Source organism: Cervus canadensis, chromosome 26 (genome assembly GCF_019320065.1).
Source record: "Cervus canadensis isolate Bull #8, Minnesota chromosome 26, ASM1932006v1, whole genome shotgun sequence".
Taxonomy (NCBI): Eukaryota; Metazoa; Chordata; class Mammalia; order Artiodactyla; family Cervidae; genus Cervus; species Cervus canadensis.
In genome coordinates this window covers 28,725,586-28,797,674 of record NC_057411.1, presented here as the reverse complement: position 1 = coordinate 28,797,674, position 72,089 = coordinate 28,725,586, and the positions used below count along the sequence as shown (strand labels likewise).

The following is a 72,089-nucleotide window of genomic DNA, read 5'->3' as shown; positions in this document are numbered from 1 at the left end:
TCTCAGTGTGGGGCCAAGGCCATTTGACCCTTTGAGGGGATTTCACACATCAACACTCAGAAAGAATGTTTGGGGGATTAAAGGCCTATGAAATAGCATGAGGATTATTAGCAGGTTGGTCTAGAAATGGAAGCTAATCAAGATCATTTCATGCTGTTGGGGTGGGGTAAAACAATCACAGCTCTGCCAGGCTCTCTTCTTCAAGTCATCCCACTCTCCTAAATGGAGACCTAGAAGGCTTCCAGGAGGCCTGTCCTCACGAGACTCTTGGCAGTGGCCACATTTTTTCCCTTCCCTGGACTATGCCTTGCCCTTCATAGATTTCTCTAGAACACTGCTTCTTCTAACTCCAGGCCCTCCCTTTTCTTAGCCTCCTGAGCAGGAGTTTGGGCTCCTTCCCTACTTCCAAATTTTAACATTTCCCCTTCCTATGATTTTGGCTCAGATGGTAAAGAATCCTCCTGCAGTGCAGTAGACCTGGGTTCAGTCCCTACGTTAGGAATATCCCCTAGAGAAGAGAATGGACACCCACTCCAGTATTCTTGCCTGGAGAATTCCATGGACAAGGAAGCCTGGCGGGCTACAGTCCATGGGGTCACAAAGAGTCGGACATGACTTGAGCGACTCACACCCTACTTCCAAATTTTAACATTTCACTTTCCTACGCTTTTAAAACAGAGTTGGATACTTCACTTTTTCTAGGAAACTTGATTTTATTTTCATTATAGAAGTATATTTTCATCCCACCTCTTTTCTGAAATTTTGCAAGGCTCTGATTTAATAAGGAAATGCCCTAGGTCACTCAGTATAAGAACTTGAGTTTGTTATTATTTTTTAAAGCCTCATTTTAGGATTCACTCATTATTAGAGGCCCTCAGAGTTCCCAAATTCCCCAATCAAATGTGTACACATATCGTCACACTCTTTTCATGTCTTGTGAGGACACTTTCATTAAGCCTGAATAATTATACTGAAGTTAAATTGGTCTGAAAGAACAGAAACTCTGACTCACTCAGTACTTAGACCCAATGCTGAGTTACTTTGATAAAATAAGTATTGTTTTTGATTCCCCATCTGTTTCTATGTTACATCTAATTGTCTCCAAAAATGATCTGAAATTTTTAGAAAATTCTTCCTAAGATTTCCATTGAGGAAAATTGATTCATTGCCTATGTTGTAAATTTTTAACTAATTGGAGTAACAAATAGCAATTCCTTTAAGTTTTCTAAGTTTTTATTTTTGGAACTAAAATTCCAAAAATTAGATGGACTGCTGCTGCTGCTGTCGCTTCAGTCGTGTCCGACTCTGTGCGACCCCATAGACGGCAGCCCACCAGGCTCCTCTGTCCCTGGGATTCTCCAGGCAAGAACACTGGAGTGGGTTGCCATTTCCTTCTCCAATGCATGCATGCATGCTAAGTCGCTTCAGTCGTGTCCAACTCTGTGCAACCCCATGGCAAGCAGCCCACCAGGCTCCTCTGTCCACGGGATTCTCCAAGCAAGAATACCGGGTTGCTATTTCCTTCTCCATTAGATGGACTAATGGGTGATTTTTTAAAATTTCAAATATCTTAATGATATAACTTTTGAATATAATCATCCTGATGGTTTCTCTGTTGCAATTTTAAGTTGTTGATGCTATTTGAGTAGCTTGAAACCTTCATGGGTCTTGGAAAATGTACAATGTACAATGTAGTATAGGTTGAACATTGATGTATGTAGTATCATTTATAACCAATAAAACAAGAGGCTGTATTATTAAAATATTTAGGGTCATACAGAATAATGCATAGAGTTATGCAAAAACTGGACTTAGCCTAAACTTTCCTCCCCTCCATTATCACACTAATAATATGGGATGTTAACTAGGAGGTACAGCAGAAGAACTGGGGTTTTATTGCCTCTATGTTCCGCTCCTGTGAATGTTGAAAAACCATGAAATGGTCAAAAAGGAGACAGCAGGGGCTTCCCTGGTGGTTCAGTGGTTAAGAATCTGCGTTTCCAATGCAGAGGATATAGGTCCAATCCCCAGTGAGGGAACTAAGATCCCATATGCCATGTGGCAAGGCCAAAATAAAAAAGAATAAAGAGAAATTAAAAAGGGAGACAGAAAGAGAGGTTAGAAAAAACAGAAGTTGCAAGAAATATAAATTGAATAGCCTATCCCTTAATTAACCAAACGAGTGAATTCAGTGGAAAGTGAAAGCGGCTCAGTCATGTTGACTCTTCATGACCCCATGGGCTATACAGTGCATGGAATTCTCAGGCCAGAACACTGGACTGGGTAGCCTTTCCCTTATCCAAGGGATCTTCTCCACCCAGGGATCGAACCCAACTCTCCCACATTGCAGGTGGATTCTTTACCAGCTGAGCCATCAGGGAAGCCCAAGAATACTGGAGTGGATAACCTATCCCTTCTCCAGTGGATCTTCCCAACCTGGGAATCAAACTGGGGTCTCCTGAATTGCAGAAGGATTCTTTACCAGCTAGGGAAGCCCAAATGCAGTGGGGGTTTCCTTTATTAATTTGCTTGGGCTGTCATACAGAGTACCTCAGATTGAGTGGCCTAATGAACAGAAAATTATTTTCTCAAAGTTTTGGAGGCTAGAAGTCCAGGATCTAAGGGTTGACAGCGTTGGTTTCCCTTGAGGTCTCTCTCCTTGACTTGTAGACTGCCTTCTTCTCTCTGTCTTCATATCATTTTGCCTCTGCACTTGTCTGTGTCCTAATTTCCTCTTCTTAAAAGAACACAAGTCATATTTGATTACAGCCCACCGTAACATCCTCATTTTAACTTGATCATCTATCTTTAAATATGTGACTTTAAATCTTGTCTTTGAATACAGTCACATATGAGGTACTGGAGGATAGGACTTCAACATATACATTTTAGGAGGTACCAAAGTTCAGCCCATGACAGGGTCCTGTCCAAGCCATCTGTTGAAAAACACCAAAAATTCCATTTATCCTATGCAAATCATCTTTTTAAATGCATCAAAGAACTGAGAGGTTAAAAATTATACATATACACACACAGGCCAAAACCCAAACTGAAGTGAGAAACTCGGTAAATAAAGCAGTGAAACTGGTTTCACTTTGAGGTCACTTGTCAAAACCTGGTGACTTTAAGCACCTTAAGTTTTTATTTTTCTGTAATTTTCAGGGAGCAAAGAAGAGGAGAATAAAACCTACCCAAAGTGAGGAGTCTAATTAAAGCACCCCTAAACCGAAGGGATAAACACCCAATGTAAGGTGAACTAGAAATAAGCCTGTCCCCTACTCATGCCGCCAAATCATGGGATCACAAGGAGAGCTGTCACACTTAAACCATGGCATTGAGTAGAGGGAAAATTATTCCTTCTAATCATACACAGTTACAAACCAGCCTCAAGTAGGTCTGTAGCCTGTATTTATACTTCTTCTGTTGCCCTTAAACCCATAAACCCTAGAATTTAAACTAGTCTGAGCTTGGTCTCACCCCAAGGTGTCTGGCAGAAGTGTTCTGTTATTGACTGCTGGATAAAATCCATGTTCCTCCCAACTTGGTATTATACACCAGCAGGATTATTGTACTCACAGAGTCTCCAGGTTAAGAATTTGGAAAAAGCACAACAGGGACAATTTACTTCTGCCCCCAACGTATCTGGTGGCTATCAGAGAAGACTTGAAGACCAAGAGGTGACTCCACGGCTAGAACTGTAATTACATGTAAGCTAGTTTATCTGAAGTTCTCGTGGTTGATACAAGTTGTTGGCTAGGACTTCAGCTGAGAATTCTCTTGGTGAAATTACCTAGATATGATCTTTCCATTAGCTACATGGGCTTTCTCACAGCATGGCGGCTGCTTCAGAGTGTAACACATCTGTAGACAAGTAGGGTTAAATTGTTCTGCCTTTTATCTCCCAGCCTTGGAAATCACATGGAATCACTTCCATGGACATTACAGATCTTCCCAGATTCAAGGAGAAAGAACAATGACTTCATTTCTCCATGGGAGGAACGTCAAAGTCATATTGTAAGAAAAGCATGTGGAATGGGAGATATTGTGACTGCTATCTTTGGAACCTAAAATTCACCATCCAGAAGGATATGAACCAATAAAAAAGATACCAGCTGACAGTTTTAGAATTATCCATGAATCCCAAGCTGGATATATAAGAGGAAATCCAGGCCTAGATATATCATAGTGTGGCAATTCAGAAACAAAGAAAATATTTAAAAGTCTATCCTTCCAGGGAGTAACAATTACACTAACATCACACTTCTCAGCAATATATGAAAGTCCTAAGGCAGTAGAATAATGTCTTCAAAGATGTCATCCTAAAACTGTAAACCTGGCAAAAATATCATTCAATAATGATGATGAAACAAAGACATTTGCAAAAACCAGAATATGCAGAAAGAGTTTATCACCAATAAATCTCAACAGAGGATGTTCCAAAAGATTGAAAGAAGAAAAGTGAGTTGAAATGGAAAGACTAAAATGCAAGGATGAATGGTGAACAAAGAAAGTAGATAACTCTCAGTAAATATTGACTATATATTATAAACATATATTCATATCACATATAAATATATTTACATATAAAACAAAAATACCCAACATAAATCAGGAGCGGGTAATTGAGCAAACATTTCAAAGATCCTCCTCTTGTTTAGGAGGGAGTTAAAGATACTATTGCTATTGTTGTTCAGTTGCTAAGTCATGTCCAACTCTTTGTAATCCCATGGACTGTAGCCCTCCCAGCTCCTCTGTCCCCGGGATTTCCTACCACTGAGCCACCAGGGAAGCAAGATGTTATTGGGTTGGCCAAAAAGTTCATTTGGGTTTCTATGTAATATCTTATGGGACAAGCCTGAACAAACGTTTTGTCCAATCCAATACATGATAACTTTCTAAAGTCACTACTAAAATAATAGAAATGGAATGAATAAAATAAGAAAAATCACTCAAGTATTCAAAAAATAGTCAAGACAGGATTAAAAAATGTAAATAATGGGAGACATTATCTGAAATAACATCTTAGAACTAAATCACCCTGGTAATCTCAACAAATATAAGTAAATGGGCTAAATGCTGCATTTAAAAGAAAAAACCACAACCCATCAGACTACATACCAGCAACAAAATCCAGCTATGAGCTGTTTACATGTTTGCTGGCTCTTCTCAACTCTACTCTGCCTGGCTCTGGTCTCAGCTCTATGCTCTGCATCCCTGGAAATCTTTTGCCATCTAACTTCTGGTTGGGTTTGGCCAGCAGCAGATAGTGGTAATAGATTACAGGTCAGGAGAAGAAAGAAGTAGGGTATCAGTTCCCCTAGTTTCCCTCCCTGCCAGGCCAGTGTTTTTCAGTGGTTGTATTATCTCTACTTAAGACCACTGATCCTATAGGTGCCCTCTCTCCCAGTAACAGTTTATATTGGGTTCCGCTATTACTGTTCCCTTTCTTTGACCTTTTTGTGCTTAGGGTATGAATGCTTTTCCCTGTTTCTAGTGCCTGGGTATTTCACCGTCTTTTATTGGTTCCCTTAATGCTGTCCACACCTCTGTAAAGAATTTCTTCATTAAATTGTCTTCAATTAGCGTTTTGAGTGCACTGCCTATTTCCTGCCAGGATCCTGACTCACAGCAGGAGACACACCTAAAACATAAGGATTCTAAAAGATTGACAATAAAATGTTGAAAATGTTATAGCATGCAAATACCAACCCCCAAAACATTAGACTTTAAGATGAAAAAACAATATGAGATAAAAGAGATACATGATGAAAAATTCAGTTAGTAATAGAGCATTACTATCATAGTGTCAAATGATATGAAGTGAAAAAAATTGAGAATTAAATAAATCTTTCAAACCTAGTAGAGAGTAAAAAAGATAAAAATGATCTGCAAATAACAATTTGTTTTTTAAAAGTACACTATACATGGAGACTTCCCTGGAGGTCCAGTGGTTAAGACTCCATGCTTCCACTGCAGGAGACATGGGTTCAATCCCTAATCAGGGAACTAAGATCCCCTATGCCACCCAAAAGAAAAAGAAAAAAAGTACACCATACATTTGAATAGCTTTATAACAGGCATTTATTTTTCTAATTTTATGTTTTTTACAGTAATATAATCCTTAGTTTGTATTTATCTGAGCAGAAATTGGTTGGCAGCAGAGATAGGAAAGCAAAAATGTGGAGGTGGTCAGTGGAAGCCAGTTATACCAGAACTCAAATGGACAAGAAAATGGTAATTTATGATAGAGAAGCTAAAAATGACTAAATAAACAAATGGAAAAATGTTCAACCTCACTAGCATAGAAACAGAAAATAAAACCATACATTATTTTCACCGATAAAGTTAACAAAAAATTCTTTTAAAATTAGATATAATACCCAAAGCTATCTAGGATAAAATAGACACTGCCATGTACTGCTGGCAGATGTAAAACTTAAGACAAGTTATTTAGTTTATGACCAATAAGCTGACCAATAAGCTGACTTATGGTCAATAAGTTGACCCAACAATTCCATTTCTGGAAATCTAGAAAATAATTTAATGATAAGAATTCATGTACAAAAAGGGAATGCTATTGATAATATACATATTTTTAGAAATAGGAATGTGCTTCTCTTTCTCTTCCCCTTTCCATATCTTTCTCCCTCCCATTCAGTTGTTCATTTCTTGAGCAATTCAACCCCAAACCCATTTAGATCAAGGCTACGCAAGGTAGGTGTCCCTATGGGTGAGTGGGGGAAGAGTCACGGTAGCCCGTGTGGAATGGCAGACGACCACTGGAGAAAAGGGCAGGGCAGTGACTCAGCTCAGAATTCAAGAGTCCCAGCATCAAGAGGAGAGCTTCCATGGGAGGGAGAGAGAGAGCCTAGTAGGGTGTCATAGCCCAATCAAGGGGAGGAGGGCATTTACATGGTGAGAGCATGGTGGCTATTAGGGAAAACAGCTGCATATAGGGGATTGATCAAATAAGGAAATATACTCAGGATAAGGAAGCCAGGTTTCTCATTTCTAGAGAAACAAGCTACAATTATTACAATATATGCAGGGAGAACATAAGAATGAGATATTGGCTTAGAATTGGGGTTATTGGTGTCAACTGCTGGCTCTCATATAAAAATAGGTACAAAATATAAAAATAAACACAAATATATACCCATGTATGTATACGTACATATGTCTGTTATGAGGGTCTAGGAACAGTGTCACCCCTACAGAAAGGAGCCCACTAGTGCCTAGATGCTGGTTTCTAAATATTCTTTTCTGGTAAAAGGAACCAAGGCTCTTGAGAGACATGGATGGGTCCAGTGCTGGGGCAGGGAATGTACAATAAGACTAGAGGATCTCTGCTAGAAAGAGTAAGGGTGGGTTTAGAGAGTAACGGGAACATTTCTAAAGAACACATAAATCATTGACGAAGCTACAAGCCCATACTTATTCAAGTGATATAAACAATTGGATGAATTGACTTTTTGAAAAGGAATGACTCTTTAAATAGTCTCTAAGTATCTCCCTACAAAATATTTATTATTTATAAGGGGGAAGAAAAGTACCTGTGCACTGGAAAAGCCTGGCAGACATCACCTTCATAAAGTTATCAAAGTTAATATCACCAGTGATGGGGCAAATTGAAATCATGTATCTGATAGGGTGCAATGAGAGGAATACGGCATTGCTTCTGAAAAACACCTACCAAAGATGCATGATTGAATCCCATTGTGAAGAAAGATCTAACATACTCACATGGAGGGGCGTTTTATAAAATAACTAACTTGTAATCTTCAAAAGGATCAAGGAAATGAAAATCAAAGGAAAGGTGAGGAACTGTCCCGGATTGCAGGAAACTAAAGAGGCCTGACACCTAAGCATAAGGATTTATTCTGAACTAAATCTTTTACTATAAAAAAAATTATTGGAAGAGCTAGTGAACCATGAATAAGGCCTGAGGATTAGATGGTAGTAGTGGATCAGCATTACTTTCTTAATTTTGGTGGTTGTATTAAGGAAAATGTCCTTGTTTGTGGATATTATACACACTAAGGCGTTTAGAGAGACAAGATGATTAAGCATCATGTTGGCAACTTATTCTCAAATGATTCAGGGGGGAGAAAAGTTATTTGTTCTGTTCTTTCAACTTTTCTCTAAACTTGAGATTGTTTGCAAACAGTTTTTAAATGTAGAAACAACCTAAATATCAAATAGACCAGTTCCATAATCTGGGTCCAACTCCTCTAACTTCATCTGTCACCGATCCACCAGGCACCCGTCCCAACACTCAACCAGCCCATCAATGTTCTCACATACTACACATGTAGTTCAATTTGGCTTGACCATATTTTGTCCCTTTACACAGATGAATAGGTTTTATTTCCTTCAAAATTTGATTCAAAAGACTTCCCCTAGAATGTGGTTCTCTCTTCCCAGTGTGTTGAGCTGTCCCTTCAGCTCTCACAGCATCCAGGGCTACTCTTGAAATTACAGGGTGCATGTGTCACTTCTTATCGTCATGAATGCAATCAGTTCTATTCTTGCCTGAGCTTCTTGAAACAGAGACTATGTCTTTCTTTCTTTCTATTTTTTGGCCACATGCAAACATTCCCTGAACCAGGGATGGAACCTGAGCCCCCTGCAGTAGAAGCACAGAGTCTTAACCACTGGGCCACCAGGGAAGCCCCAGGGACTATGTATTCTTTATCCAACAATCCTCATTGTCTGACATTGAGTAGGTGCTCATAAATCTTTGTGAAATCAAAGGATAAACAAATAAACTGGTCTTCCTGCAAATACAGTCAGTCCTTCCTTCATAACCCATTCCCAATGGAAGAGCCAGACTGACTCATGCCTCTTTCTCCTGAAATGTCTCTCTAGGGCTCTCTACAAAGCCTAACGTTATGCCAGCTGCAAAAGGAAATTATTTAAGAGATTCAGATTCACTTTCATTGAGCAGGCTATGAAGGGTGAATTTGGAGCTAAGAGGCAATAGATTAATAACTAACATAGAGTGTATAGTAATTCTTTTAGGATTTATTAATTAATAGAATATAAAGTACCAAAGACTCTAACTTCAGAAACCCCTTAAAGTACGTTGATATTTTATTAATTAGAACCAGATCTATAAGAATCATAGCATGTATCTGAGTCACTGGGCTTTTTTAATAGACAGATATTACTTGATGAGCCTATGGATTTGGAAACCTCTGACACACCAGCAAGAAGATCACCATTGCTGAGTGTGGACAAATTGAATATCTTTGACTTGTAGGAAAAAAATTTCCAATTGTATGTTTACAGGACTCTCCTGAGGGTTAAAATAATTAACCCATGTGAAAAACAACTCAGGAGAGCCGTCAACACAGAGCAAATAGTACATATTAGTTGTTGATTTTCTAGTTATTATTGATTGGAGCCACATTCTGAATATTTATTTGGCTGTGCCAGGTCTTAGTTGTGGCATGCGGGACTTTTAGTTGCAGCATGTGAGATCTAGTTCCCTGGCCAGGGATTGAACCTGGGTCCCCTGCATTAGGGGCATGGAATCTTAGTCACTGGACCACCAGGAAGTCCCAGAGTCACATTTTAGAACGACATGATATTAGCAATATTCTAGAAATCTTAATCCCTCCATAGGAATGGGGGAACCTGGAATTTGAAGACAAGTTAGGTGACTGTTGAAATAATCTTGGCCTATAGTTAAATTTCGGGGGTGGGGGGTGGGGTGGTGTACAGCAATGAGAATGGAAAGAAAGAACTCTGAGAAGTGAGTTTAAGAAAAAATTATAGAATTCAGAAAGTAATTGCAGTTGAGGGGGCCTGGAAAATGGAGGCTTTAAAAAATAACTTCAATGATTTAAACTCCTGAGATTAAGAACTATAGATTCCATTGGAAAAAATACTGACAAATGGGAGGAAAAACCTAATTGAGGAGAATGAAATCATATCGGATTTGAGGAAGAGGAGATGATTGGAAATCCAAGTAAAATATTTAGTTTGATTGGAGAGATAAAGGACTGAACTTTAGTTAAATGAATAGGACAGCAAGTATATAAAAATCATTTGAATATAAGTAATAAACAGAGTAGTAACAATTGATAAGCTTTCTGCTTTAAAAAAAAAAAAAGATAGTTATGGGATAAAACAAGGTTTGACACATCAGAAACATCCAGAGTTAAATTGTGTGAGATGGGAGAAGAACCAATAAAGGAAAAATGTTGTCAGAAGCAAGAAGAAGAAAGGGTAGAGCCCTGCTATGAGCAAGATACAGTATGTACTCTGAGAGGCAAGATTAAGCACGAGAGCAGGCCATTATATAGACTACTTTTAGTAACCCGATGACACATGGCCATCTGAGGGATGCAAAGAAAGGTGATACAAGACCTTCTCAGTAAAAAACAAAGGAAAGAATGAGGCACGGTCATTTGCTGAGAGCGATGGAAGGGGATGTGATTGAGTGCTTAGTTGTGACCTTGGAAGAAAAGATATGGACGTCTTGAATTGGGTAATTTGAGGAGAGTTTGTGACTCAGCTGGTAAAGAATCCACCTGCAATGTGGGAGATCTGGGTTCGATCCCTGGGTTGGGAAGATCCCCTGGAGAAGGGAAAGGCTACCCACTCCAGTATTCTGGCCTGGAGAATTCCATGTACTCTATAGTCCATGAGTTTGCAAAGAGTCGGACATGACTGAGAGACTTTCATTTTCTTTCTTTCTATAGAGCTGTGAGCAAGGATGAGGAAAAAACAAAGGATAGCACGTTCCCCCAGGACTAGTGGGTGGGAGAACTATTACCTTTCCCAGGCCTGGAGAAGAGAGAGGAGAGAGCACTTACCCAGAGAAAGCTGTTGGGAGAGGACCCCTGCAGGAGCCGTGGGCCTTTACGTAACGGGACATAGCCACCCTGCAGGACTGGTGAGGAGGCGGCTGGGGGTATAAATGATCTGACATCATTTCCTCGTGCCCTGTAGATTTCAAGTAAAGTTTGAAACCTGACTGGACTCTAGGGGACCAGGGAGCCAGGTTGTTGCAATCTCATGGGACAGCTTCTTATGGCATGTGCTTTGCGTACATGCTAAGTCGCTTCAGTCATGTCTGACTCTTTGCGATCCTATGGACTGTAGCCGTACAGGCTCCTCTGTCCATGGGATTCTCCAGGCAAGAATACTGGAGTGGGTTGCCATGTCCTCCTCCAGGGGATCTTCCCCACCCAGGGATCGAACCCAAGTCTCTGACGTCTCCTGCATTGGCAGGTGGGTTCTTTACCACTAGCGCCACCTGGGAAGCCCCTCCTATGGCACAGAGGAGGGTAAAGGTGGTGGGAAATGGATCCAGTGAGACTTTAAAAAGAGTGGAGAAGGTTTGGCAATGCCACTGTTAGAATGGAGTCGCAAAGAGTCAGACACAACTGAGCAACAAACACCACACATATACAACAACACTGTCAGAAAAGAGATGCGGAGCCAAGAGATGAAAAAAGAACTGCCAAGCTTCTCTAGAAGATCAGATTGATGCTAGTCAATACTTTAAAATAAAGGTACTTATAGCAGAAATCAACACAACCTTGTAAATCAAATATACTTCAAAAAAATAATTTTTTAATTTAAAAATAAAAATGAAATAAAGGTAGTTATTTTTATCTTATTACAAGGATCACATGTAGTCATTGTAGAAAATTTCAGAAGTATTAAAATCAAAAAAGAAAATGAAAATTACCCCAAATCCCTCTCTCTAATGGTACTCACTTCTAAAATTTTTGAACATAAATCCATTCTTTTTTATATGCACAAAAAATTTTTTTAAACAAGATCAGATGACATTGTACCCTGAAACCATCTAAAGTTCTTTGGAAATAATATTAAACAGAAACCAAATCAGATCAACTTAAGTATTGATTAATTAAATGTTTATTGACTGCCTATAATGTATAGAGTTTCATAGCACTTAAAAAGATAGATTGTGATTTCATGGAATTTACATTCTAATGGAGAGAGACAGTAAGCAAATAAATCATACATAATATTTTAGGGGGTCATAAATGCTGTAAAAGAACAAAGCTGGGGCTGGGACTTTTCTGGTGGTCCAGCGGCTAAGATTTCGCCTTCCAATGCAGAGGGTGTGGGTTCAATCCCTGGACAGGGAGTCAAAATCCCACATGAATTGTGGCCAAAAAAACAAAACATAAAACTGTGAGCAGTACTGTAATGAATTCAATAAAGTCTTTAAAAAATGGTCTGCATCATAAAAAAAAGTCTTTAAAAAGTAAGTAAATAAAAAAATAAAGCTGGGGAAATGGATAGAAGCTAATCCAGTTGTCCAGGTGAGAAACAGTGGCTTGGATCAGGAAGGAATGAGGGAGGAAGGGTGTGAGAGCTGGATTCTGGATGTTATTTCCAGCGAAGCTGACAGACTCACTGATGAGGGCACACGGGGAGTCTGACTGTCCCTTCAGATCCACCTGCTGCTCCCTCCTGGGCACGGGTGATCTGACCTCCGAGGACCACACACTTTGACTCTCCTATCCTCCTTTGGTTGGGTTCAGACAATGAAGTGAAGTGGAGGGCAGGAGAACAAGACAGAAATGTTTATTCGGCTGACACCCACCCTGCCAGGCTACAGTGTGGCAACACTGCCCTTCTCTCCTGTCGGGCAGCTGCCTGACACCACAGCGCTTGCTGGTTTTGGTAAACCCTGCTCACCCCTGCTCTGTTCCAGCTTCGGGTAGCTATGGCTTCCCACGGGGGTCCCCTTTTGGGTGCTTCATCATTCCTTACTACTTTCCCTTAATCTGACCACGAGGACTTCCCAGGTGGCTTAGTTGTAAAGAACCCATCTGCAGTGCTAGAGACGCAGGAGACATGGGTTTGATTCCTGGGTCAGGAAGATTCCCTGGAAGAGGAAATAGCAACCCGCTCTGGTATTCTTGCCTGGAGAATCCCTTGGACAGAAGAGCTTGGTGGTCTATAGTCCATGAGGTCACAAAGAGTTGGATGTGACTGAGCAACTGAACAACACCTTTTAGTTTGCTAATTGCATTCTGCCAGGACTCTGAGTGACACAGGATGTGAGAAAAAAAGAATCAGCGATGACACCCAAGTTACTGGTCTGAGCAGCTGAAGAGAGGGTTGCTATTTGCTGAACTGAAGGAAAAATTGACGGTGTAAAATGAATTCATGAGAAAGACAGGGAGTAGCTCACAGAACAGAATCAAAGGCAGAAATACAAAGGAGTGGGTTGAAGCCCCTAGCCTGCTGAGAGCTCAGGATGGAAGCTGGCGATGATTGGTCAGAGCTTCTAAAGGGGAAAGGGGTTCAAAGCCTTTCATTGAAGGGAAGAGGCCAGATGTAGGCTCCAACTGCTTGAAGGTGGGAACAAAACTATTGTTGACTGCTTGCCTGGGCTGTGGCATTTAGCATGCTTGAGGCCTCGAGAAAACTAGATATCGCTAAACTTCCTTCAGTGCACGAGACAACTCTTTCAGAAAGAATTACTTAGCCTATAGGTTATTACGGAGTCATGAAAAAACTTAGCTATATATGTGTAACTGAATCACTTTGTTGTACACCTGAAACTAACACAATACTGTAAATCAATTATACTACAATATAAAATAAAAATTTGAAAAAGAAAGAAAAATTTAAAAATCGAAGTAGATGACAATGAAAAATAGATAAATAGGGAATTCCCTGGCAGGTCAGTGGTTAAGACTCTGCACTTTCACTGCTGAGGGCACGGGTTCAATCATTGGTCAGGCCAAAAAATAAATAAATAAAAAGAATTAGCCCAAAACATCCATAACGTTCAGACTGAGAAACACTTCTCATACATGAAGGTTGCCAAGGGCGACTTCAGTTCCTTTTTTTTGGCCATGAGGCATGTCTTAGTTCCTCAACTAGCTATGGAACCCGTGCCCCTGCAGTGGAAGCAGTCTTAAGCACTGGACCGTCAGGAAAGTCCCTGTTCTTCGGTTTCTATGTCTTAGAAGACAAGTCAGAGTATTCTAGATACAGGGCCTCAAACTTTATTGGAAACCAAGTTTTAAAGTGACTGTGGCAAATATATGGGTACTGTCTGAACAGGCTCAGTAAACAGTTGGAAGTTTTTGTCTGAGAGCCTGGAGCTGAACTTGAGAACACTATGGCAAAGTGCAAGTGTGCAAACAGACACGAACCTCCTCGTGTAGTTCAGGTTTATTCATCGCTTAGACAGAGCATTCTGTATGTGCTCAGTTTGCAACTGAAATTAATAAGGCTGTAAATCACATTACAGTTTTCAAACTCATGCAGGATCCTTTCCAGGGAGCGGAGAGCTATGGCATTGTCTAATGACGGGTTCTAAAGCCGGCCTGCAACAGGGCTGCATTCATGGGGCACAATGTTTTCTGTATCCCAAGGATTCTCCTGCGACAGCCTGACTTACCTGGAGGAGGTAGACAGACTCCCTGGAGAAGGCAGGCTACGCTCCAGACGTGCCTTTGTTCCTAGCACAATGGTAGGTCTGAAAACCCGGGCCTGGCCCAGGGCCAGGGAGGCTCTGAGAGCAGATTAAGAAGCTGCACTCTGCCAACGAGCCTCAGGGCTTAGATGGCTCAGTGGTTTCCTAACATTCTGGCAGAGAGAAACATTTTTTAAAGTAAGATTTTTTTTTTCTTTTTTTCCATTTGGAGCTAGAAAGTTTTCTGTCGAAAATAAACATGATTCATGTCCCAAGACAGCTCCATTCTAGAGAACATTGCAAATTTCCTTGACTGACATATCTCCCCAAACACTGAGAATCTGATTTCGGTTTCCCAACTCCGAGGTGATGGTTCTTCCCTTTATTTTCCTGGCCCAGGAAGACCTGAATCCTCAGGAGGAACCAGTCTTCGGGGAAGAGAATATGCAGCGATGTCCCAAGAATTTGAATTCCAATTATTAGAAAAGTGATAATATGATGGTTCCCCCATCTCATTTTTGCTATGTCTGGAAGTCCCCTAAATTTACTCAAAAGGATTTCCCTGAAGCTACAAAGTCAGGCTTTTTTTTCCCCCTTAACACGAGAATGTTTTAATTGTAAATATGAATTCTACAGAGATTGTGCTTGAGTACTATAGTTAATGCTGTCAAATTAGTTCTGTAATTCAGTAAACTCCATTAACTGATATTTTTCTGTCACAAATAAATATGTAGGTGATTTCTTCAGATATTTATGTTTTGAGCTTTATGCATGTTAGCAATCAGTTAATTAGCAATTAGTTAATGTGATAAGACCATTAATTCACTCACAAAATTGTTCTTAACTCATAAGACTAAGCAGTTTATTTATACTATTATTAAATTGCTGTGTGTGTGCATGTATTATACATATACATAAAAATTTGTGAAACACATATGTGATAAAGTACAATCATCACAGTACTGGAATTTTTTTTAACTGAGTCTCAGTTTTTAAAAGTTACATTTAGTATTCATATGTTTACTCTTATTTTATGATATGGAAAAATGACATCCTTGGGGCATTTTCTCCTTCAAATAATGTAAATATCCTGTGAAATATTATGATATTCATTATTATCTTTGTCAGCTTCTGGTTTTCCTTCCTTACATTGGTTTATTCTTTCTGGTTATAAAATAGCTAAATTAAAATATTAGTTAATGACAAATTTCTGTTAAACCTTGTATACAAAATTTGTAGTCTTTTTTTCATACAGTAAGAATAACTGAAATTCCCAGTAAATGCACACACAAAAATATATCATTAAAATCTTATTAATTCACTACAATAGTCACTTGGTTCATTTCAAAATGTGGCCTTCACTACCAGAGGATGCAGGTGCTAACATGTAGGTTTAGAACCTTATCCCAGAAATTCTGATTTAGTTGGTCAGGAGTGAACCCAGGAATTTGCCTTCTTTTTTTTTCTCTCTCAGTGTGGTAAGTAGCAGTCTTACAACATCTTTTTTATGTGTGTTGGGGGGGGAGGGTTCTAACTTAATTGAGGTATGATTGACAAATAAAATTGCAATATATTAAAAGTGCATAATGTGATTTGATTTTACTTAAATTGTGAAAAGATTCCTACACTCAAGTTAATTAACACATCTGTTACCTCACAGGGGTCTCCCAGGTGGCACCAGTGGTAAAGAACCCACCTGCCAATGCAGGGGATGCAGGTTTGATCCCTGAGTTGGGAAGATCCCCTAGAGGAGGAAATGGCAACCCACTCCAGTGTTCTTGCCTGGGAAATTCCGTGGACAGAGGAGCCTGGCAGCCCTACAGTCCATGGGGTCGCAAAGAGTCGGACATGACTGAGCGCGCACACACATGGCTTGTAACACTTAGCATAAGTCCCTTCAGGTTCATTCATGCTGTCACAAAAGGAAGGATTTCCTTCTTTTTTAAAAAGGCTGAATAGTGTTCCTACCTGTGTGTGTGTGTGAGTATCACATTTTCTTTATCCATTATCTGTTGTTTAGATTCTTGTTTCCATACCTGGCTATTGTGAACATTGTTGCAATGAACATTGCTCTGGCTAGGATTTCCAGTACCATGTTGAATGAAAGTAGTGACAGTGGGCATCCTTATCTAGAAATCTGTATTTTAATAAAAATACTGCATTTTATGCCCAATGAAACGTAAGCACCATTCATTTAAAAGATTTCTGTTGTGTTCCTTTGGTCATTTGAAATAGAGAATTAATTTCATGCCTAATTTTGATAATACATTTATATTCTTATTTTGCTTCAAAAGAGCTTCTAAAACTGTACAGATTTCAAACACACAGAAACCTCAATCTACTCCCGCTGTAGGGTAAATTTGTAATATATACTCATGTGTTTATAAATGATATCTATGGGTAATTTAAGAGAACACGATGGAAAACATGAGAGATTTCAAAAGCAGATATGAAAGAGCAGTGTCCAAAATAAGAAATAAGCCAGGGTTTAAATGTACCACATGTCCAGAAGCTGATACCAATTCACAAGCATCTACAGCTGCCAATTCTTGAACATGAATGCATGAAAGCAATAGGCAGCAACTATTTGGTCAGAGGAGCAGCTGACCTAATTCCTTTGAGGGATCATCCCCTGGTACCAGTTATGGTATTTGGTCAGATGATATTCTGTGACTAACCAAATGTTTAACTCTCATCATCCCAGGACTAACTGTTCAGCCCAAATTTGGACTTGAGAGACCAAGGTGAGAGACCATCTGATCCCAGAAGCTATTGGATGACTTTCTTGTTCCTGTGAAGCAGGACTCAGTATTCTTCAAAGTATAGGTATCCTTCAATAAATACCCTTTCCACCTCTACTTAAAATGCTGAGTTGAGGGAATTTCTGTTCCCATCAGCAGAGATCCCTCATGGAGACAATGGTGTACTTATCAGCCTCCGTTTTCAGAGCAGTTAAGGAAGGAAGCACGCATCCTGTGGAATGTGCTAATGTCTGCAGGCTTCCTGTGCGATGCAAGCAGCGTGCTGAAGCTCAGCCTGATGAGCATCAAAGAAGCAGGACGTTGAGGGTCAATAGGGCATGAAGCTAGAATAATGAGGACCCTGAACAGGAAGGCTCCCTACCTACAAAAAGTAAAGTGAAAGACATTCAAAAGTGTGGAGATTTTAGTTACATTAGCAAAGGGGCACATTCAGCATCAGAGTCTTACTTATATTGGTTATATCTTGAATATGTTATAGCGTTAATGTACATTCAAGGTATAGTGGCTAAAGAGTCATAATCTGGCTCTTTGTGACAGTACATAGGTTACACTTTTTTGCAGGGAAATCAGCTTGGTTAAAACTCAGTATTAAAAAGAACTAAGATCATGTCATCTGGTCCCATCATTTCATGGCAAATAGAAGGGGAAAAGAGGGAAGCAGTGACAGATTTCCTTTTCTTGGGCCCTAAAATCACTTCAGATGGTGACTGCAGCCATGAAATTTGAAGATGATTGCTTCTCAGTAGGAAAGCTATGACAAACCTAGACAGTATGTGGTCCATATAGTCAAGGTTATGGTCTTTCCAGTAGTCATGTATGGATGTGAGAACTGGACCATAAAGAAGGCAGAGTGCTAAAGAATTAATGCTTTCGAATTCTGGTGCTGGAGAAGACTCTTGAGAGTCCCTTGGACTTCAAGGAGATCAAACCAGTTAATCTTCAAGGAAACCAACCCTGAATACTCTTTGGGAGGACTGATGCTGAAACTGGAGCTCCAATACTTTGGTCATCTGATGCAAACAGCTGACTCAATGGAAAAGATCCTGATGATGGGAAAGATGGAAGGCAGTAGAAGGGGCAACAGAGGATGAGATGGTTGGATGGCATCATTGATTCAATAGACATGAACTTGGGCAAACTCTGGGAGATGGCGAGGGACAAGGAAACCTGGCTTGCTGCAGTCCACTGGGGTGCAAAGAGTCAGACACGGCTTGGCAACTGAACAACAACAATAGAATAGTTATGACTACTGCACCTTGGACTAAGATCAGATCAAAAGTTTAGCTTTACTTTTTTCTTCCTACCTGCACCCCCACCCCACTCCAAATACTAGTAAGAATATCAGGGGAACTAGGATGGACGTTATGCATCCGCCAAAATGCCAACTGCTAGCTTTTTTTTTTTTTATGTGTTTATATTTTAAATTTTATTTTGGGCCGTGCTGGGTCTTCGTTGCTGCCCTCAGGCTTTCTCTAGTTGTGGTGAGCAGGGGCTAGCTACTCTCTAGTTTCGGTGTGTGGGATTCTCATTGTGGAGGCTTCTCTTGTTGTAGCTCTTGGGCTCTAGATGCAGGCTTAGTAGTTGTGGCAATGAACAGGGTCAGCTGCCCTGAGCTATGTGGGATCTTCTCAGACCAGGGGTCATATGCGTGTCCCCCTGCATTGGTAGGTGGATTCTTAACCATTGGAACACCAGGGAAATCCAGCTGTTGCTTTTTAAAAAACAATTTTTTAATAGATCTAGATCATATTAATGTGGGGCAGAGTTTGCTAATCATCTTCTCAATATCCTTTATCTCCCATACTACTGATAACAGTTTAAGCTGGATCCAAACATACCTAAAGACTGCATAGGAAATAGAATGTAAGCAGAAGTAATGCAACTTCTGGGCTAGGTGCTTCTTCACTCTTTCCCCTCCAAATGGGATGGCTTCAGTATGTGATTGTGAGCTAGCTAATTCTCAAGCACAAAAATGAAGCTAATTCCCAAACAATGGGAAAACAACAAGATGGACAAGGTTCTATATGATAGGGCCTCTGGTGTTTGTATTTCTGAGTATGTTGCTTCAACAGCCTAACCACTGTCCTAAACAAGACCATCATTATGCAGGCCTTCAGATAATTCTCTCCATATATATTGGCACCTGACATAAATCCAGGAGACCAGCACAGAACATTTCTAGAGCGATGATTGACATCCCACTCTACAGGGAACCTACACAAGGGCAGTAGACAGAGGTCTGGGAAGTGAGACAGATGTACTAAGCCCTCCGTAGGATCTTAGAATAAAAGAGTATTTAAGAGTCCTTAGGAAAGTGGGAACTCTAAGTATGTCCTAAGAATATTTCTGAAAGTGTGATAAGAGGTACAATTTTAAGTAAGTTCAATATGACTAAATAAGGGACTTCCCTGGTGGTCCAGTGTTTAAGACTGAATTCCCAGTGCAGAAGGCAGTTCAACCCAGTTCAATCCCTGGTTGGGGAACTAAGATCCCACATGGAAAAATAAAACAAGAAGACTAAATAAGGAGAATAAAAGCACAAAATAGTTGACAAGTTACATAGTTTCCTGATGATGATAATTTTTTTATGATAAAGTTTTGATTTTTCCCTCAGGGAAGAAATAATTTGGGATCTCCAAAAATGTATAACCTAGTAAAGACTAGAGGCCAAGGTCCTATTAGAAAAGCAACAGGAAGCATTTGCTTTACTTAGAAAAAATTCACACCAAGCCACTGGAAAATGGTAGACTTACCTATGAGTTTGGGGCCATTTGCTTCCTTTCCATCTGGTCTACCTCCAATCCTGAAGAACAGTAAGTACAAGCCCAGTCCAACACTGGGCCAGATCAAAAATGCCTTCTGAATTAAGAACTCTATGACTTCCTGGATAATTTCATTCCAGAGGTATACAGAAATTTCTAGTTTTGTTGCACAAAATATTTGTATAGTTGTTCCCAACTTTCCCTTAAAATCATGGTCACTGCATATTTCCCAAAAAGGCACATACTTGTTTTTATAACATTATCTCCTGGCTTTGTGGTCAGCTTGATATGTAGCCCAAGGCCTTGTAGAAGGGCTTCCCTGGTGGCTCAACGGTAAAGAATCTGCCTGCAATGCAGGAGATGTGGTTTCGATCCCTGGGTCAGGAAGATCTCCCGGAGAAGGAAATGGCAACCCTCTCCAGTATTCTTGCCTGGGAAATCCCATGGACAGAGGAGCCTGGTGGAACACAGTCCATGGGGTCACAAAAGAGTCGGACACAACTTAGCCACTGAAAAACAAGGCCTTGTAGATAGCTGATGCTCAGTAAATATTTGGCTATTTGTTTATTGAGTCAAATAGAGTTCCCCATAACTCCAGTTTTTATTAGTAAATGTGGCTGGCAAAATCAGCTAAAACCAGCAATGGTCTACACCATACCATGTTGTGTTTCAATTGTGCCTTTGAAAAATGACGGCATGCTGAGTCTCAAAGAATTTGAAAGCTACTTAAAATTCACTTTTTAAAATGCCTACTCTCAGAAGAAGAAGAAACAGAGCCTCTACTGAAATGACATCATTTCATCGACTTACCAGCAAATACAACATGGAGTGGTGTTGCTCTGGCCAGGATACTTCACCCCAGGAAATAATTCTTCCAAGGAGCTCCTCTGAGGATCTAATTTAGAAAAGAGACTTGACAAAAGAGCTACTTTGTTGTTGTTGTTCAGTCACTCAGTGAGGTCCCACTCACCCCATGGACTGCTGCACACCAGGCTTCCTTGTCCTTCAGTATCTCCCAAAGCTTGCTCAAACTCATGTCCATTAAGTGGATGCTGCCATCCAACCATCTCATCCTCTGTTGCCCCCTTCTCCTCCTGCCCTCAATCTTCCCCAGCATCAGGGTCTTTCCCAATGAGTCATCTCTTTGCATCAGGTGGCCACAGTAACGAAAGGACTAGAACACCAGCAAAAAGAGGGCCCCTTCTTCACTTCACACCCCCTTCACCTAGACCAACGTAGACGCTGACCACAAGGGACCTGATCCAACATCAGTCAGCCAATGAGAAGGGATGATTGTAAGTCCAAACTCTGAGACAGGGACCCCCAAAGTGTTGTGCCAAGGTCAGTACACATCTGAAGAGAGCCTGCAGGGCAGTTGAGCCAAAGGGACCAAGCAGATAACAGAGAGATGGGATTCTTTTAAAGACTGTCAAAGAGATCAAGTGAACTCCTCTAGGACCTGCCAAGAGAAAAGAAGAATTTGGAGTGCTGGAGGAATTGGGGTGCCTGCAATTATATAGGGGGAGCTCAAAGCCAGAAATTCCTGTTGTCATTACATTTACCCCCTCAAGCTGCTGTGGAAGATAAGGATACACACCAACTGCAGTGTACTTTACTGAATGTTTGTTTTTACTGAAGTTTTAAATGTAAAACATAGACTTTTACATTACATGTTTATAATAAATGTATACATTTACTCAATACAAAAAATAAAGTATTGAGTAGACACTCTACCCAATCTTTTGAGAACCTTTCCTATTGTTGGTTTTTGTACTAAGTTAAGGCTTTGCCGAAGGCTCAGTGGTAAAGAATCCAGTAGCAAAGCAGGAGACGCAAGGAGAAGGATTCCATCCCTGAACAGGGAAGATCCCCTGGAGGAGGGCATGGCAACACACTCCAGTATTCTTGCCTGGAGAATCCCATGGACAGAGGAGCCTGGTGGACTACAGTCCATGGGGTCACAAAGAGTCAGACACGACTGAAGCGAATGACCATGTGTGCACTTTAACTCTTAATGTTAGGCATAATTTTAGTATTATGATAAAGGATCCTGGTATTGTTAGCATGGGGGATTACATTTTTGTCTCACTTCCTCTGTTTAATGTATACCTAACTTATTGTGACTCAGCTGGTAAAGAATCTGCCTGCAATGGGGAAGACCTGGGTTTGATCCCAGGGTTGGGAAGATCCCTGGAGAAGGGAAAGGCCACCCACTCCAGTATTCTGGCCTAGAGAATTCCATGGACTGTATAGTCCATGGGGTCACAAAGAGTCAGACAAGAGTGAGCAACTTTAACTTTCAACTTTCCTTTCAACTTATAAAAATCAACAATACTCCCTAACATCATTTTATAAATTCAATTTATTTTGGTGACTAATGAGAACTTGGTGAATAATCCCTTGGCTTTTGAACATTTTTAAAACTAAAGCAGTAACATATTTTAAAGTCAGGTAACAAGATACTGATACATACAAGATGTATAAATATAAAAACAATGTTATTAGTAACATGGGCTTGTTTTTTTTCATTTGGACAAGATTCCATTTCTATGACCTTAGCTGTAACTTTCTACAGTAGAGAATATGGTGCATATATTATAATGCATGTGGGAGTAGCTGTCAAAGGAAGCCTGTTCTATATTCAACAATTCTCTGAGTAGAAAAAAAAAACTGACTTGGCATTCAAATAAATCTTTTAATATTCATTACCGATTTATATGTACACTGTAAATTCCTGATAGTGGTCAGGAGGCCAAGTTACAATGGATTTATAAAAATTGATCAGTGGGCCTCTCTGAAAGTCTTGATGGAAGAGTTCTGATATTGTGGGAGGAAGGGAAAGTCCATAGAAAACTGCAGTTTCTTTAGCATAAAGCTTGATTTCTCTCACAATATTTCTCCAGCATTATTTTTCCTCCTTAGCCAACATTATTCTTAAACATTCAGAAGACATTTTGGATTCAGGAACGGAAATTATCTTATGGAGTAGTGAATTTGGGATATGTAATTTTTAACTCTAAAATGCAGGTGGTTATATGATTTATGTCAAAATGAGCTGATCATTTTCTAAGATTTAAGTCAAAATTAGCTGGGTTGATGCGAAGAGTACCTTGTATGCTTAGATCTTTGGGAGACCTGGGTTCGATCCCTGGGTTGGGAAGATCCCCTAGAGAAGGAAATTGCAATGCACTCCATTATCTTGCCCGGAGAACCCCATGGACAGAGGAACCTAGCGGGCTACAGTCCATAGGGTCCAAGAGTCGAACACAACTGAGTAACTTAACACTTGCACTTTCACTTTAGATCTTAGTTTCCATTATCGAGGTTCAAATGAGCAATATATTAAAAATGACTTTCTGAAATATGCAAAGGAACATAACTAAAAGGGGATCATTCCTTTGGAATGGAGTACTTAGAGAATTTATAAATATACCTCCACTGGCAATCTTTCAAGGCAAAGTAAGAAATCTATCAATATTTTTCCAAGATGGTTTAAGTATAACTTTATTAAAAATAGAATGATTACATAAACTATCAAAATCTCCTATCATTGACATATTTGTATTGATATAAAAGAAAATGAAAGAAATTGATTTTGGTAAAACCTTTATTTGGTCTTTCATGCTATTAATGAAACCCTTCTCTGAAGATGGAATTCACACTTGACTGAGTTTGTAGGATGATCATTATAGCAACAGGAGATAGAGGAGAAAGAGAAGGAACACAGAGAAGCACTGATGCATTGAATTTTCCTTTTTTAGGAAACCAGCTTCTCCTCTGAATGGTGTTGATGTCTTCTTCACTCACACAAAATCTGCTCATCAGCTAGAACTCACCAAACCACCTAGTGGTGTTATCCACCCCCCTGGGTGTTTTGAAGCTCACAAATTATATCTTGCAGTTCTTAAGAAGGAAAGCTGAAAATGGGCTGTTATCTAGAGTCCGAACTTTAGCTCCCAATCTCTCTTACCTTGCTTTATGTTTTACCAGCAGGTCTCAGCTCCTATGTATTTTGCAAATCTGGTTCTGCCTTCCTTGCCAACTTGTTGCACCCTTTGCTCTATGGGTGTTCTAGATTTTGCTCTCTCCCAGGTGGCAGTAGTGGTAAAGAACCTGCCTGCTAATGCAGGTGACGCAAGAGATGTGGGTTTGATCCCTGGGCCAGGAAGATCCCCTGGAGGAGGCCGTGGCTACCCACTCCAGTATTCTTGCCCGAGGAATCCCATGGACAGAGAAGCCTGTCAGGCTACAGTCCGTAGGGTCACACAGAGTCAGATACAACTGAAGCGAAGCATTCTTCTCTCCTGGTAGGCTGTATCCATAGACTGACACTCCATACCACTTTCAGATGCTTCATAACACTCCCCAGCCCACTCCTTATCTGTATAATGTCCTCAGTGGGGACTCAGGCTGGAGTAGGTCAAAAGAATAAGTTGGGACCATTGCACTTTTAAATTCTGAGGCTCCACAATAAAGTTTCCTGCTCTATGTTAGTTACAAAGAGAAATATCTCCAGCAGCAAGATTGAAACAGTTTTTCTTATGCATCATCAGCAAAGAAATGACACTTGAACAATATTTATACCTTTGGAATCACCAAGTCCAGCTGGTCTACAAACTGGTTTCTCACCCTCATTTTTGTCTTCTTTCCCAATTTCACATTTCACTCTGGTAGGAGGTATGACTAAAAGGAAACACTGATAGCGTCCCTTGTGGCTCAGTTGTGGGGAATCTGCCCACCCATGCCGGAGACGTGGGTTTGATCCCTGGTCCGGGAGGATCCCACATGCTGAGGAACGGCCGAGTCCATGTGCCACAACTGTTGAGCTTGCACTCTAGAGCCTGTGAACCACAACTACTGAGTTCATGCACCACAACTACTGAAGCCCATACACCCTAGAGCTCACGCTCCACAACAAGAGAAGCCCGTGCACCGCAGCTACAGAGTGGCCCCTGCTTGCTGCAACTAGACAAAAGCCTGTGCAGCAACAAAGACATGTCACAGCCCAAAGTAAATAAATAAATTGAAAATTTTTTAAAAAAAGAAAACCTTGAAATGAGGCATCAAAGGGAAGAAAAGAGAGAAAGGTCCAAACAGGGGAGAAAAATACTTCTCAAATGAAAGTCATTTCAAAATATGTGAAAGGCAGATTGAGGGCAGGAGGAGAAGGGGATGACAGAGGATGAGATGGTTGGATAGTATCACTGACTCGGTGGACATGAGTTTGAGCAAACTCCGGAAGTTGGTGATAGACAGGGAAGCCTGGCATGCAGCAGTCCATGGGTCAGAAAGAGTCAGACACAACTGAGCAACTGAACTGAATTACTGAAAACATATGGACTGAAAAAGGAAAACACTGAAAGGAAAAAATATAATGTTAATAAAAACCATGTTTGTCATTTGTCAAAATATGATTGAAGATCAAGCATGACAGACAAATATTCCAACATACATTTCCTAAATGAATTACAGTTATTTCATGGGAATACCCCATCCAGTATCACACGTTCAAGGTTATATTGCTCACAGAGAGCTATCAGTTCATCTTTTTAAACTTTTTAATTTTCTTCTTTACCTTCTTATTTTATATAGAAGTAAAGCAAATTAACAGTGTTGTGATAGTTTCAGGCGGACAGCAAAGGGACTCAGCCATACACATACATGTATCCATTCTCCCCCAAACTCCCCTGCTATCCAGGATGTCACATGACATTGAGCACAGTTCCCTGTGCTATACAGTAGGACCTTGTCGGTTATCCTCTTTAAATACAGCAGTGTGTACACAGCGATCCCAAACTCCCTAACTACCCCTTCCTCCATCTGTTGCCCCTGGCAACCATGAGTTCTTTAAGTCTGTGTCTGTTTCTGTTTTGTAAATAAGTTCATTTGTATTATTTCTTTTTAGATGCCAAATATAAGGGATGTCAAACAGTATTTCTCCTCCTCCAACTTACTTCACTAGAGTATGACAATCTCTAGATCCATCCATGTTGTGACAAATGGCATTATTTCATTCTTTTTAATGGCTGAGTGATATTCCATTTTATATATGTACCACATCATCTTTCTCCATGCCTCTGTCAACAGACATGTAGATTTGGTTAATTTTCCTAAGTCCAACAAACTGCTTAGTATGACATTCAGGGCCATTTGTGATCTGGACCTCAAGCTGTCATCTTTGTAGAGGGTAGTACAATTTCATGTGTTGATTTCATGTGTCATCTTGGGTCAGCCATGGTACCCAGATACTTGGTCAATGATTATTTTGGAAGTTTCTATGAAGAGTTTGTTTGTTTTGGGATGAGATTTAACAACTAAGTTAGTGGACTTTGGATAAAGCAGATTACCCTCCATAATGTGGGCAGGCCTTATCCAACCAGTTGAACGTCTCAATATAACAATGGCTGAGCAAGAAGGAATTCAGCTAGCAGACTACATTTGGACCTGAACTGCAGCTCTTCCAGAGAGTTGCCAGTATTCCTCTGCAAATTTTGGACTTACCAAGCCTCTACAGTCATGAGCCAATTTCTTAAAATAAATCTCTCTCTCAAAATCCCTCCATACACATAGAAAAAGAGACACAGACGCAGCCTCTTCTTTCTGTATCTCTGAAGAACCCTGCCCAATATAGTTAGTGATAAGACTGTAGACTCTGTAATCGGAATTATATGGATTTAAGATCTGGCTCTGCCATTTACTAACTGCATAGTGTAAACTGGGAAAGTTACTTTACCTCTCTAAACCCATTTTCTCATTATAAAAACAGGAATAAAAACAGCCCCCTCAATTCTTTAGCCATGGCCAGATTACATGTCATGAAACTTAGTATCTCTCTACTCCTTTGTTTCTGCTGCTCCCTGGCCTTTATAAATGTGTTTCTGTGTAGGGAGCAAAATGGTTACTTTTCCTTCCATACCTGCAGTGGTTTTAAAACTATGCTCATAGATTCTTTGATACTCCTCCCTTCAAGTTTAACTCCCCTGCTCTTTACTACAGGCTGGATTTATTGAGTTGCTGCTGCTTTTTTTTTTCTTTTTAGAATTTATTTATTTAGTTGGCTGTGTTGGGTCTTAGTTGCATGTTGCATCATGTGAGATCCATCCTTGTGGCACATGGGTTCTCTAGCTGTGGCGCAAAGGTTCAGTAGCTGTGATGCAAGGGCTTAGTTACTCCCGAGCATGTGGGAGTTTAGTTACCCGGTCAGGGATCAAACCCACGTCTCCTGCATTGCCATGCGGATTCCTAACCACTGGACCATCAGGGAGGTCCCTATTGATTTGCTTCTAGTAAACAGAATATGGCAGAAGTGACAGTAGAAGAGGTCCCAGATTAAGTTATAAAATGACTGCAGTTTCCATCTCAGTCTCACTCCATCTCTCTCTTACCACCTGTGAGGGAGCAGTCACAGGTGACTGTGGTCACTACCGCAGGCCTATGGAAAGGTCCAGGGGCAATGCCCGAAGCCTCCTGCCCACAGCCAGCCCTGAACTTGAAAGCAGATTATCCAGTCCCACGACGATGTCAGCTCCTGTCAACAACTTCATTGCAGCCTTCTGAGAGATCCTAAATCATAACCACCCAGCTAAGGAACTCACAGTTCTTGAGCCTCAGAAATGGTGTGAGATACTAAATACTTGCTGTTTTACACAGCTAAGTTTCAAGGTAATTTGATCAACAGCAAGTAATTAATGCCACATTCAAGTCTATAAAAGCCTTTCCTGACCAACATAAAGAATTTCTCCTCTCTGTTTCTTGTCTTGTACAAGGCAGGGAGTTCACGGAGGGTAGCCATTTGGGAACAAATAACCAAACTCAATCCTGGCACTTAAAGGGTTAGAAAAGTTAAGCTAACAATTAGTGTTTTCTATATGTCCTATGCTGATCTAAGCTTATTGTAAACATGATCCCATTTAGTCCTCATACAAACCTAGGAGATATACTATTATTATCCCATTTTACAGTTGACGAAATTGAGGTGAAGTTATAGAGAAGCTGGTTAACTTGCTCATGATCACACAGCTAATAAATATTGAATTAAGAAATGAATGAATACACGTTTCTTACAAACAGGACCACATATGCCTCTCTGAATCTCATCCAGTTTCTAGCCCAATATTCAACTGGGTCTCAAATATTTACTAAATCACTGTCTGCTAATAGAGGAAGTTGATGTATGTGAGAAAGAAGTCTTGGAAACCCTGATTGTGGATAATTTAAATTTATTTCCCAAATATAATTCTTTTCCTTCAGTGAGAAGAAATAAGGATTACAGTAAATATATGTTGTGATGAAACTAAAAATACACTTTGGAAGATGTTTACCTATCTCTCCTCACCTCCCACACAAATGCTTCAGAAGAAATCATCTGTATTGGTAGTTTGATTACATAAGATACACAAAAATATTTTTTGGCGGCTCAGGATTCAAAACAGTTTGTGAGAGTAAAGCAGTATTATTTTAATGGTGTATTTTCTTCCCAAGAACAACAAGGAAAGAATGTTTCTACTGAAGTCTTCTTGATTTACAAATTTCAAACAAGGGCTTCTGGGGCTCCTTTTAAGAAAGCATGCAACCAATGGTCCCTGCTGGTGAAGGCTTTCTCAAAAAGCACCTACATACCAAGAAACCTAAAGCAAGGTTTTATTCAGAGTTGGTCAAAGACTGGAAAGCAGCTTGCAGCTTCCTATTTTAGAACTTTTGACTTGTTTTCTCTGAGCACTTTCTCCCCAGTTAATAGTAAGTAGGAGGTATAAACAAACCACAAGGACCTACTGCATAGCATAGGGAACTTACATTCAATATCTTGTAATCACCTATAATGGAAGAGAATTTGGAAAAGAATATATATATATATAAAACCAAATCACTTTGCTGTGTACCCGAAACTAACACAACATTGTAAATTAACTACACTTCAATTAAATAATAGTGAGTAGGTGGTCTTTTATATTATTTGGTGAACGTGGACTCCTTTTCTCTTAATGTCTATTTGACAGGTTTACTCCTCTTAAATTGTCTCTGTAGAGATTAAAGAAAACAAGTAATTGGGAGGCTGTAAAAAGGATCTTGAAGCTAAATGCTAAAGGTAAGTGATTATAAGGACAATAAATCACTCCTTTTGTTCTTTTGGTGTTTCTCTTATAGGATAGTACCTTCATAAATTGTCTGCTGAAAACATTACTCTAAAATTTCATTTAAGACAAAGGAGACTAGAAATTTCTCTCTTTAAAGATTAAACAAAGCCTTATCTTCTATATTCACAAAAAGGTAAGCAGCCTGTTTCTAATTATTTTTCTTGAAAGATTATAGATAGCAAACGACTTTGCTCCTCAACTTGACTCCCCTCAAGTTGTCCTAGAGTTCTGGAGTGGTCTCACTTCACACTATATTGCATTTCAGAACAGAGCTTTTATTTTGAGAGCACCCTGCTTCTCAGCTTCCTCCTTACTCTGTCACTCTGCATTGGAAGCAAGGCACGTTTCTATTTCAAGATCCCATATTTTAGTCATGAAATAAAACAAATGTAAGAAAATGTTAATAACCTGTTTTCAAGCAGAACTCAACTCTCTAGAAACACAAATATGAACTACTCACTAAAAACTTTTGTTTGAATATTTGTTCTAAGATTAAAGGCAAGGCAAAAATAACCAGAGGGTGAGTATTTTTGTTCAGACTTCCACGCAAGCCAGAAATACCCGTAGGGGAGGCAGTAAAGAGCGGTAACTAAAAACACTTCAGACTCGGGAATCAGACAAGCTGGAATCCTGGCTGTGCCTATCCAAGCTGTGTGACCTGTCTTGAGGATTTACTTTACCTCTTATTTTATTATTGTTGTTGTTTTTCACTTTACTTCTTTATCTTCTGAAAAATGGGGATGACAAAAATACCTATGGTAGAGGAGTGCTGTAGGAATAAACACAAGAGAATGCAATAAAAGTGCTCAGTGCAATGTCTGGTACATAGCGAGTAATCAATATATTTTATTTATTAGTACTTAACATGCAGAAGCTTCCCAGGTGGCTCAATGGTAAAGAATCTGCCTGCTAATGCAGGAGACTTGAGTTTGATCCTGGGTGGGGAAGATCCCTTAGAGAAGGAAATGGAACCCATTCCAGTATTCTTGCCTGGAAAATCTCATGGACAGAGGAGTCTGGTGGGCTACAGTCCGTGGGGTCGCAAAGAGTTGGATGCGACTGAGCACACACACACCATGTGCAGAAAGGTAGTTCATTATTTGGGATAAAATATTCCTAAAATTTTTTAAATGAAAAAATATGAATTCCCTATCAATACAGTAGTATTAAAGTTTTCTTTATATGCCTTATTTTCTCACAGAATTTCAAAGACTTTTCATTTGTTATAACTGCAATTCATTTTTAAAAATGATATTAGTTATTAATAAAAAAGTGATGGTGATTATATGTAAATTCTTATGAATGCATAATGAAGAAAAAGAATGTCCATATTTTTTGTTAGAACAACTGGAACAAGTTCCTTACTTACCAATTAATTACTTTTAACTATATTTATAGTATTTAGATTAAACTGTCACCGGCAATCTCACAGACAATAAGACAGTTTTATTAAAACTAAGCTTCACAAAGGCTAAGTATGTAATGAAGTGAGAGCTCTTAAATACTCCAGGTTACATTTTAATTGAGTCAACTCTTCTGCCAAGCACTTTGGCAAACTGGTATTCATCAAAAGCCATAAAAATGCAAATAACCCAGAAAAGGTTACACTCGAAGATGTTAATTGTTCTTTTTGTTCTTTCCCTTCATTTTTTTGGTAACAGCTTTCTTGATATATAATTCACATCTCAGATAATTCACCCATTTAATGTGTACCATTCAATAGCTTTTAGTAACTTAAGAGTTTGCAGCCATCACCCCAATCAACTGTAAAATATTTTCATCAAAAAGAAACCCTAAAACTTTTACTCATCATTTCCCAATCACGTCTCCATTCTTAATCTTAAGCAACCACTAATCTACTTTCTGAGGCTTCCCAGGTGGCACTAGTGGCAAAGAATCCGCCTGCTAATGCAGGAGAGGTAAGAGACATGAGTTTGATCCCTGGGTCAGGAAGATACCCTGGAGGAAGACATGGCAGCCCACTCCAGTATTTGTGCCTGGAGGACACAGGATGGACAGAGGATCCTGGTGAGCCATGGTCCAGAGGGTCACAATGAGACAGACATGACTGAAGCCACTTAGCAGCTGCACAATCTACTCTTTTGTCTATAGATTTGCCTATTCTGAACATTTCATATAAATAGAATCATTATGCTAAGTAAAAGCAGCCAGCCACACAAGACTGCACATTGTTCACAACGGTCATCCACGTTACACCATATATCAGTACCTCCTTATGGCCAAGTGTCATTTCATTGTATAGACTTTTGACCATGCATTCAGCAGCTGTGTGTATTGTCTGTGTGGTCTCCCTTTTCGGTCATTATGAATAATGCCCTTATGAACATTTACATAGAAGTTTCTGCATGGACATGTTTACATTTCTTTTGACTACATACCTGGGAATAGAATTGGTATTATTCTTACAGTACTAAAAATCATAAGCAATTTCACTGTCCAACAAAGAATGGTATTATGCAAAATAAATGTTGTCTGTGTAGAAGGAAGACCATGCAGTCACACAGACCATGCAAGAAAAAGGATGCATGTGTGCTAAGCTGCTTCAGTTGTGTCAGACTCTGCGACCCTATGGACTATAGCCAGCTAGGCTCCTCTGTCCATAGGGATTCTCCAGGCAAGAATATTGGAGTGGGTTGCCATGCCCTCCTCTAGGGGATCTTCCCAATCCAGGGATTGAACCTGTCTCTTATGTCTCCTGCATTGGCAGGGGGGCTCTATACCAATAGCGCCACCTGGTAAGTCTGGGGTTAAAAAAAAAAAGCAAAGTACGACCCTCTAAATATCCTTTCAGGGTTTCCCTTCCCTGTTCTGTCATAGGGACCTGTCCTTTGCCTCTGACCTCAGAGCTCTCCCCCTCAATTGTCTGAAGACCAGCCACACTGCTTTTAGAGTTTTTTAATATCTGAGATCCAGAGTCTTTGCATTTGTTTCCTCTGCTTGTATCACACTTTCCCCACTTAGATGACCAGTGGTTTCAAGTATCATCTTAAATGTCTCTTCCTCACAGAAACCTTCTCTGATATCCCTAACTAGTCTAGGATTAGGTGTTTCCATAGCAGCCTGCAATTTTCCATCTTTAATATTTCGTATTGTTTATTCAGTCAGTAATCAAGTATTGAGAGCCTTTTACGCGCAGGAATACCGGGTAAAATAAAACGTGCAAGACCCCAGCCATCCTAGACTTTATATTCTACAAAGGGAATGCAACGTAAAAGTAAACAAATCAACCTACTGGGTGATTTTAGTTAAAGATAATTAGCTCCACGGTTTCCCTCTGTGTTTCGATAGTAAACTCCACGAAGGTAGAAGCTATTTGTCTCAGTTACTTCCAGTTTGCTAGATCTTATTAGCACCTAGCTGGCTGAATAAGCTCAAAACAAATTTAAGTGATTGTTAAAAACAGGCATATAAAAAACAGAAATGGAAAACACAAATATGACTACTTCTGTAAACAGTTCAGTTTGAGGGGGTTTTTCCTCTTTCAAAACTTTCTGTAATTCTATTATTCTTTTCATAACTACAACAATTTAAAAACATAAGCAAAAAATTACCAAAGTCTGTAAAGAAACCCCAAATAAAACACATTTATATGTTATCACACACTCATTAACAGACGTGGTAGTTAACCTACTCTGAAATACTCAGATGCGTTGGTTAAGAGTACAGAATTTCCTTGGCGCCTAACCAAGTAGGTTCCCGGCTGCCAGCAATGTAATTTACTGTTTTAAAAGAAAAGGTGCTTAAGAATATGCTCCCCGCAATTTCCCCGATCTCTAATACACTTTAGAATCTCCCTTCACCCACGACGTGGCAGCAAAAAAACCCCTGCAATTCTATTTTTATCAACGATGAGAAGAGAACACAGAACTTTTTGCGAGGGCAACAAAGAATGCAAGACTTCTACACAACAGATCGCCGGCTTTTTCCCAAAAGATCCTTTTACAAGCCCTAGAGACAAAGATGGGCTGGATAAAACCAGGTAGCCCTAGGTTTGGCTAGGAGAGCATCCAGATAAAACCCCACCCCCTAGCAGAGCGCTCAGCCTTGTCTTTCTTTCCCCCGGGCGCATGCGCAGCGCACTCTCCTGCCTCCGCACGCCTTTTCCAGCGAGTCGAGGAGGCGCTTACGTCACCGTGCCGTCGATGGAAAACCCTTCCGCTGCTCCACGGGAACGAGTCCACGCACCTTTAGCTTTCCTTACCCCTCTCCTACCCCAATGCCAAAGACTTTCCCGGCCCGTTTCCAAAACTGCCGAGCTTTTTTCCGAACTTCTGAGTATGTCCGTTGGACGGAGAGGAAAAAGTGGGAGGATGAGAGAACAGACCAGGGTTGTTTACAGGGAGTGAGAGAATCTAGGAATCGGTCCGCGAGGGCGGAGCCAAGGAAGCCGGCACTTCTTTCTCTCCTCCCCTCCCTCCCCAGCCTTCCCCGCGAGCGGACGCGGCATCGCCTCTGTCTCGCTTTTTTCTTATTTTTCTCCCCCCTTTCCCCTTCCTTTTTTTTTCTTTTCATTTTTCCCCCTTCCCCCCCTTTCACCATTTCCCCTCGGAGGCGCTTCCCCTGGGCAGGGGCAGAGCCGGTCTCACCCCCCGCCTCTCCCCGGCCCCCGCCGCCCTATGGCGAGAGGGAACCCCCTCCCCACCCGGGCACAAGCGGCGGCGGTTGGAGGAGTGGGACCGGCGGCGGCGGCCTCAGGTCCGGGGGCGTCATGGAACTAATTCGCTGACCAACCCACCGGCTGCAGCCGTGCGTCCCGCTCGAGCGCCAGCGCCCGCGCCCTCCGGCCCGCTTCCCCCTCTTCTCCCTCCTCAGTCGGCCCGGTCCTGGTCCCGCGCGTCTAGTCGCCGCGCGCCGAGGAAAATGAGGTGGTAACGGGCCCCCGGATGACCCCTCGTCACCACTTTGAGGTCTACAGTTCTGCCGGGGAGGAGGAGGAGGAGGAAGAAGAGGAGGAGAAGGTGAGGGGCGGGGGGGCGGTCCCCGCCACCCGCGCGCGACCCCCTTCAGCGCCGCGCGACCCGTCGGGGAAACCTGCGGGATACCCCCCCACCCCACCCCCATCACCGACAACTCGGCACCTGCCCAGTTTGGAAACAGCTTCGCTGGGTTCCTTTTCGGGCCAGTTTTTTCCGTCAGCGCGTAACTTTTTTTGTAGCTGCAGCAAATCGCTTCCTAGTGCGCGTTCTAGACTCCGCGAGCCTGGGGGATACACAAAGAACGGGACACACCCCCAACCCTAGACCTCAACGCCCCCAAGGGAGCCGGAGGAAGATGGTTCACTTTGCAAAGCGGGCGGTGCTGGGGACGGCGCAGGGGGGCGGAGCAGATGTTGGGGAGAACCTGCGGGAAGGCGGGGGAGAGAAACGTTACCCGGGGTTTTGGGTGGGTGGGGAGATCTGCCGAAGAAGCTGAGCTTAGAGTTTGCACCCTAAGGGCAGATAAGACGACCGAAAATTTGAAGAGGGCGGAAGGCCCTCTGCCGAGCTAGTGATTCCACTGCAGATCATTTGGGTAGGAGTTGCGAATTAGGTAGCAAAGTAGTGGAAAGGTATCTTTCCGGAGGTAGGATGGCATCAGACTGGAGAATTTTTGAATGTCAAAGCATTCAACTTTTAGTCTGTCGGCGGGAGCCACTCAGCGTTTGAACAACAGCAGTGTGACATTATGATGTTAATAGTAACACTTGTTGAGGCTTATTATTGGACAGGCATGGTTCTAAATGGTTTGCAACTTAACTGAATCTTCACAGGGGTAGGTGGTTCAGAAACATTTTACAGATGAGGGAAACTGAGGCTCCATAAAATTCATTTCTCCTGCTAGATGACAGCCAGGACACGGTGGCCAGAATTCCAACCCAGGCAGTCTGACTGTGCTATACGGTCTGTATCTCGGAAAAAATTGAAGTAGTGTTATCAGCTTCTAGCTTTTCCAGGTCATTTGTGGCAGACAAAGCAGAAGGGAACAGGCAAATAAGGAAGAAATGACGGTTCAGATTTGCTAGTCTGGGACCAGACACATCAGAAATTCCAAGCTTCTGAACTAGAAGTTTCTTAATACTGATGAAGAGCAGACTAGTAGAATCAGCGTGTTTTGGGAAGGTGCACTTGGATGGTTTGCAGTTAAACTGAGTTCAATGAGTTTTCGTGGCAGTGTGACATACTAGTTTAGAATGGAACTCTCAAATGGTTCTTGGTTAAGATTGGAAGCTTAACGTGTGTACATGCTTTATTCTGATTGTATGCAACAGTCAAAGGTGAAAAGTATTCACCTTTCTGTGCATGTTTCTTCGTCTTTAAAAGAGGCTTAATAAGAATACAAACTTAATAATATGCTTCCCTGGTAGCTTAGTCCATAAAGGATCTGCCTGCAGTGCAGGAGATCTGGGTTTGATCCCTGGGTCCGGAACATCCCCTGGAGAAGGAAATGGCAACCGTCTCCGGTATTCTTGCCCAGAAAATCCTGTGGACAGAGGAGCCAGGCAGGCTACAGCCCATGGGGTTGCAAGAGTTGGACCTGACTTGGTGACTAAACCCCCACCACCAAAAATACCGTTCTTTGAGTTTGAGGAGCTAATATGGCAATATTTTGAACAATACCTGGCTAAGTAATAAACACTTAATGTTTTTTAGCTAAGCACTTAACACGTGTAAACTGTTATTATTTAGCACAGTGCTGAACTCTGGAGAGTGTTTGCCATCAAGGTTAATAGGAGAGACCATCCTACAGATAATCAGTTATCCCAGTAAAGTTATCCACTTTAGTAACCTTAACATTGATACTTTTACTTTTGTCATATCTGTCGGAATTCTCATTATGTTAGTAGACTCACAAGTGACCCTCTGTCTATAGGATCCAGATATTGAGTTTATATCTGATCTGCAATAGCCAGATTAGATACTGCAGTTTCACTTTTCTGTAGCTTGGAAAATCTGGAACATCCCCACAGATGTCCTCCATTCTTGTATTATTTATACCCCATTTTTTTGAAGTTTAAGGAAATATGAGTTTAAGGAAAAGGAGTTATGTTTCCCTATTGTGTTTTTTTGTTTGTTTGTTTTTTCTGTTGATACGTACGGTGTAGGGCTTCCCTTGTGGCTCAGCTGGTAAAGAATCCGCCTTCAATGCAGGAGACCTGGGTTCAATCCCTGAGTTGGGAAGATCCCCTGGAGAAGGTAAAGGCTGCCCACTCCAGTATTATGGCCTGGAGAATTCCATGAACTGTATAGTCCATGGGGCTGCAAAGAGTCAGACACGACTGAGCGACTTACACTTCACTTCACTTCATGGCGTGTTACATTGATTTCTGAATGTTAAACCAACTTTACATTCCTGGGCTAAATCCCACTTGGTTATGGTGTATAATCCCCTTTTTATGTTTTCAGATACAGATTGCTAGTATTTTGTTGACAAATTCTGCATCTGTATTTAAAAGAGGTATATATTGGTCTACAGTTTTCCTACTGTAGTCTTTGATTTTGGTGGCAGGATCATAACTGTCCTCATAAAATGAGTTGAGAAGGACTCCTCCTCTTTATTTTTTGAAAGAGTTTGTGAAGAATTTGTCTTAATGTTTCTGTAAATGTTTGGTAGAATTCACCAGTGACGCCATTTGGGCATGGGGTTTTCTTTTAGTTTGTCTTAGTAATTTTAGAAAGCTGGCAAATCCTGGTGAGCCACCCTCGTGAGAGTAGCTAAAGGAATGAAATAAGTTTTGACAAGAGTTAATCAATTACTGATTAAAATTAGGTTTAGAAGAAGTCTTAGAACCTAAGGAGTTCAGTCTGCATCCGGTATGGGTATTTCTTCTAAATACCTCTTGACAGGTGATTATCTAGTTGACACTCTTGTTTCTGAGGTTGATATTTATGTTTACTTTAAATGAAGTTATAGTAAGTCTGTTTATTTCAGATTGTGGAGAATTTGAGGAAAGTACCACGGCAACAAAATTGGAATCTCAGAACATCTCAGCAGAATATAACAGTAAATGGAATTTAACAAGATGACTTTGTTTAAAGAAAGAATGCATTTAAGGTCCTGAACAAGGATGTAACGTCCTTCCCCACCCCCAAAAAAGGCACCAAAAGCCCACGCACGATGAGGCAGGGAGGTAGAGAACTTTGCCTAAGAGTGTACTTTAGAAAGTCTTAGAGTTTTAGCTGAGCATAAATTTTGTCTTGGTAATTCAATAGCCTCTTTAAAAAAAAGTAGCTCATGATCTTAGGGAGCATTAATAATTGGTGCTAATTTTGAAGAGCAAAAATCATGTCACATGAGGAACTCTTGAATAGTCTTTCATTTCTGCAGAAGATAAACTGATGAGCATGCTAACAGCTTTCAAACATTTGAAGGCTTGCTCTTTGAAAGAGATCAGACTTGGGTTTGTTTTGGTTATAGTTTTTTGGTTTTGGCACCAAGGGTTGAAATGAGCATGTAATTATATCTCTATTTCATCAGGACACTGCTGTGGGCCCTGTGGGTTACAAAAACATGATATTGGTAGATATGAATTCAAAGGAATTTATAAGAGAGATAGTTCTTGGAAGAACTTACCTTTTAGATGGATCTTTCAGGATAGTTTCTATTTTCCACTCTCTTAAGTTATTTAACTTGTTTCTTAATATAAAAAGCACTTCATGCTTGATATAGAAAATTTGCAAAAACCCAGAAGTTTAAAGAAGCAAAAAGAAAAAAATCACTGTCCTGTTAACTGGAGGTAGTTTGCAGTAGGTTAAGCAGTAAGGCAGTGAAATATGTGGGGTGATTCATAGGAAAGAGGATATTAGCTAGAGTTGGGGCAGAGGGAACACAGAAATTGAAGATTAGGCTTGTATATTTTGTTTTTTCTAATTTTAATTTTTATAAAAAAGTGGGGATTTTTCTACTTACTGTCTAGTGTGTTAAAACTAGACATTAAAACATTTTTTAAAAAAATCCCTGGGATCTGAAGCAGATAGGTAATACAGGTACATAGTTGATAAAATGGAATAGTTATTCGAGGTCTTCAATGAAAAACAGCATTCCAATGCTGCTTGACTTCCCCACACTCTACTCTTCTCATTCCCTACAGGTTTTCTCATTCCCTACAGGTTAACCACTCTTTGCTCTTAGCTTTTTCTCTTGTTATTTAAAAGTCATACTTTCAGATAACTACTGCTGTCTTTTGATGTTTGAGCTTTAGATATTTATGTTTTCTTCTGAAATATAAAGACGAGGCTCTCATTCTGCCTCCTGACTCCCCTCATCCCACCAGTGTAGTTTTATCCCAGTGTTTGTGTTGAAATCTCGATTCAGTATTTTCATTATTACTGCTTTGTAAATATTGTGGTATATTAATATAATTCAGTTAAGTTGCTCAGTTGTGTCCGACTTTACGACCCCATATACTGTAGCACGCCAGGCTTCCCTGTCGATCACCAATTTCTGGGGCTTGATCAAACTCATGTCCATTGAGTCATTGATGCCATCCAACCATCTCATCCTCTTTAGTCCTCTTCTGCTCCTGCCTTTAATCTTTCCCAGCATCAGGGTCTTTTCTAATGAGGCAGCTCTTTGTATCAGGTGGCCAAAGTATTGAGCTTCAGCTTCAACATAGTCCTTTCAATGACTATTCAGAACTGATTTCTTTTAGGATTGACTGGTTTGATCTCCTTGCAGTCCATGGGACTCTCAAGAGTCTTCTCTAGCACCACAGTTTAAAAGCATCAATTCTTCGACTCTCAGCTTTCTTTATGGTCCATCTCTCACATCCATATATAACCACTGGAAAAACCATAGCTTTGACTATACGGACCTTTGTTGGCAAAGTAATGTCTCTGCGTTTTAATATGCTGTCCAGGTTTTCATAGCTTTTCTTATATTATTATATTTACTTTCTTGCATAATCTCTTTCTGAATTTAATAACCTTTTTATTTGCTTTGTTGTTGTTCAGTCACTAAGTTGTGTCTGACTTTTTGCAGTCCCATGGACTGCAGCATGCCAGTCTTCTGTGTCCTTCACTATCTGCTGGAGTTTGCTCAAAAAATCTATCTGCCAGTGCAGGAGACTCCAGAGATGCAGGTCTGTCCCTGGTTCAGAAAGATCCCTTGGAATAGGAAAGGGCAACCCACTCCGGAATTCTTGCCTGGAGAATCTCATGGTCAGAGGAACCTGGCTGACTACAGTCCATAGTGTTGCAGAATCTGAGCATGCATGCACATACATGTCCATTGAGTTGGTGATGCCATCCAACCATTTCATCCTTTGTTGTCCCCCCCACTTCTCCTCCTGGCCTCAGTCTTTCCCAGCATCAGGGTCTCTTTCAGTGAGTCGGCTCTTCACATTAGGTGGCCGAAGTATTCGAGCTTTAGTATCAGTCCTTCCAATGAATGTTCAGAGTTGATTTCCTTTAGGATTGACTGGTTTGATCTCTTTCCTGTCCAGGGCACTCTCAAGAGTCTTCTCTAGCACCACAATTCAAAAGCATCAATTCTTTGGCACTTAACTATCATCAAATCTAATTACGTTTTTTCACATCCTTCCACAGTGTCTCCAGTTTTCTACACACAGTTAAATCTCTGGTTTCCTTTTTTTTTTTTTTTTTTAACTTTAATGTAGAAATATCTCTCAGACTCTCAGATGCTTTGCGCTTATCTAGACTTTGCTTTTTAGACTTGCTTGTTTTAGAGTGCCAGTTACCTTGCATCCTAAGTCACTTCAGCTGTGACCGACTGTTTGCAACCCTGTGGACTGGGGCCTGCCAGGTCCCTCCATCCATGGGATTCTCCAGGCAAGAATACTGGAGTGGGTTGCCATTTCCTCCTCCAGGGGATCTTCCCAACCCACGAATCAAACCCACATCTCTGTGTCTCCTGCATTGGCAAGTGGATTCTTTACCGCTAGCACCAGTTACCTCACTGTTGAGCTTTCTAAATCAGCATTGTCAAGTAGAAGTTACTGCCTTGATAGAAGTGTTCCTTTTCCGTACTGTCCAGTGCAATATTCACTAGTCACATGTAGCAGTTTAGTACTTGAAATATGGCTAGTGTGACTGTGGAATTATATTTTAACTTTACTCAGTTCTGATTTTAATAGATATGTGTAGCTAGTGGACACTATATTGGGAAGCAGAGTTCAAGATGGTTTCATACTTAAGGGGATAGTTTCATACTAAGTGGAAATGGTATTTTTTTTTTTTTTAATGAAGAGACTGCTTAGCCCTTATCTGATTAGATTTTAAACAGGAATATTTAGGACAACTACTTCTAAAAATGTCTAGTTTAAAAAGCCTATGACTTAGTTTTGACACATTGATGTTTTGATCAAAGTCCAAAGATTCTGTCAATTATATGGTCATGTTTTTGTCTCTTTATAACTGAATTTCAGATTTAAAGGGAAAATGTTTTAGATAACTAATTATTATTGTAAACATTTTAATATATGGTATTTTAAAGAGCTGTAAAATCCTATATTGCCTCATAACATTTTTATTTTATGAATTGCTTAATAAGTACCAACATATTTATACAATGCTATACTTACCATATATGTGTAATTAAATATAGAACATTGTTTTATATTTGCTTTTATAGGTAGCTACATCAAGCTGGGTGGCAGGCAGATCCATAGGATATCATGAAGTTTCCAGGGCCTTTGGAAAACCAGAGATTGTCTTTCCTGTTGGAAAAGGCAATCTCTAGGGAAGCCCAGATGTGGAAAGTGAATGTGCCGAAAATACCTACAAATCAGGTAAAGATTTCTCTCTTCACTCTTAGATAGGTGGCTTTTATTACCATCTATCATATGTAACAGTATCTTGACAGTGCATTGGAGAAATATGTACCATTAAAGATACTCTTTATATGAGAAAAAATGAACTGTTTGCTTTTTTGTTTTATCTGGGTTACACCTTTAGGAAGATAAGTATGTCCCTTCCCTTTCCTTGTAGCACAATACTTAGAGTAGGAAGCCTTCTTTATTTCTAGATACATAGCTCACCATAGAGGCCGAATATAATCACATCCTTATCTTTAGTGATCAAAACCTTGATCTTTCATAAATATTAGTAAAGAATTACATAACCTACTAAGGTCGTGTCAATGTTGAAAGCTTCTAGGGAGATAATCAGCTTACCTCTTAATTACTGTTGGCTATATGCCTTTTCTCTTAGAAATTTCATATAATTAGAGTTTTTATTTTTTTAACAAATAGCTGTGAATATGTCTACTCCCCAGAATTTACTGGTATGTCTTTATACATCGTTTATCCCTAGTACCTAGCTCTGTGCTTGGGATAAAGAATAATGGCCAATAAATTTTCAGTATGTGTAAGCAAATGACAATATCTGAGCTTCCCTGGTAGCTTAACAGTGAAGAATCCCCCCTGCAGTGGAGGAGACTCAGGTTCGATCCCTGGGTTGGGAAGATCGCCTGGAATAAGAAATGGCTACCCACTCCGGTATTCTTGCCTGGAGAATTCCATGGACAGAAGAGCCTAGTGGGCTGCAGTCCATGGAGTCACAAGTCGGACACGACTTAGCTCTAAACCACCACACCATAGGTTATTGATGTCTGTGTGCTTTTTCTAATTCCAACCTACTTTTATCTTCTTGCCCACAAGCTGAAGAAATATATGTTTTGCTTTTAGTGTTACTTAATTGTCATTTAGGGAATTGGAAAATTAGTTAATCTGATTGAAAGCCTTTTATACTAGGAGCATTTGCGTGTGCTATCAAATACATTTAATATCTCACTTAATCCTTTGAGGGCTTCCCTTGTATAGTCCATAAGATCACACACTCTTGATCCTTTGAAAAAGACAGTAGTCCCAAATTGCTCAGGATTTCAACTAGTAAGTAATAAAGTTATAATTTTGAACCTGAGGCATTTTTCTTCCCATTATACTTTTAATTTTTGTATGCTTGTGTGATTCAGTCATTCAGTAAATGTTTGTTAAGTGTGATATTCTGAGCACTATTCTAGCTTTGGGGATACAACTATGAGAAAAATAGAAATTTCTTCTGTTATGTTCTGACATTCTAATAAGCCTCAAAGCTTTATTACATCTGCTTTTAGAACCATTTTTTTCCCCTATTATCTCAAGTCAGCATGCAACCAACATGCATGATAAACTTTTATAACATGGTCTTTGAAGGTGATTTCTATCAGGATTATGGTATATTGCTATATTATCACTTAATCTGACCTATTTTTATAGATATTTTAACATATTATTAAGGCATAATGCCAGAGAACAGGACAGTATCAGAACTTCTAAGACGGATCTGTTTAAGGTTTTGTCTTTGGTAATGCCACGTAGAAGCTCTGCTTAGTGTTACTCAGTCATGTCTGACTCTTTGTGACTTCATGGACTATAGCCCGCCAGGCCCCTCAGTCCACAGAATTCTCTAGGCAAGAATACCGGAGTAGGTTGCCATTCCCTTCTCCAGGGGATCTTCCCAATCTAGAAATTGAACCTGGGTCTCCAGTCTTTCAGGCAGATTCTTCACCATCTGAGCTACCAAGGAATCCTAGAAGCCTTACTTAGTTCTTGTAAAATGTGTGTGGGCTTGGTCTGATGGTGTTAGGAAATAAGATAGAGATGGGAGTGAAAAGCTATAGGGGCTTGAGCCGCTTGACAGAAGAACCTCAAGGACACTTATCTGTTCTTTTATTTTTCTTCTGCAACTCTGAGGGACCGGTTTTTCTACTTCCCTTTTCACAATTTCTCGTAACTGTGATTTTCCTCCTTTTTCACTCTTTGCATAAGAAAAATAGTCTTGTCTCTAAACCAACTTTTTTATTTTAGGGCTTTCTTTTTTTTTGGTGCTGGTTAAAGTGGAAAAATAAAATATTTTTAACTTTTTCTCCTCTAGTTTTCTTCTCCCCACCTCTACTTTCACCTTAACACTACTACTACAAGGTCATTTTCTTAAAACTTGCATCTCCTGTCTTGCAGTTTAGGACAGAGTGGTCATGCAAGAATATTATACATCTATCACTTCCCTTCAGTTTGCTTCTACAGCACTCTGGTCTTCACGTATGACAGCACACAATATTATAATTTCCTCATGATTTGACTTTAGTTTACTGGCATATAGTTGGCTCACAGTAAATGTTTGTTAAATGCATGTTTATTATCATTTTTTAATCATTCAGGCTAGAGAAGTTCTTTTATATATTAATAGTACTTTCAAGTACACAACAATTTTGTTATAAATTCAGGGGAAAAAATTGAAGACTGGTTAAAGTGACATGTACTTTCAGATGTACTTTTTATATATATATATATACACAAAGATAAATCTGCCTCAAGTGTTTATATAAAGATGATTTTCATTAGAATTTTGAAAATCTAAGGATCTTTAAACTTAAAGGCCATCTAATTTTGTGTTTCCAAATGTAGGATCTGGAACCACAGGGCTCCTAGGTGTATGAGAATCACCAGGAGGTGTCTTGCAGATTCCTCTCCCAGACCTACTGGGCTTGTGGTGGCAACTATGGGAATTTGTATTTTAATAAACATCATAGTTTTGTTATAGCTCAGTTGGTAAAGAGTCCACCTGCAATGCAGGAGACCCCAGTTTGATTCCTGGGTAGGGAAGATCCGCTGGAGAAGGGATAGGCTACCCACTCCAGTATTCTTGGGCTTCCCTTGTGGCTCAGCTGGTAAAGAATCCACCTGCAATGTGGGAGAGCTGGGTTCAATCCCTAGGTTGGGACAATCCCCTGGAGAAGGGAAAGGCTGCCCACTCCCAGTATTCTGACCTGGAGAATTCCATGGACTTTGTAGTCCGTGGGGTTGCAGAGTTGGACACAACTGAGCGACTTTAACTTCACTTTAGTAATATGTGTTAGGTCTGGGAAATACTGATTTGGTCTAATCACACAATAAGAAAAGTTTTGACATTTCTGATAAGTGATCCTCTACTTGTCCATTCCACCGTAGAAAAGCTCTACCAGTTACTGGAGATTTTTTTCTGAATTGAACCTGAAAACTGCTTTCTATTGGCTACCTGTTGGTTCTAATTCTGTACACTGAAGCAGTACAGAATAAGTTTGTTCTGTATTGTCTACTTACAATCCTGTTAAGCTCGAAAAGTCCTCTCTTCCAATTATATATCCTTTGTTCTTGAACCATTTTTCACTTGGCAAGGTTTCCCCTTTTTACCATCTACTTTTTTCCCTCTGATGCACTCTTTTCACCATGTTTCTTAGATCATGACATTTGAGTTGTGTTCATTAGTGAGCAGTAGAGTGAAACTGTCACCTCACTTTATCTTGGCTTGATAACTTCATTAATATAGCCCTAAATTTAAAAAAAATTTTTTTTTGGCAGCAATGTCTTGTTGTTACTGAACTTGTTTTTAAAACCTTTCTGTTCTGTTTCTCTGCTTTTAAGCAGAATTTCCCTTATCCTAGATGTACTTTTTAAGTTTTTGACTTAGCTGCACTGTTTCATATTTATTCTTACTAAGTTTTAAATTGTTGCTGTTTATCTGTTGATAATTTGATGCTGGCCCATTTTTCTAGCTTTAAAATTATTACCTAAGTATTGGAGGTTTTCTGGTGGCTCAGCAGTACAGAATCCACCTGCAATGCAGGAGATGCAGGTTGGATCCCTGGAGAAGGAAATGGCAACCCACTCCAGTATTCTTGCCTGCGAAATCTCATGGACAGAGGAGCCTGGTGGGCTACAGTTCTTGGGGTCACAGAGTCAGACACGACTTAGTGACTAAACAACATCATCATCTAATATATTCAGTTTAGTTCAGTTCAATTGCTCAGTCGTGTCTGACTCTTTGCAACCCCGTGAACTGTAGCACACCAGGCCTCCCTGCCCATCACTAACTCCCGGGAGTCCACCCAAACCCATGTCCATCGAGTCAGTGATGCCATCCAACCGTCTCATCCTCTGTTGTCCCCTTCTCCTGCCTTCAATCTTTCCCAGCATCAGGGTCTTTTCAAATGAGTCGACTCTTCACATCAGGCCAAAGTATTGGAGTTTCAGCTTCAACATCAGACCTTCCAATGAATATTCAGGACTGATTTCCTTTAGGATGGACTGGTTAGATCTCCTTGCAGTCCAAGGGACTCTCAAGAGTCTTCTCCAAAACCACAGTTCAAAAGCATCAGTTCTTCGGTGCTCAGCTTTCTTTATAGTCCCACTCTTACATCCATACATGACTACTGGAAAAACCATAGCCTTGACTAGATGGACTTTTGTTGGCAAAGTAATGTCCCTGCTTTTTAATATACTGTCTAGGTTGGTTATAATTTTTTTTCCAAGGAGTAAGCATCGTTTAATTTCAAGGCTACAGTCACCATCTGCAGTGATTTTGGAGCCCAAAGAAATAAAGTCTGCCATTGTTTCCACTATTTCTCCATCTATTTCCCATGAAGTGATGGGACCGGATGCCATGATCTTTGTTTTCTGAATGTTGAGCTTTACGCCAACTTTTTCACTCTCCACTTTCACTTTCATCAAGAGGCTCTTTAGTTCTTCATTTTTTGCCATAAGGATGGTGCCATCTGCAAATCTGAGGTTTTTGATATTTCTCCCGGCAATCTTTTGATTCCAGCTTGTGCTTCATCCAGCCCAGCGTTTCTCTTGATGTACTCTTCATATAGGTTAAATAAGCACAGTGACAATGAACCGCCTTGACATACTCCTTTTCCTATTTGGAACCAGTCTGTTGTTCCATGTTCAGTTCTAACTGTTGCTTCCTGACCTGCATGCAGATTTCTCAAGAGGCAGGTCAGGTGGTCTGGTATTCCATCTCTTTCAGAATTTTCCACAGTTTATTGTGATCCACAATAGCAGTCAGAGGCTTTGGCATAGTCAATAAAGCAGAAATAGATGTTTTTCTGGAACTCTTGCTTTTTCAGTGATCCAGCAGATGTTGGCAATTTGATCTCTGGTTCCTCTGCCTTTTCTAAAACCAGCTTGAGTATCTGGAAGTTCACGGTTCACGTAATGTTGTATCCTGGCTTGGAGAATTTTGAGCATTACTTGCTAGTGTGTGAGATGAGTGCAATTGTGTGGTAGTTTGAGCATTCTTTGGGATTGCCTTTCTTAGGGATTGGAATGAAAACTGACCTTTTCCAGTCCTGTGGCTACTGATGAGTTTTCCAAATTTGCTGGCATATTGAGTGCAGCAGTTTCACAGCATCATCTTTCAGGATTTGAAATAGCTCAACTGGTATTCCATCACCTCCACTAGCTTTGTTTGTAGTGATGCTTCCTAAGACCCACTTGACTTCACATTCCAGGATGTCTGGCTCTAATATATTAACTTTGTCATTTTTGTACTATCTGTAGATTTGGTAAATAAATACATCTGTTTTGCCCCTAGGTTGGTTTTTTTCTTTTCCTTAAGTAAACAGTTTCTTAAAGTATATATAGATCATAGAGTGTACAACTCATAAATTTTCACAAAATGACACTAACCACATTACCAGCACCTTCAGAAGCTCTTCTTGTGTCTTATATTTACCATCATCTATCTTTTCCCCATAAAGAAACATTATCCTGTTATCAGAGATTAGTTTTTCTTTGTTTTGAATTATATTTATGTATGGAATAATAAAATATGTTCTGGGCTTCTTTGCTCAGTATTATTATTTAATTTTTTTGTTATAAGATCCCATCATAGGGATTCATTTATCCATTCTGCTGTTGATGGTCATTAGAGTCGTTTTTGTGTATGTCTTTTGGTGAACATACTTGTACATTGCTGTTGAGTATATTCTTAGAGGTGGAATCGCTAGAACCTAGAATATGTGTATTCTCAGGTTTAGCAGATACCACCAATTGTATGACTTACCCAAGTTGGTACACTTTTACACCCCATTTTTTTTTTCTTTTTACCCTCATAGCAGAGTATGGAAGTCCCAGGTTGCTCTGCATCCTTGTGAACCTTGATATTGTCTGTCTTTTTCATTTTAGTTATTCTGGTGAGTGTGTTACAGTATAACATTGGGTTTTAATTTGCATTTCCTGGGTAGCTAATGAAATTCAGCTTTTCATGTGCTAATTGGCCATTGACTATCTTTTTTGGTGAAATGTCTGTTCACATCTTTCACCTGGGTTCTGTTGCCTTCCTTTTTAAATTGTTAGAAGTTTTTTGTTTTGCAGGCTCTGTGTATTATACACATCTTCAGCTCTGTATATGTTGACTTTTGATAAATAGAATATCTTAATTTTTAATGGCCAAATATCAGAAATTTTTTCCTTTTTGCTTAGTCCTTTTAAAGAAATGTTTGCCTCACCCGAAGTAATAAAATTTTTTTTCCCTTTGTGATAGGATGTGAAGTAGGAGTCAAGAATAATTTTTCTGCATTTAGAAAAGCAGTACTATTGGTTAGAAATGCAGCTTGTGCCGCTGCCCCATGGTGTGTTTTTGTTGCTAACGATGTGACTGCTGTATGTGAGTAAATACACTTGTGGGTCAGTTTCTTGCCTCTCTTCATTGATCTGGTCACTTCTCCTAAATATCATGCTGCCTCAGTTGTTATAGCATAATAATGTCTTTGGTGGCGTATACTTTGTTCTCTTTCTTTTTTCGTAACAGTTGTCTTGGCTGTTTTAAGCCCCTTGCTCTTCTGTATGTAACAATACTTTTAATACAGTTGTCAGTTTTCAAAAAACAAAAAGATTGTGGGGTGTTGGTTTTACTGAATCTGTAGATTGATTTGGGGAAGAGTGAACATGTTTATGAGTCTTCTAATCCATGAACATGGAGTGTTTCTCTATTTTTCTTTAAAGATGGTCTTCAGTTTCTTTTAATAATATTTGATAATGTTTATCCCTGGTATTTGAGACTTGTTGAGGCTATTACCCAGGTTTATCCCTGGGTATTTGAGACTTGTTGAGGCTATTACAAATGGTATCATTTTAAATTTTTTATGTGGTTGCTTCTATATGCTGGTAGGTTTTTATAGAGACCATAAAATTAACTTACTTAGTAGTTTGCAGAGTCTTTAGCATTTTCTGTGTATTATACCCTGGTCATATCAAATGTGAATAATCATGGTTTTATTTCATTCTTTCCAGTCCTTACAACTTTGTTTTTTTCCTGTTTTTCAGAATTAGCTAGGGTTTCCAGAATACTGCTGAAGTCTCCGTTTGAGGAGAAAGCTTTCAATATTTTACCATTAACTCTAATAGTTGCTATATATTTTTAAATCTTTATCTAAGAAATTCCTTTCTCTGCCTTAGTTTGCTTGGAATTTTTTTCATGAATAAGTGTTGAATTTTTATACATCATTGGATTTTATTAACATTTTGGCTAGGAATCTTGCATCTAAGGTCATGGGTAAGATTGGTTTGTAATGCCTTTGTTAGATTTTCATGATAAAGTTATGCTGGCTTTGTAAAATGAGTTGGGAATTATTCCTGCTTTTTCCCCCCAGTGCTCTCCATTTGTTTAAATTGATACTGTTTCTTTCTTAAATGTTGGATGGTTTCACTTCAAAGCCACTGGGGCCTAGAGATTTATTTATGGGTAAAGTATTTACTAATTAATATCTTTGGTAAGTATGAGGCTAGTCAGGTCTTCATTTAAATGTTGTCTCAGTTTTGATGAGTTGTGTTTTTTAAGGAATTCATTTCATCTGAAGTTTCAAATTATTTGTATAAAGTTACTCAAAGTATTCTCTCTTTAACATTTAAAGGGTCCATAGTGGTGGTCCCTTTTTTATTTCTTAGCTGGCATGTAGTTTTTCTTGATCACTCTTTCTAGAGGTCTGTCAGTCTTTCAATTCTGTTGCTTTTTCCCACATTGTACATTCTTTTTTTTTTTTTTTTTTTTAAGTTTTGCTCTTTTTCCATTATTTCTGTCTACTTTCTTTGTATAGTTTTCTGTTCTTTATCTTGAGATACAGATGCTTTATCTCAAGAGAAATGTTTTCTTTTTTAATTCATTTAGCACTATAAAGCATCGCTGTCTACTCTTGCTGAGTTTGTTGTTAGATTTCATATTAGGTTCTTAATTTGAGTTGTTACATGTCTCAGTTCTAAAATTTCCCTTTTGGATTTTTTATAGATTTCATTTCTTTAGTGAACATTTTCATCTTCTCATCTGTCTTCCTTCCTCTCTGTTTGTGTATCAGGTCCTTTTCTGGTAACGCAAAGACCAAGATCTTTTTGTTGTCCCCCCTTTTTTCTCTCTTGTTTTTTATTACTTGGTCCTTTTTATTGTCATGCCTGGTTATTTTTGATTGGTTGCTGAACATCATGAGAAATTGTAGAGGCTCTAGATGTTATTTTTCTGCAGGAGGGTTCAATCTTCCCAGTGGTGGACAAACTGAAGGAGCTTGAATCCACTGAAGGACTGTGCTGATGGGAGGCTGGGTTGCTGTTGAGTATGGCTTCATCTATTTCTGGTTGTCCCCAACTCCTAGAGAGTAGCCAAGGATTCCAGCTGAGAGCTTGGAGTGTTTACTAGTGTCCTTATTCCTTAAGGGTGCTACACTCTTCCCTGAGCTCATTCTTACTTTTCAGAGACTTTCTGCTTAGCCACTTAGGTCCTTGTCCTCCCCAACTTCAGAATTTCATTCAGAAGATTAATTACGAGGAAAATCAGCTGAGTGTCACGTTCAGATCTCTGACCCTCCCACTTCCCGCTGGGTTCTTGGCTCTTCAAGTCACGAAATTTTGACTCTTGCCTTGTAAGACTCCCCAAAACTCTGTTGGTTTATTTGCTCATATTTTACACCTCTTGCCATATACTCAGAAGATGGGCAGGTGCCTGAAAGGGAAAGCTGTGCAGAGTGTTGACTCATCTCTAGTTGTTACTGCCTCTCTAGAATCATGGCTCCTCAAGGCCGGGCTGTCCTAGCAGTTCTGATGCCTTTCTGTCATTGTTAGTGGCTTTTCTAGCTGTTCTCAGCTAGAGTGTAGGTTTGCTGCTACCTGCTCAGTCATAGCCAAAAGCTGTAAGGTAATTTTTTAAAAGGTATTGAACAGTTGTGACAGGAGATGATGTGGGAACACAGGAAAGTACTTAGCCCAATTTGAGTAATCAGGAAAAATGTCTGGTAGGGAGTGATGGTTGAAAAAGCTCTTAAAGGATAAATAAAAAGGCAAGTAAAAGAGCGAGAAGTGTGTTTCAACCAGAGGGAGCAGTGATATAAAATAGCATTACAGGAGCAAGGAAGAAATCATAGATAGAAGTACTGCTCTTACGCATTTTAAGGCAGAAAGTGATGGAAGGTGAGTGAGGCTGGAGAGGTAGGTCAGAGAGGGATTTGTGTGCCCTGCCTGGGGGATTATGCTTCATCTTTTAGGTAATGGTGAACCTTTTAGAGTTTAAAGCTAGACAGAATTTATGTTTTAATAATCAGAATAGCAGAAAGCTCTGTGTTTTACCATGTTGAATCAAACCATTATAAATTCTCTTTGGGATTAGTTGTTCAATCACCATACTGAATTCTCTTAATCCTACTTGAGCAATCCATACAAGAGAAAACATATCTCTTGATCAGGAAATAATGTTTGAGGTAGGCAGGCCTCTTTCCTTCCTTTCTTCTTTCCTTCTTTTCTCCTTTCCTCCCTCCTGAATATTATTACTTATTGCACAGAACTTAATTTTTTAAAGCTATTCCAGTAATATTATTGTTCAGTATATGTTTGAACTGAGTTGAAAAAAATGATCTTAGAATCAGTATCACTTCATTTAAGAGTGAGTCTTTGCAGACTTATCTTCTGTGGGGGTTTTTTGGTTTCTGTTAGTTTTGGCTAGTAATGATAATACTAGCCATGCAAGAATGCTTTCTTGGCTCCATTCTCAAATATTTTAATACAAAGTATGTTAAAGTCCAAAGAGTGTCATGCTTTCTTTCATAATTATTTGCATTATAATTGGTTTGAAAGAACTATTTATAAGTAATGTTTTGTAAATTTGTTTTCTCTGGCATCACAAAGCACTAGGTATTTTTAGAGGAAGGAAAGGACAGAACTAACATTTAACTGCCGTTTGCATTCTATGTGTTTCACATAAGTTAAATCACTTAGTTGTAATATGTAAATCGCTAGCTATGTTCCCTGTGTTGTACCTCTCCTTATAGCACATTATGTCTGTCTTCTGTGAGACTTCTTACAGTTACATGTTTGTGTATTTGTTTAATGTCAAATACAGATAGTCACATTATGTAATCGGTTATTTAGGGATCTTTTCCCCCTTGTATCTCTGACCTGAAGGTATTGAATTAATGCTGTTTTTGCTTCTTATTGCTCCTCTAGATCATTGTTCTTTAACTTCCCTAAAAGCCTATCCACTTTCATCAGATTGTATCACCATCTGCCTCTCCTTATATTAATTTATTTCATTGTTATTGAATTGTTCAGATGGCTTAATTAACATTGCTTTTTTTTCTTTGCATTTTTAGATAAAAGCTCCCCTTTGTAGAAATTTAATTTCTCTTGAATGTTTAATTATCTCCATCTAAAAGTTTTGTGGCTGCTTCAGTTGGTTCCCTGGGACCTTTAGGGGCTCCTGGTCCAGCTCTTAAAAGGAACACCTCACGGCTCTGTGGAAAATGGAATATTTTAAAACCTGTACCCAGGAACTAGCTGTAGGGCTGTGTCTACTTCCTCCTACCTCTAGAGAAGCCAGAGATCCAGATAGTGTTTTGTTGACTTTTTCAGACTCCTGTGAGAGTGAGGATCCAACTACTGGCTTCAATATCCTGGCTTTAATAACGTAACTCCAGGTTCCTCTGTCAAGTTGGAAAGTTATTTTCCTGTTACTCCGTATACCCCAAGCATTTCACGCCCACAATTTCAGTCCCATGAGCAACCTTATGTTTCTTTTCAATTCATTGAATTGTATCACTAGTTGTCAGAGTATCTGTTCTAGCAGTCTTTTCCATCCACCTTGCTTTTTATTTGCAAATCTGAGGAGCTTAACACTAGGTTATTGTGTTGACATTAGTCCTGTTGACATTAGTTGACTGCAGGTTGACATCAGTCCTGTCCTTCAGAGTAAAGTTCACAGGTTTAAAATACTTCTTTTCCTTGCCTTGCGAGTGATCACCCCCTGCCCTCACTCTTAAGATACAAGGTAGTTGCTGTCTTTGCTCAGAGCCTTGTGTCCTCCCACACTGGGCCAGGTGCCCTTCCAGTGTTCTCCCCGCACCCTGCGCATGCCTCTGCTCTCATGTTACCGTATTTTATTAATGATTTCTGATTGTTTGCCTCATCATGAGGCTTTGCTTTAAACAGGGAGATTTTCATTCTTCATTGTATTCCCGTGGCCTGTCGTATGATCCACACTTAATGTTCATTAATATGAACTCAGTTAAATGTCTTGAGTATCAGATGTTTTCAAATTATTGTTCATAGTCTTAACACCAGTTTGGTGGTGAGATATTAATATAAAACGTTGTAAACCATCTTTGTCTCATTTTGTCGTCAGTGTTTCTTGTGTAGTATTCTAGAGTCAGTCTTTATATAACAAAAGGAATTGACCAGGAGGCAAATATATATGGCAGTTAACCATCATAAATACCAATGATAACTGAGTTTAGAGCTAAATATAAAAATTATGTATGTGTGATTAGTTGGTTTGGCCACAAAGAAATACTTTACTTTTTGGGCCAAAGCTGAAAATTGACAGAAAGAGGAGTTGGAATAAAGGAAACTGGCCAGTGCGATATCAGAGGTTGTAAGGAGCACCTGGCATTGTTCCTTGCAACGCTAAAGAAAACCAAGAGGAAGGAGAGAAGAAATTCTAGTTGAAATACCTATTTGAGGCGATCCATTGTCGAGATGTACAGCCTTTCCTACTTTAATAACTCTTAATACATCTCTCTGTGATAGAGGAATTAATTTCATAAAGTTGATTCTGAGTGATCAGGAAAAAGGTTTAAGCTGTGGTCTCTTTCTGAGGAATGAGATAAATACATTTTTAAGGAGATTTCCATCCAAAATGGTTATTTATGATGGTGAATCCTGCAGTGTTCAACTTAAACCTTTACTTGTCTGGAACTCTCACTTATTGAAAATGGTCTTTTCCTCTAATCACAGAGGCATTTCTGTACTTTTTTGTGTTTACCTGACAGTAGTACTTAACATATATCTGTTCTGTTTATTAGTAAATTAAGTATTACTAGGTTTGTTTTGTTTTTTTATGGTTCCTACAAAACTGGAGAGTAAATAAATACTGCTTTAAAGTATGTACCTTTAAAAAATTAAGCCTAATACCCAAAACTTAAAAATAATATGTAGGAAGATTAAAATGATAATAATCAGTGTTTGTGTAGTAATCTCTAATGAGAAATTCAGATTAATTTCCCCTTCAGTATCCTTTCATCATCTTTAAATGTATATTCATCTTTTGTCCCTAATATCTTTCATTTATTCCTGTTCAGTTTAGTTTTGTCTTTAATGGACTATCAATCTGCTATCATGGCCCATTTAAGATAGTTTAATGTCTGTTTGCTGCCTTAGAAAGAAATTCTCTTATTCATACTAAATTTTCTTATTCTTAGGAATTGAGATAACTTAATTCCAAAATTACTATTAGTTTGTAACAGTGTTACCTAAACTTTAAAACCTTAATTTGATTATATAGATTTGTGATGTGATGACATTGTGAAAATTTTATTTAATAAAAGAGTATTGGATATTGATATTAAATGCTGTAACTAGCACACCAAGTTCAAAAGAATCAATTCTTAGGTGCTCAGCCTTCTTTATGGTCCTACTCTTACATCCATATATGACCACTGGAAAAACCTTAGCTTTGACTATATGGACCTTTGTTGGCAAAGTAATGTCTCTGCATTTTAATACGCTGTCTTGGTTTCTCATAGATTTTCTTCCAGGGAGCAAGCGTCTTTTCATTTCATGGCTGTAGTCACCATCTGCAGTGATTCTGCAGCCCAAGAAAATCAGTCTGTCACTGTTTTCATTGTTTCCCCATCTATTTGCCATGAAGTGATGAATCCGGATACCATAATCTTTGTTGAATATTGAGTTTTAAGCCAACTTTCTCACTCTCCTCTTTCAGTTTCATCAAGAGACTCTTCACTTCCTCTTTGCTTTCTGCCATTAGGGTGGTGTCTTCTACGTATCTGAGGTTATTGATATTTCTCCTGGCAATTTTGATTGCAGCTTCTGCTTTATCCAGCCTGGCATTTCGCATGATGTACTCTGCATATAAGTTAAATAAACAGGGTGACTGACAGTAGCCTTGACATTCTCCTTTCCCACTTTGGAACAGTTGTTCCATGTCTGGTTCTAAGTGTTGCTTCTTAACCTGCATACAGGTTTCCCAGGAGGCGTATAAGGTGGTCTGGTATTCCCATCTCTAAGAATTTTCCACAGTTTGTTGTGATCCACACAGTCAAAGGCTTTGGCATATTCAATGAAGCAGAAGTTAGGTGATCTGGAATTCTCTTGCTTTTTTCTAAGATCCAGTAGATGTTGGCAATTTGATCTCTGGTTCCTCTGCCTTTTCTAAATCCAGCTTGAACATCTGGAAGTTCTCAGTTCACATACTGTTGAAGCCTAGCTTGGAGAATTTTGAGCATTACTTTGATAGCATGTGAAATCAGTGCAATTGTGCAGTAGTTTGAACATTCTTTGGCATTGCCTTTGGGATTGGAGTGAAAACTGACTTTTTCCAGTCCTGTGGCCACTGCTGAGATTTCCAAATTTGCTGGCATATTGAGTGCAGCACTTTGACAACATCATCATTTAGGATTTGAAATGGCTCAGCTGGATTTCCATCACCTCCACTAGCTTTGTTCATAGTGATGCTTCCTAAGGCCCACTTGACTTTGCACTCCAAGATGTCTCACTCTAGGTGAGTGATCACACCATCATGGTTATCTGGGTCATGAAGATCTTTTTTGTATAGTTTTTCTGTGTATTCTTGCCACCTCTTCTTAATATCTTCTGCTTCTGTTAGGTTCATACCGTTTCTGTCCTTTATTTTGCTCATCTCTATAGACTTGTGTACTCTGGACATTACATATAAACATGATCATATAATATATGGTCTGTTGTGACTGTCTTCTTTCAGTTAACACATTATTTTCAAGAGTCTTCCATATTATGGCATGTCTGTACTTCATTCTGTTTTAAAACATTTATTTATTTAATTTGACTGCTCTAGGTCTTAGTTGTAGCATGTGAGATCTTAGTTCCAGCATGTGGGATCTAGTTCCCTGACCAAGAATTGAACTTGGGCTCTTACATTGGGAGCTCAAAGTCTTAGCCACTGGACTACCAGGAAAATCCCAGCACTTTATTCTTTTTTCTTGATGAATAACATTTCATTGTATGATAAATCACACTTTATTTATATCCATTCATCAGTTGATGGGCATTTGGGTTGTTTCTGCTTCTTAACTATTGTGAATAGTTACTGCTGTAAACATTAGTGTACAGATACTTGTTTGAATACTTGTTTGAAATTCTTTTTGGTATATACCTAGGAGTGGAATTGCTGGGTCATATGATAATTCTGTGTTTAAACTTCTGAGGAGCTGCTAGATTGTTTTCTGAAGTAACCGTATCATCTTTCATTCCTACCAGGTGAATGAATGAGAGTTCTTATTTCTCCATATCCTTGCCAGAATTTGTTATTATTAACTTTTTTGATTGTAGTCATTTTCCTGGGTGAGAGGAGATACTACCTTTTGATTTTGATTTGCATTGCCCTGGTACGTAATAATGTTGAGCATCTTTTCAAGTGCTCATTGGCGAACTGCATATTTTCTTTGGAGAAATATCTGTTTAGACCCTTTGCTCATTTTAACATTTGGTTTCTATCTCTGTTAAACTGTAAGGAGTCTTTGCATATTCTAGATATAAGTACCTAATTAGATATATGATTTACAAACATTTTCTTCATTTTGTGAGGAACCATTTCACTCTTCCCCTCCTCTACATATTGTTTGCTTTTGAAAAGCTGAAGATCAATAAAGATGTTTGCTTAGTTATGACTCTGACAATAACTAAGTCAACTTTGTACTCCATAACCAGGTTATACGAGGTTTATATTTTCTGTAGTTATACTGGAATGACCTAAGTGATAAATTGAGAAAAGAAGTACTTGGAACATTTTTAATTCTTTGATTTCACATTAAAAAAGAGCAATGCTTCATTTACCTTAAAAACTGCATGAATGACTCAGTTATTTATTTACCAAAGTAGCAGAAGGGTATATTTGTAAAGCAATTTGAAGTGAGCTGTCTCGGGTATCAACTTTCGGGTGATAGCTTTTTTTTGCTGGTTGAAATATTTATTACTGTGTTATATCAGGGTGGGGTTCTTAACTGGGGCCAGTTTTGCTCACCAGGCGACATTTGGAAATGTCTGGAGATATTTGGGTTGTTCTACTGGAGAAGTATCTAGCATCTACCTAGCTTCACTGGTGGCTCAGACGGTAAAGAATCCGCCTGCAATGCAGGAGACCTGGGTTGGGAAGATTCCCTGGAGAAGGAAATGGCAGCCCACTCCAGTATTCTTGCCTGGAGCATCCCATGGACAGAGGAGCCTAGCTGGCTACAGTCCACGGGGTCCCAAAGAGTCAGATACGACTGAGCGACTAAACACAGCACAGCAACTAATACATAAGGTTTTGTCTTCCTTTATCTCGTTTGTTAGATTTTGAATAAACTTAAAAACATTTCCTAACATGTAGACACATATTCCATAGCATTTGCTAACCTTTTATAAGTGAGAATTGCAAATATATCTTGATGATAACTTGAAACTTGTTTTATTTTTATTTTTTAATTGTTCCCTTATAGAACGTTTCTCCATCCCAGAGAGATGAAGTGATTCAGTGGTTGGCCAAACTCAAGTACCAATTCAACCTTTACCCAGAAACATTTGCTCTGGCTAGCAGTCTTTTGGACAGGTTCTTAGCTACTGTAAAGGTAAATATTCTAGAATATACTTACATACAACTTCTGTTTTAATGGTTTATATGCTGCACCAGGGGCAAATAGTAGAACATTCTTCAAGGTGGAAAGGAGTGGAAAACCTTCTTAAAGATAACATATATATCTGTAACAAGACATGATGTCTTCTGTTATTGCTTTAAGTCTTCAGAAATGTTTCTGATTATATTCTGTAATTCTCTTTTGCCTGTAAGTATTCGTAGCTTACACTTAACCAGTGAAATTTTTGATCTCTTTCTTTTAATGCAAACCATATAGCATTGGTAGAGAGTTTAGTCATCTTTTTTAACACATTGAATACTAGTTGTGAATAGTGAATCAGACTAGAAAAGTATAATAAGCCTATTGTATACTTTTCTGTCACTACTTAGTTATTGAATATCTTTTTTGTAGTTTTCTGAACAGCATATAAGTACTTAGCAGCATACATTTGGAGTATAACAAGATGAAAACTGAACTGTTTTACATAACTTTGGTGTATTTTTGTTCAGTGGCAGCATTACAGATAAGTTTTATGTTATCCCTATTGGTATAATATATCATTGGTTGTGTGATGTGAAATTGGTCATGGTATGCCCTTAGCAGATTTAAAGCAGAAAGTCAGCATTTATTCAATAGCAAGACATGAAACAAGAAAAGCAATTCAGTTATTGTTTGTATCCCTAGGAATATATATGTTGCAGGAACTATGTGTTCAGTGCTGAGGGTACTGTATTTTTTGTTATTTAGTATAACAGATAGAAGCCAAAGAATTTATGGAGTGGGAGAATTTGGTTGGCCACTCAGTTACCTTTTTATGTTTCAGACTTCTATTTTTGAGAGACTTAAATTGTGATGATCCTAATCACCTGAAGTCTGGGTTAACTCTGAGATGCCAACAGTTATTTCAGCATCAAGTCCTCCTCCCTTCTCCCTGTTCCCCTACTCTAGCTCAGTTCCCTTTCACAGAGAAGGATACCTTGGGTCCTGATGTTACTAGCATCAGATGCTTACTTAGAGATGGCTAATCTATATTGAAACAATTCATCTAAAATGTATTCATAGTTTAAAGGTGCTTAAAGCAGACAGTAAAAGGATTGCAACAAGAATGGAGCCCCAAGTCCAGCTGTGCAGAAAAAGGTCCTATGAACTTCTTTAAAAGCACAGACCTTGGGCCCTGTCCCAGACCTGCTAAATCTGAATCTCTAGTAGGTGAAATCTGGATATCTTTATTTAAGTAAAGAAATTACATAGATGATTCTGATGTACATCTAGGATTGAAAATTACTGTTTGTTTAACCAAAAAAAACCCCACATATTTGCTGTTGGGATTCTTTGTAGTACTAAATTTATTATTGGTGCCCTTGATTTGGGGGTTTCATTGCCTTCCCAAAGTTGCTAACTGTTGGACTGTCTGTAATGAACTCTGATTTCCTCAAGGATTTGGGGTTGATATGTTGTTACACATGGAGAAATAAGAGAACCTGAAAAACTGTCAGAGCCACAGGATGTGACTTCACTTTCTGGATCACTTGTTGGTATCTCTGTTAACCTCTGAGACTGTTTCCTCATCTGTAAAGCAAGATAAAACATTTATGGCAATGCTTTCTAAACCATAATATTCTGATTAATATTAATAATTACTTTAAAATATTGATAGAATTGAACTGGCTTTTATTTCTCATATGGGCTTCCTTGGTGGTTCAAACGATAAAGAATCTGCCTGCAATGCAGGAGACCTGAGTTCTATCTCAGGTTGGGAAGATCCCATAGAGAAGGGAATGGCAACCCACTCTAGTATTATTCTTCCCTGGAGAATTCCATGGACAGAGGGTCCTGGTGGACTACAGTTCATGGGGTGCAAAGAGTCGGACATAACTGAGCAAGGAACACTTTATTCTTATATAGGAAGAGGAATGGAAGATTCCTAGGCTGTGTGCCACTTATACTGAGGCATTGGTTGTTGGCTGGCCTATTATTAAATAATTAATCAAGGCTAAACTATCGTGATTATTCATTTGGCCACACCATACAGCTGTGGGATCTTAGTACCCCAACCAGGGATTGAACCCAGGACACAGCAGTGAAGGCGCCAAATCCTGATCACCGGACCTCCAGGGAAATCCCTGTCCTGATTATTTAAAACTGGATTGGCAAACTCTTACTCTACCAGTAGGGTAGAAAGTTATTATAGATAAGGAAAACAGGCAAACTTGAGCCCTCCTAAGGTTGTCAAATCCAAGAAAGATTTTTCCCCACCTTGATTGATTCTGTATATATTTAGGAGCCTTTCATTCTTATCATGGAATTTGAATATATAATTTTTTTGGTGAACATTTAATTAGAAAATTTAATTTGCTAGCATGTTGTCACTTTGTAAAGTATGTAAAATATATTCATAGCCTTCATTTAATATTCCTTTTTTAATTCCCTTAACACCTCATATGTTAATCTTAACTGATATGACAGATAAAGAGAATAAAACCAGCTTTAAAAATACACAAATATATTCTTAATTGGGAGAATTTTATAAGTAAAAAAAAAAGTCTTCTAAAATCAAGCTCACCTCTGATGGATAGAAATTAGCTTTGGCTAACCAGCATTGGTTGAACTTACAAAGGAATGATCTTAGTATTTCCGTAGAGTATGTAATATGGCTGGGGTTATAAGTTATCTCTGATCCTAGAAAGCAGTGAATGAGACCCAGATTAATCTGAATTCCACAGGGTTGTGTGCATACTTGCCTCATCTGCATATCTAGTTTCAAAAAATAAACTCTTAACTTTTTGACAAATCACTGAAGTTGCTTTTTCTCTTTTCCCCGTTTTAGGCCCACCCAAAATACCTGAGTTGTATTGCAATCAGCTGTTTTTTCCTGGCTGCCAAGACTGTTGAGGAAGACGAGGTAACTATTTTCAACATTATTCGTGTCTCTTTGTTGAAAGTTTTGTTTATTAGCTGTTTATTAGCTTGTTTTCTGTTTACCAAAACTAAAACTGAAAAAATGAGTTTATTTTTTTCTGTCCTGCCCTCCCTGGCTCCTTCCCTTTTGCTTTGTATAGAGAATCCCAGTACTGAAGGTGTTGGCAAGAGACAGTTTCTGTGGCTGTTCTTCATCTGAAATTCTGCGGATGGAGAGAATTATTCTGGATAAGTTGAATTGGGATCTTCACACTGCCACACCATTGGATTTTCTTCACATTGTAAATTCACCTGAAGTCTTTCCGTTTCCTACTTGAGTATATAGTCCTATTTTAGTAACTGGAACAGTAGATTGCCCACTCTCTTGGTGGGGGCGGGGAGCTGCACTGAGTCTTTGTGGCTGCCCGGGCTTTTCTCTAGTTTCGGGGAGCAGGGGCTGTGGAGCATGTGGGCTCAGTCGTTGCAGCTCCCGGGCTGCAGAGCACCGGCTCAGTAGTTCTGGCGCACGGGCTTAGGTGCTCCACAGCATGTGGGGTCTTCCCAGATCAGAGATCAAACCCACGTCTCCTGCACTGGCAGGCAGATTCTTTACCCCTGAGCCAGCAGGGAAGTCCTTTTTTGTTGTTGTTGTTCTGATTTTTAGGAAAAGGAAAATTACTGCAATTAGCCAAGAAAAAATTAGAAATTAAGATATAGATCAAATCACTGAAGCTAAAATTGCAAACTTAGAAATTAAGTAATACCTGAGGAGGTTACATCAACTTCTGTACATAGCTTATCTAGACACTTAAGTAACTAGAATGATGTTCTTGTGATTTTAATTTTAATTTTTTATTTTTTTTTAGTTCCATGCCATTGCAGTGTCAACTAGGCCTCAGTTACTTTTTAGTTTGCCCAGTCTGAGCCCATCTCAACATTTGGCATTCCTTACCAAGCAGTTACTTCACTGTATGGCCTGCAGCCAACTTCTGCAGTTCAAAGGATCCATGCTTGCCCTGGCGATGGTTAGTCTGGAAATGGAGAAACTCATTCCTGATTGGCTTCCTCTTACAATTGAGCTGCTTCAGAAAGCACAGGTAGGTGTCAGTCTAATGAAACGGCATTCATCTTTCTCTTACTGGGAAAACAGGGTTAGCAGATAGTTACAAAACTAAGAGATATTTTAATCTTGTAATGGCAGCTCATTTTTAAGGGCAGACAAAGTATTATTACACCCTTTATTAAATGTATGGGTTAGATGTCTTTTTTCTTTTTTAAAGCCTAGACAGTATTTTCTTGATTCTTTTCACCCCTCACTCTAGGTGGTGGTTGTTGTTTAGTCACTAAGTTGTGTCCAGCTTCTTTGCGACCCCATGGATTGCAGCACCAGGCTTTCCTGTCCTTCACTGTCTCCCGGAGTTTGCTCAGAATTCATGTCCACTGAGTCGGTGATGCTGTCTAACCATCTAACCTTCTAGGTTGCTGAAAATCTTAATCTTAAAAGGTTACTAAGATTCTTGCTAATATATTTTCCATTGGTTTTGTATGAAGAAACTTCCTACCTATTAGGTTTCATTACAGTACTTCTGTAGTTTACTCGTTTTTTTAAAAAGATAAGGCAAAAACATAAACTGCAAGAAGTTGCTTTTTAGACAAGCAGATAATTTATTGTTGGCTGGAGAAGGAAGTATTTGGCAAATATAAAGTATATTCCTGAAGTTCTAGGACTTTCTGAAGTAGTTGCCTAAGGTTGGTGAGTAGCTTTATCTGCAAATTGATATAAAATGTCTGAGCTTAGTTAAAATTTTATCAACTATCTATATAAAAACTAAAAATTTAGCGGAGAAAATTATCATTCAAATGAAAATTTGAAACTCAAATGAAAAATTAGTAATGGTTACTCTGTTAGCAACTATTGGAGAGGATCCTTACTGGTTCTGTTCATGTCACTAAATGGAACCTACGAGATTTATTAAATTTTATTTAGAGAAGAGGCTGCTAAATTCTGAGCTTAAAAACATTATGTAATATAAAACCAACTTCAGCAAACAGCTGCAATCTTTGAGCTGATAAAACTTATTAAAGAATTCTATAAAAGAAAAATGAGAATAATATTTGAATTTGGTATTTTGTAAGACAGTTATAGTTGATAGATACAAGCCATAAAAGCTAACAGACAAAAAAAAAGTTAGCAGACATAGAAAATATATTTCAGGGCAGCCTCTCAGCTCTGAGAATTTCATGCTTTCGTTTGTGAGCAGAGAAGGGCTGTCTTTTCATAAAAAGAATGATGATGGTGGTCAGAGCAATATATCAACTATGTGTTTTATTCTGTTTTAGCATAGCTCAGCTTGTTCTCCCTCCCTGGACACATGATGCTAGTGTAATACAGGCTATTTATCCTTACAAGGAGATACCTTCTTTTACTTGCATGTTAGATTGAAATAATTGAGAAATGTTTTTTTCTATTGAAATAATGCTACAGTGAAAATAAACCCTGGGAGATAGTTGCTATTTAGTGAGAATTTTTAGAAACTAACATCAAAAACTACCACTTAAGTGAATAGTGTGACACAGAGCACTTACTCTGCCTCCCTTGAGTGTTGGGAAAGGAAGTTGAATGTTAATCATTTACATTAGACTGTGGAAGTGGGGAAGGGACATTAAGAGAAACTCCTACATTTTCCATGTTTACTGGAATGAAGGACTTATCTCTAAATGCCTCCATGACTGTGCTGTTTCTAAGTTAGTGCAGAGAAGATTTGCTATATGAGGAGTTACTAGCACTGAGAAAGGACAAGCTTTGAACTATAAATAATAAGAATATTGTAAATAGCACGTATATTCTATAGCTTTGATGGCTTGTTCTCTATTGAAGAACAGTAGAGAATCTGCTTATTTATTATAAGCTTTCTGGTGCTGAAAGAAAGTGTTCACCAAACTGTTCTCCCCAAGTATTATTATAAGCTTGGAATTTGAAGGAACCTTCTTAAAAATCAGATCATTCAACTCCTTTATTTTATAGCTGCAGCCCAAAGAACTTGGGACTTTCTCAGAGACACACAAAACTTAGTAGTAAAGAAAACTGGAAAAACCCCAGTGCTTTATCTATACCATAAAAATCTTGAAGATTGCAGTCCAGTGGTTTTCAGAGTTTTCTTTAGAAATAGAACTCTTCCTCACTCCCCTCCCCCCAAATCTTGTACACACACAATCCCAAAATCCTAAGTAGTAAACTATTACTTTGTAATATGTGTTTGGGGCAGAAACCTATCAGATGCAGTCCTATTCAACATGGCCTCTTCCCTTTCATAAGCTGTTTGGACATAGTTTGAAAACGACTATTCCAGTCTCTCATATATGTATATAGTTATGTTACATTTATTGAGAAATCTATGGTCAAGGCATTGGGGCTACAGTGATTCCAAAAAAAGTCTCTGCTCCATGTAGTAGTCAAGTTATAATGAGGAAGACAGTTAAAAACACACGTGAGATCACAGAACTTCAGAGAGTTTGAGACCTGGTCTTAGCAATTCTCTGAGATCCTAGTGGCCCAAGTCTGTGCTTAGTTGCTCAGTTGTCTCCACCTCTTTGCAACCACATGGACTGTAGCCTACCAGGCTCCTCTCTCTATGGGATTCTCCAGGCAAGAATACTGGAGTGGGCAGCCATTGCCTTCTCCAGGCCCAAATATGAGTGGCTCTTTATTCTTTAAGACTCAGTTATCTTTGCTAAGTTCACCTCTGTTCACATAGGAACACCAAGTCTGGTATCTTTGTAATTAGACCTGTGACAAAGCCATAGTAATATCAGATACTCCTCCTGGATTTCTGGTTGTTGTATAGGAAGTTCTTGCATCAGATTGGTAAGATGGTGCCAGAATTACTTCTGACCTGTTTCCCAGTGTCGTGGTTTGAGAGGACTGCTGTTGGTCCATCACAGGCATCCATGCTGTGAGGGGGCCCATTGTCACCAGCTCTGCCTATGTCCCCTCTGGACTTCAGACAAAGTACAGGGGGTGTTTCCTGGCTTGAAAGGCAAGCTTTCTCCTGTCTCTTCTGGTCCCCTCGCCCGGTGTTACTGCCTCCATCACCACCCCTCTTCTCTCTTGTGCTGCCTGTTGGTCATCATTCTGAGCTGGCTAACCCTTTCTTCTTACTCCTCTGATTGCTCTGCTTCTGTGGCTGTACTCATGTTCTCCTCTTTCTGATTGATGCAGTCGGCCTTGTATCTCAGGATGTTAAATCTCCCCAGATAGCATGGTGGTCTTCCTGTCCCTAACCAAGGTCCCTAGTCAAAGTATACGTTTACCTCTGTGGTGCAGTGTAAGAGTATGGAGTTCAAGAAGCAGACCCTCCCCACCAGGGTCTTCTAGTCCTTCTTGAGGGTGCCTCGAGTCTGACTCCTTATGGCACTGGGTATTTACAGGGCTTTATGCTATCCACTGAACCTAATGGGTCCATCTGAATCAGTTACATCATGCTATTCCGATCCCCCTTTTCCCATCAGTAACCTGTTCGGATGTCTGCTCTGTAAACGTTCAAGGCTATTTGCCTTACCTCCTTGGTGAGACGAATTACAGTTCTGTTTGTTTTTCTAGCAAGGTATACTTTAAAATAGTTACCATATTTGAATTGGGGGAGATGGTCCTCTTGAAAAATAACAATAAATGTTCTCTTGACACTCTGCAAATAGAACATGTTCATTTTAAATCATTCTCTGACAGAGAACTTGTCTGGTGTCTAAAGTTGCAGTAATTCCAGTATATATGCTTATTTTGTTTCCTCCACTGTATCTCAGCAAGGGCCTTATTATTTTATTTTCTTAGAACAAACTCGGGTTGCAGTAGAAGGAATTTATGTTGATGCATTACTTTGGACAGAGGATTTAACTTGGGTGGACCATCATTAGCTGGTCTGTGTGTGCGTGCATGCTCAGTCATGTCCAGTGCTTTCTGACCCCATGGATATAGCCTGCCAGGCTCCTCTGTCCATGGAACTTACAGGCAGTACTGAAGTTGGTTGCCATTTCCTACTGCAAGGGATCTTCCCGACCCAGGGATCAAACCTGCCTCTTGCTTTGGCATTGGCAGGCGGATTCTTTACCACTGCACCACCTGCGAAGCTTCATTAGGTGGTATTAGTTTGCAAAACCTTCAGTGTCTTTCTAGCTCCATTTTCTGCCAGTCCTCACTAAATATAACTCCCTATTTACTTACTACTTCCACAGAGAAAGTTTTTAGTGACACAGTCTTTTTACTTGAAAAACATGTTTTTTTTTCAGGCTGCTTCTGTGGTACTATGCCGGGTGACTAAGGCATTAGAATATTTGTGATATTTTTACTTTTCTAGGCCATTAAGTGTCATTCAGTTGTTGAAGTTTACAACTGAATACACAATAAACTGGGTACTTACTTTTTAGAAGTAATTTTTTTTTACACTGTAGTCTTCTTTCCATGTCTGAATTCCTTTTTCTCTGTTACCTCTCTTGTAGGCTATTTGAGGAAGTGGGGTCCTGGCCTAGAGTGCCAGGTGCCTTAAAGAACTCGAAGCCCCATCCCTTTCCTGTGCGCTTTGTTCCACTGTCTTTGTTTTTGTTTTTAATCTGGCTGCACTAGGTCTTATTTGCGGCATGTGGGATCTAATTCCTTCACCAGGGATCGAACCCAGGCCTCCTGCATTGGGAGCACAGAGTCTTTTTAGCCACTGGAGCACCAGGGAAGTCCCATTCCGCTGTTTTTAGCATGGCTTAGCTCATTTCACATCCCTGGGACATGATAAGCCATAGCCTACAGTTATAATCTTGAAAGTTATAATTTTTTTTAAGAGGAAAAGAAATTCAAATACTAGTTAATAATATCTTGCCTGTTAGGGTGTTAGCCTTTCAAACTAGGGGAAAAATTGGTGAACAAAATAGATATGAAAAATGGTCATTTTCATATATAGTTTCTGGTAATTTCAGACATTGTTACATTTGTACATGATGACTAACACTAGCCTTTCATCTTTGGATACTCTGCTGGGTAACAAGTAATGAGTTTATTTTAATGCATTTTATGATTATTTTAAAATTTCTGGCCACACCACCCTGTGGCATGTGGGACCTTAGTTCCCCAACCGGGGATTGAACTGTCACCCCCTGCGTGGGAAGGTGGAGTCTTAACACTAGACTGCAGGGGAAGTTCCAGCAAGGAGTATATTTAGAGATAAAAATAGTTTTGACACCAAATATGTTCTTGCAGAGCATGTTATTTTCCTTTATTTTCTCTGTGGTTTTGCAAAGTCATACTGTGTGCTACAGGGTTTTTTTTAGGTATGAATAAGAATTGGTTGAGAAATGTCCAACGATACCTGTAGAATACATAAGCCTGGAAAGTGATCCCTGGTAGTTAGTCAAGATAGACTTCTGGAGGTGATGGCAGTTAGCCAGACCTGGAAGGAATACATGATACAGTTTCAATGTGAGGATGAGCAAGGGTAGTGTAAGAAAGGGCAAGGTTTGTGCAGAGTAGAGAGCACGTTTGTTTGGCAGGAGCACAGAGCACAGATTGGGGTGTGTCAGGAGGGAGTAAGGCTGGAAAGGCTTCCCAGGTGGCGCAGGGGTAGAGAATATGCCTGCCAATGCAGGAGACTCACGTTCCATCCCTGAGTCAGGAAGATCCCCTGGGAAAGAAAATGGCAACCCACTCCAGTATTCTTGCGTGAAAAGTTCCGTGGACAGAGGAGCCTGGGGGCTACAGCCCGTGGAGTTGCAAAGAGTCAGATATGACTGAGCACACAGCTCACACAAGATGAAAAGAAGGTTGGGTCAGATTGTGGAGAGCCTTCTTAACACCAAACTAAAGAAGTTAGATCATTTCTGGTAGGCACCTGGGGTGCTGAGGAATTAATTTAAATAGGGAGAAATATGTGCTGTAAAATAATTTTGACTAAAGCTATAATTGTAGGGAAAGTAAGGCAGAATGAGACTTTATCACAAGATTTTGAAGGCCTTCCATGTACAGTCATTGGTGCTAGAAACTTAAGAAATAAAAATGGATATGATGCAGTGGCTGCCTCTTGGGATCTTGTAGTCTGTAGTAGAAAAGCATAAATGGTTAAATAGACTATTCTAATATAGTGTGGTAAGTATGATAACAGATTGATACAAAAACAGATGATCCTGGGATTTGGGGTTTGGGAGGGATAAGGGAAATCAGGGGTGGCTTCAAAAAGGATTGATACCTGAATTATCCTGAAGGATAAGAAGGAGTTAGTGAAACTTCCTCATTAAACAAAAATCTTAGCAAAAATGTTTTCTGCTAGTGCTGTCAAGCCTGCTGTTTGCTACAGAAATACAACTTGTCAAAGGTTCTCATTAACTGTTTAAAAAAAAGAAAGTTGTTCAAAATTCTTAAGCCAGACAGCCGTCCCTTATTTAAATTTTTTCTTGCCTCTGGCTGCTTCTCTAAATTCTTAATGGATTTTGTTTATCTATACACTGAATGTGTTAGTCACTTAATTGTGTCTGACTCTTTGCGACCCCATGAACTGTAGCCCACCAGGCTCCTCTGTCCGTGGGATTCTCCAGGCAAGAATACTGGAGTAGGTTGCCATTTCCTTCTCCAGGGAATCTTCTTGACCCAGAGATTGAACCCGGGTCTTCTGCATTGCAGGCAGATTGTTCACTGTTAGAGCCCAAAGGGAGTATATGTATGTGTGTGTGTGTCTGTGTATATACACACACATATATAATATGTATCTTTATAATATATATAAGAGGGAGTATATATATAAATATATTATCTGTATGTTGGTCTTCACTAAAGAGGTTGGAGGAGGCAAAGAGGGTGAGGTGAAAGGCCTTCTGGACAGGGGAGATAGCTTGAACAAAAAGCAGATGTTGGATATATCTCAGTGAAAAAAAGAGAGTAATTTCTGCTTTCATGAAGCTGTCCAGCATATAATTGCAAATACAGAATTCAAGTTCCAAAGTGGTTTATATTGTAAATACAGATCTGGACACAAATTCTAAAAACGATGGGTTAGGCTGGCGAATTAGATGAGTTGGTGGTAAAAGATGTGAGGAGAGAAGCCTTGGGGGACAGAGGGCATGAGGAGAAAAAGTGGCTAGCAGAAATGACAGAGCCACCTCCATTGATTATTTTTTCTTCTCCCCTGGCTCAGATGGATAGCTCCCAGCTGATCCACTGTCGGGAGCTTGTGGCACATCACCTTTCTACTCTGCAGTCTTCCCTGCCTCTAAATTCCGTTTATGTCTACCGTCCCCTCAAGCACACCCTGGTGACCTGTGACAGAGGAGTGTTCAGATTACACCCCTCCTCTGTCCCAGGCCCAGACTTCTCCAAGGACAACAGCAAACCAGAAGTGCCAGTCAGAGGTCCAGCAGCCTTCTGCCACCATCTCCCAGCTGCCAATGGGTGCAAGTATGCCTCTGCTAAACGCAAAGTGGAGGAAATGGAAGTGGATGACTTCTACGATGGGATCAAACGGCTCTATAATGAAGAGAACGCCTCAGAAAGTGTGGGTTCTGTGTGTGGCACTGATCTATCACGGCAAGAGGGACAGGCTTCTCCTTGTCCGCCTCTGCAGCCTGTTTCTGTCATGTAGCAGCAAGGGTTAGCTTCAAGTGCAAACTAAGGTAGACGACTCTGGGGAGGGGAGCATGGAAAACCAGGATAAGGCTATGTAAGGTATATATCTTTTCAGGCTGATTTGAAACGAGCCAGAGAAAAAAACCCAGTTGATTTGTATGACTAATTATAATTCAACAATATTTAAGCACTTAAAGACCAAAAAAAAGTCTAAAATTGAGATCAAAAAAATTTTAAGTAAAAAATTCCTTTGTGGTATTAGTCAGTTCTCCCCTTTTCTCTGCTAAACTGTAATGTGTAGGTTGCTTTGTGTCAGAAACTCACGTTCAGTGTTGTTTTTTTAATTCCAAAATTCCTAGCTAGCAAACCTTGCCCCAGAATCCTGATTTAATTTTCCTCTAGCTTTTTGCTTGCTTCTTTGAATACTAAATGAATTTTATGCATGTTGATCTATAGCCTGACTTCCGCTGATGAGGAAACCCTCAAAATTTATTTTTAGCAATTTAGTGAACAAATTATTTCAGTGTGACAGCCATGTTTAATCCATGATTCAAATTTAAATTAATCTGGAAAAGGTACTTCAAAATTGCCCCATATGAATCAGGTGGTAAAAAGGACTCCTGTTACCATTGTTGATTTTTGTCTCCTTTCAATTTCTAGAGTTTGGAAATAAAATTATTTTCAGTTTTTGTTTATCTTTGAAGCTTAAAGTGGCACGTGATTAAGACACTCTTAGGTTTGTTGAAAGCATTTTTGACATTTGTGTAAAAATTTGTGGTAAAGACTATATCCAGGTGCTCACCAAAGCAGCATGTTAACAACTAAAGTTAGGTTTTTTAAACTGCTCAGTTCACTCATTTATAATCAGCAGGAGAGACTCTAGATGTTGGGGCAGCTCTGTGATTGGGATCTGTAACATGTATTAACTGAATTCAGTGCCCTAGTTTTATGTTAAGCCATTATTAGGATTTTTCTTGATCAGTTAACCCCCTGCCTCCCCAGCCTACCTGTATTTCTTGATCAATTAATCCCCTTGTCTCCCCAGCCTACTTGTATTTCTTGATCAGTTAACCCCCTGCCTCCCCAGCCTACCTGTATTTCTCTTAATGACTTCTGGATTCTGAGCTCCCTGTGCAGTCTAAAGAAGGTATTGCAGTCAGAACCATGTACTGATGATAAAAGCCACTGGTAGCAATAAACGTTGTCCTTAACCTTTTTATGTTTTTTTCCTGCTTGTGAAGAGGTACAAATTCTTGATGGTTTAGCGCTGCTATTTCAACTACAGAAGATGACAAAAATACTAATATGCTTGCAGAAAATAAAACATAAAGGGGGGATTTAAATGTGACTGAGTTTAGGGTTTGACATAATTTTTCCTTTCTAACATTTTCTAACTGGTGGACTGTGACCTTCCAAACAGTAATTTCTTAGCTTAAGGAACTGGGAGGGCAGGCATTTCCCATGTCTAGATAACCTGTCTTTTTTTAACCCACTGATTTTGCTCTGGTTTAGCAGAGCACAAGTATTCTCCAGTCTGTATTTGACTTAAATTCTTGTGGTAGGGTTGGCTACCTGCTACAGTCCAATCAAGGGGGAAATGTCTCCTAACATTGAAGTACAGAGAGTGAAGATAGCATGAGGCTGACTTTGCAAATACACATTAAAAAAAAAAAAAAATCCCACTTTTCCTAGTATTCATCTGGTTCTGTTCCTTAATTCACCTCAGTTGTGGGAGCTTCAAGACGTCTACAACTGCACATGTTCATCATTAAAATAAATGGCATTTAATCCCTCCATCCCCTCCTCCACTTAAATGAATATTTTTGTTACGTAGAAATCTACGGATAATATTGAGTCTAGAATCAGAATATTTCCTTTGTGGTCCAGTTGCTACAGATTGTACAGAAGTTAGAAACATTTTAATTTTTTGATCTTGAGGCTTTCTAATCAAAAACTGATAGTAAATCAGTTTGGAAAAAGGTATTGTTTTTATGGGAAACTGAATTGCAATGGTTAGGCTGCCAGGTCTCGTGCCTCAAAGCTTATTTAACCCATGTATCAATTAAACGATAGTACTTAGGAGACCAGACCCTCCTGAGCACGCACCCTTTCAGTTTTGTCCCTGCCACCATCCCGGAGACCTTAGCTACCACGACTTCTTGCAGAACTTTGATTCTCTGGGACCTGAACTTGTGGATTAAGGCAGAAAAAAGCAAAACATGCTTGAACAGTGAGGAACTTCTCATTAAGGATTCCTACTGTTAAATTAGATCCTGTTTTACTGGAAACTATTGTCACTAGCCTGTCCACAATACTTAAATTTTGGTATCACACAATTCTCTTCCAATATTTGGAAACTTGAGCTTTAGGGATCACAATTGCCTGGTACCTCTTGGTGGTTAGAAAACTCGTTATTCCATGAAGGATCTGCAACAGCAAGGGAATAAATGTGATGGGGTAAATCAGTTTAATTCTAATAAGTTACTCTCTAATCCTCCAACAGAAGTGAACATGCGTGCTCTAGCTCTTGAAGCTCATACTGGGAGAAGCCAGGTGTTTACCTCGTTCTCTCTTGCAGGATTGGTGGTGGTGGTTATCTGTGAAGAACTGTTTTTTTTTTTTTTTCCTACAGATGATGTCTTAGTGTGGCGGGGGAGGGCTAGGAAAGGAGAGTACTCTCAAATGCCAGTTAAAAAGACTAATTCTAATTTGTCAGAAATGTCCCTGACCCTGTACCTTTGGCTCTGAAAGCAACTGTAATGTAGCTTCTTGCTTGGCCAAGCTGATGAGAATCTGAGCCTACATTCCTACTGTCCAGAGAGCTAAGACATTGGTCTCTGCCCCTGAAGTATTCTTTCTTTTCTCCTATGTTGTTAGAACCAATACATATATATGTGTGTGTGTGCTCCCTATTCTCTACCTACCTGGGTTTTGCTCATTTGGAATTCTTGAAACAAGAAAGTAAGTTGTCCTTGAGCATTACTGCCCAGAACAGCATAATGTGACTAAAGCCACTGATGCTCAGCCATCATCATGGGGAGCCGTAAGGTAGGCTTTATGTTTTCAACTGGGAAGGGAGATAACTGGCCAGTGTCTTTACGACCATCCTGGGACACAGCAGGTTGAGGATTAGAAAGCTGTCCAACGCCACGTGGCCAAGAATTTTTAACAAGGTTCAGCTTCTGACATATCAAATATAAATCTTTGCGATATGATGAAGTTTTATCTAACATGTAACTTCTAAAGACTCAAATTGAAATTAGTCTATAAACTTTAACAGGAGAATGTCTCCTAAGCCTATTAGTATTTTGAGCTTTGGCCACTAGATGGTGCTTTTAGAAAAACAATATCTCTAAGTTTCAGGGAGAAACTGGGCTTACTGTGAGGGAATGAGCAGTTTAGGCCCTCACCTCTTGTTACTAAATATCAGCATCATGTGCAGTTGTAAGTTCACATCACTTAAGCCATGGGAGGCCTGTGCATGTGGGACTGATCGGAAATTACCAAGATCTGCCATGTTGGGACTTACATGTGGCTAAGATGTCTCAACAACAACAAAATTCTACAAATTAAAGGTCCTAATATTCGGAAAGTTGTTTGGGCCTGCAACCCAAATAACGA

The 72,089-nt window shown here is 39.5% G+C and overlaps 1 protein-coding gene across 3 annotated transcripts; it reads left to right on the top strand.

The window, feature by feature from the left end:
* Positions 1-33,513: 33,513 nt before the first annotated feature.
* On the top strand, positions 33,514-69,685 carry CCNI (cyclin I). Of its 3 annotated transcripts, XM_043447733.1 has the most exons (7): positions 33,514-34,059; positions 40,670-40,826; positions 56,843-56,971; positions 59,805-59,879; positions 60,037-60,177; positions 60,742-60,972; positions 68,041-69,685. In XM_043447733.1, the coding sequence occupies exons 2-7, from the start codon at positions 40,713-40,715 to the stop codon at positions 68,482-68,484; spliced, it is 1,134 nt and encodes a 377-aa protein (XP_043303668.1). In that variant the 5' UTR covers positions 33,514-34,059; positions 40,670-40,712; the 3' UTR covers positions 68,485-69,685. The 3 variants fall into 3 exon arrangements, with proteins under 3 accessions (XP_043303668.1, XP_043303670.1, XP_043303669.1); XM_043447735.1 differs by lacking the exon at positions 40,670-40,826; XM_043447734.1 differs by lacking the exon at positions 60,037-60,177.
* Positions 69,686-72,089: the final 2,404 nt, after the last annotated feature.

Excerpts from the sequence above, each read along its gene's own strand:
- CCNI (XM_043447733.1), top strand. The coding sequence starts at position 40,713 with ATGAAGTTTCCAGGGCCTTTGGAAAACCAGAGATTGTCTTTCCTGTTG. Across the intron at positions 56,972-59,804 it reads GGTTCTTAGCTACTGTAAAG|GCCCACCCAAAATACCTGAG; the intron begins GTAAATATTCTA and ends TCCCCGTTTTAG. Across the intron at positions 60,973-68,040 it reads AGCTGCTTCAGAAAGCACAG|ATGGATAGCTCCCAGCTGAT; the intron begins GTAGGTGTCAGT and ends CCCCTGGCTCAG.